The 60,948-nt window shown below is 44.5% G+C and overlaps 1 protein-coding gene across 2 annotated transcripts; it reads left to right on the plus strand.

Moving 5' to 3' along the window:
• The first annotated feature begins 31,266 nt into the window (after positions 1-31,266).
• On the plus strand, positions 31,267-60,602 carry KARS1 (lysyl-tRNA synthetase 1). 2 transcript variants are annotated; one of them, XM_077452355.1, is made up of 15 exons: positions 31,287-31,430; positions 38,191-38,376; positions 42,837-42,963; positions 45,721-45,883; positions 48,493-48,586; positions 49,999-50,185; positions 51,987-52,112; positions 52,437-52,556; positions 54,036-54,198; positions 54,850-55,023; positions 56,099-56,184; positions 58,124-58,209; positions 58,334-58,460; positions 60,164-60,307; positions 60,400-60,602. In XM_077452355.1, the coding sequence occupies exons 2-15, from the start codon at positions 38,237-38,239 to the stop codon at positions 60,481-60,483; spliced, it is 1,821 nt and encodes a 606-aa protein (XP_077308481.1). In that variant the 5' UTR covers positions 31,287-31,430; positions 38,191-38,236; the 3' UTR covers positions 60,484-60,602. The 2 variants fall into 2 exon arrangements, with proteins under 2 accessions (XP_077308489.1, XP_077308481.1); XM_077452363.1 differs by lacking the exon at positions 38,191-38,376 and having other exon boundaries at positions 31,267-31,430.
• Positions 60,603-60,948: the final 346 nt, after the last annotated feature.

The raw sequence follows: 60,948 nt of genomic DNA on the forward strand, positions 1-60,948 counted from the left end.
ATACTCTGTCCTGTATCCACGGCACTCGTCCAGCCCCCTCCATGGCAGCCAGCATATCTATCTTTTGTGGCCCCCGGCGATCGGGGATTCGTTGGGGGCCACAAAAGATATATATGTGAACATGACCAGACGGGCTGTCCGAAACCGGAACGTGGGCCGCGATTGGCCCGCGGGCCGGACTTTGGACATGCCTGGTCTAGTCTATGAATAGACAAATTGATCTATATATGGAATAAATAGAGGGTATCCGTAATCACCTTCGGATAATATTTTGTTTAAAATTTGTTTCAGTACTTATTTCAATATAATAAGAAAATATTTTAAAAATTTGTGCTAATGGTGAAAAAAGACAAATGTTCTGGTACAAAGAGAAGTATGGCCTTTTTTTCTTTTTCTTTTTGCAGAATCATACCTACCTAGGTGGATTCTGCATCAGTCACCTGCAGGCTCTAACACTGAGAACCGAGCGATCAAACACTGCCGATCGCTCAGTTCTCAGTGCTCTATGAGCATAGAACTGGTAACTGTCAGTCACTGCTTTCTGTTCTGGCCGGTTCAGGCTCTCAGAGGCTGAACAGGGTGCTGGTTCAGGCAGGTGGTGGATCCTGACTTCATTTTGGCAATCTTGCCCAAGCATGGATCGGCTCTGTGACATCAGCCAACAGTGGGCTGCAGCCAGGGGCGGACTGACAATTCGGCCACTCGGGCACTGCCCGAGGACCTCGGGCCACTAGGGGGCCCCATCAGGGTTGCCAGCCTCAGTAAAACCAGGGATAGTATGTAAAAATCTGTGTTTTTTTTTATATCTGTCTCTGAAATGTCCCTTACTGACATCCTTTTGGTCTAAAAATCCTGAGAATATAGCTACCCCACCTCTCCAGTACCTTCTCAGCCAATAGAAACATGTCTGTGTATACTGTATGTGTGTGTTTGTGTATACTGTGTGGCCCCTGATTGCCTGGGGGCCCCATAATCTCCTGTTGCCCCGGGGGCCCCATGAGTTGTCAGTCCGCCCCTGGCTGCAGCCCCCTGTCTGCTGAAATGGGTCACAAGAGTGCAGAACGAACTGCACTCCTGTGAGCCACAGGAAAAGTACAGCCAATTGAACTAAATTGAACTAAAAATATAATATACTTGTGACTATTATCATAATGACCAATAAAGTTGGGTACAGTAAAAATAGGGACTGTAAGTAAAAAGGTGTCCTGACTAACTACCGCAGATGTAATCAGCACCCACATAAGAACCGCTAACCTGCCAATAAATTGCCAATACTAAGGTGGTCAGCTGAAAGACATGGAAGTTATCTCTGAGGGAAAGAGTTGATCTGATTAAGACTAAGGCCCCTTTCACACTGACGATCTGTTCAGATCCGCCTGTCCGTTTTTCAGGCGGACCTGAACGGATGCTCCATAGAGCTCTATGGAGCGTCGGATGTCAGCGGTGACATGTCCGCTGACATCCGACCCGCTCCGATCCGAAAAAGTGTGATGGAGGAAAAAGCTATTTTTCCATCCATCATTGGATCAGATCGGGTGACGACGGACACTGCGGTCCGTCGTCATCCGATCTCCCATAAGGGAGAGCGGCGCTGTGACAGGTCCGTCCCTGCGCAGTGTTCAGAGACGGACCTGTCATCTCCCTGCTCAGCGGAGATCACTCCGGCGATCCCCGCTGTGAAAGGACCCTTACCTAATTCTGATCTTCTTGTATGTCAGCTTTGTCTGCATCTTGCCAGTGTCTCTCTATGCTAGGGTCAGTAGTGTGTTCTTCCAGATACTGTGGGGGAACAGACTGAACCCCATCAAGAGGAATGTCACTTATATATACAGGAGGGAGGGTGGCTGAGGAATGGTCAACCCAGTTCTTTTCTTTTCACTGCTATTTCTCAAGTTTAACATTGATAATATGCTTGCAGCAGAACCTCCTGGATGGGTAGGCATATTTAGATCTTGGTTTAGGCCTTTTCTACGACTTTGGGTAGGTGGCCAAGTGAAGAATCTCAGGGGTCATCGTGGTCAGCCTATGTCGCTCCGTGCCTGAAGTTACTGCAACAGTGGTGATTGTCGGCTGAAGATCTCAGATCGGTTCCGAGGAAAGTCCTTATGAGTCGAGTCTTGAGCGAAGGCTTTCATGACCCACTGGCCTTAAGGGATTGCACAGGCCCAGTTTTGAAGGTGGGGTTAAGACTGATTCATTTGGATAGAGTCCCCCCTTAAATTTAGGGATCTGGCCTGGTTGTGCTTCCATGGGAGGCTCTATGTTCGGGGCAATTTGAAATTCGGGAGGAGTGTGCAGATGAGGAGGAGACTATGGACCATTTTCTGCTTCATTGCCCCTTTAACATAGAGGTGTACAAACAGGTGGGGTGGGTCCTCGCATTCCTTTCCTCTCCAGGCTGGGTTATGCTGAATGGGCATATGGAGCATTCAATACTGGTGGGGTTTTTTGTTTGGATACACTTTTTCTAGTTAGCCTAGTAGTCCGCTATTTCACCTGGAATGCACGGTGTCAGGTCTGCACTGAGATGGTGGTCAGGGGGCTTGGTTGAAGGCGTGGAGGGGTTTCAAGCCTCCCTGACTGCCAGGAGTCTCTTTCCCGGGCGTGGCTGTCTGTCTCTTGTCACCCTAGATTTTATAACTTATGATTCATTTTTGATAAATGGCTGCGTACATGGGTGATGGGTTGTGCCTCTTAGGCCCTCTCTGCTGCTTTATGTAAATAGTTTTCTAAAAATGTTTTGGTAGTGGATTATGAATATATTGTATATATTCTGAATATGGATGTGTATTCCTTTGTTTTCTGTTGAAGTTTTGTACTAAGGTTTTGGTTTTTTACTTTTGTATAAAATTGGTTGCTTGATTCTTTTCAATAAAAGATCCATAGTGCCCCCCTCAATGGTGTTAGTAAGGAGGAAAGGCATCGTTGCTGTCAGTTGAAGGAGGAATAGAGCCCCAAGGGCCATATAAAGGCAAGCAAAGTTTGCAGACCACTGCATTAAAGTTTATCTATACCCAATTTTTTTCTTTAATTTTTTAGTTTTGGATATAATGGATTGAAAAGTTAGAGCACCTGTCAGCTTTTTTTTTTGGGGACCCCCAAAGCACCCTCACCATTTTGAGGGCAAGCTGCCTGCCACTAACTAACCTGCCTGTCTAATCTAACTCAATCTATCTCCGTCCCCCATGGGCCCACAATCACGGCTTATCCTGCTGGATGTCATATGATGTCCAGTCGGGATAATTAAACCACTTTGAGGCGGTCATATTGCTATATGGCGGACGGGAAGTGGTTAAAGTAGAATTCCAGTAAAATCCTAACCTACTCCCACCCCCTCCATTCTATATACCCTGTAACAGGAGGGATGTCTATACTTATTTTATACCTATTCTGAAGTCACTTGGGTCCGGTCACATGATCTCCCCAGCGGAGAAGAGATCGCAGACAACGGTTGCACAGCCTGGGAGATGACGTCACCCATAGGCAAACTATAGGGAATCCATTGGGGGTGCAGTCTGACACACCACATCTCTGATCTCGGTAAAGAGCCTCTGACGTAGGCTCTTTACCATGTGATCAGCTGTGTCCAATCACAACTGATCAAAGTGTAAACATGAAGAGATGTTTATCGGCTTTTCCTCTACTCGCACTGACAGAGGGAAGACTAGGTCCACCGGAAAAGACCCCCGGGATAAGGCCCCGAAGTTGCAAGAAGACCCCCGGACGGAGGCGACGACGAAGAAGAAAGCTGGGCTACTCCGCTAGTAAAAGAGCAGTAAAAGAGAAGAAGATAGCGGAGGAGCCCAGCGAGAAGACCCCCGAAGACAGAAGGAGACCCCCGGAGCTGTCTAATAAAGTACTTTAAAAACCTGTGTTGTGACTGAGTACCCCATACTCATTCACACAGGGTGGGGTCCGGGATCTGGGGCCCCCCTTATTAAAGGTGGCTCCCGGATTCTGATAAGTTCCCCCGCCCGCAGACCCCAACAACCAACGGCCAGGGTTGTCGGGAAGAGGCTCTTGTCCTCATCCACATGGGGACAAGGTGCCGCAGGGCCCCCCCTTCCCCAAAGCACCCCCCCATGTTGAGGGCACACGGCCAGGTATGGTTCAAGGGGGGCGCTCGCTCATCCCCACCCCCTTTCCTAACCGGTCGGGGGGACCCCCATGCGTTTTTTTCGATGTAGGGGTTCCCCTTTAAATTCATACCAGGCAACGGGGCTCCCAAAGTGTCAATCTTGCTGATGGAGACGGCCACATTGACTTCCTTCACTAGTCCCATCTACCTGGAGTCACGGACTTTACGTTTGTGGACAAGTCCGTTCATTTGAAAAGTCTGGCGGACTAGTACACAGATAGGCGGATTGTCTGCTGAGTCCGGCGGCCAGTTTTGAGTCAAGACTTCTTTCTAAGTCCGTCGGACTTTTGGGAACAAAAAGTCCGCCGGAGCCCACACACGGGCGAATTGTCCGACGGACTCTGGTCCGCCGGAAAGTCTGATCGTGTGTACACAGCATAAAAGTTCTGAATGAACCCTCTGCACAGGGATTTTTAGTCCACATGTATTGCAGTCCATATTTAAGCTGGCCGCCTATGTCAAAGTAATCCCTCTCTGGGCAGTCCCAACTCTGCTCTGTGAAATGCAGAATATTTTCAGCTCAGTGTGAAAACTGATATGATGGACGGATCTTCTTGAATTATTCTACCGAAGAACAGGAGTCGTGGCTCTTCTGGCTCTTCCGGTTGTTGGAAGGTTGTTTCTTTTCTGCAGGAGAGAGGAGCATATAAAAATTACTTTTATTATTACTGTTATCTGTACATAACAAATATCAGCATTGTTATAATAAAATTCTTCAAACCAAAAAAATAAACAATTTTGTTGGCCTGAAATATGTACTTACATTTCTCGCACAAATCGCTTTCTTCCACTATGTCGCCTGGCCCAGCATTAATCCATTGGTACAGGATAGATATTGGCCAGCTGCGGAACAGTAATGTACTGGTAAACCCCCTAAAGGCTAGCAGGGAGCTGTTATTGCAGCAATGATGGGATTGTCCCTGGCTATCACTGAGCTGCTGGTCCACCTCTGTTGTAGAGGTGAAGTGATGGCTCAGCTCAGTGTGAAAACTGATATGATGGAATCATCTTCTTGAATCATTCTACCAAAGAACAGGAGTCAAGGCTCTTCTGGCTCTTCCGGTTGTTGGAAGGTTGTACCTTTCCTGCAGGAGAGAAGAGCATATAAAAATGACTATCTATTTTCTGTTATCCGTACATAACAAATATCAGCATTTTTATATTTAAAATTCTGCAAACCAAAAAAATAAAATTTTTTGCTGGCCTGAAATATCTACTTACATTTCTTGCACAAACCGCTTTCTTCCACTACGTCGCCTGGCCCAGCATTAATCCATTGGTACAGGATAGATATTGGCCAGCTGCTTCTCCTTTTCCTCCGGACCAATGAAGGTTAGTGTAGTGGTCAGTGTAGTGTAGTGTAATGGTCAGGTAGCTGAGTGTGAAAACTGATATGATGGAACGATCTTCTTGAATCATTTTACTGATGAATTAGAGTTATGGCTCTATAGAGACAATGGACTTGTCCGGTTCCTTATGTGCCTATCTGTAAAGATATTGACTTATTATACTGTGCACTAATTTTATATTGTGAAGAATGTACCCCTTGCTTTAAAATACAAGAATATTAGAAGTCGCACTCAGGTGTTTGTAAAAAAGGCTAGATGTATGTTACTGAACTGTGAGAATATTTTCCTATCAGAATAAACTGATCCATTATTCCTTATAATACACAAGACTCCATTTGGAAGAATGCTGGTTGTTATACATTGTCATTGCTTGATCCAGGGAATATCTGATTGCCTCTTGGGGCATCAGGAAGGGATTTTTTCCCATACTGGAGCAAACTAGATCATGCTTTGCTGTCTTTTTTGCCTTCTCCTGGATTGTAAACTTTTTTTTTTTGCTTTGTTTTGTTTTTCCCTTTTTATTGGTTGAAATAGCTGGACTTTTTTTCAGTCAAACGAACAATATAACTAACTATGTAACTATGCTTCATTGATGGAAACCTGTGCTGAGACAGTTACGAAGGTTGTCATTGCTGACCTCTCCTTTTATGCTAATTGATGGACTTTAATACTTGCCCTATGACATGAACAGCAGGCCATCAGCATTGCCAGGAGGAGGTCAGCAATGATATTATCACAGTTAAGATTTTTTATCCTTGTAGGCAGAGGTACAATTGTAATAACACAATTTTCACATGTGATATGATAATGTTATTGCTAAAATATCAGCACTGTGAGATCGAAATTCTTCAAACCCCAAAAAATTTAATTTTAGTTGGACAGAAATATCTACTTACCTTTTTTATGGAAATCACTTTCTTCCCCGTACGCCACCTGACCAGGCATTATCCCATACATATAGAATAAATATTGGCCAGCTGCGGAAACAGTAAGGTGGTAGCAGAGAGAGTGGTGCTCTCCTCCTGGAAGACTGGGTGGATGGCAACTTGATGGTGTGCAGCTGCTGCTTCCCAAGGTGAAGGCCAGTATTCCACAACAGGAAGAGTGGTGCTCTCTTCCTGGAAGACTGGGTAGACGGCAGCTTGATGGTGTGGATCTTCTGCTTCCCAAGGTGAAGGCCAAATCTCCACAGCAGGGAGAGTGGCGCTCTCCTCCTGGAAGACTGGGTAGAAGGCAGCTTGACGGTATGGATCTTCTGCTTCCCAAGCTAAAGGGCAGTTTTCCACAGCAGGGAGTGTGGCGCTCTCCTCCTGGAAGACTGGATAGATGGCAGGTTGATGGTGTGGAGCTGCTGCTTCCCAAGGAGAAGGCCAGTTTTCCACAGCATAGAAAATGACACTCTCCTCCTGGAAGACTGGGTGGATGGTAGCTTGATGGTGTAGAGTTGCGGTTTCCGAAGCTGAAGTCCAGTATTCCACAACAGGGAGAGTGGTGCTCTCCTTCTGGGAGACTGGGTAGATAGCAGGTTGATCGTGTGGATCTTCTGCTTCCCAAGGTGAAGGCCAAATTTCCACAGCAGGGAGAGTGGTGCTCTCCTCCTGGAAGACTGGGTAGATGGCAGCTTGATGGTATGGATCTTCTGCTTCCCAAGCTGAAGGGCAAATTTCCACAGCAGGCAGAGTGGTGCTCTTCTCCTGGAAGACTGGGTAGATGGCAGCTTGATGGTATGTAGCTGCTTTTTCCCAAGGTGAAGGCCAAATTTCCACAGCAGGGAGAGTGGCGCTCTCCTCCTGGAAGACTGGGTAGAAGGCAGCTTGATGGTATGGATCTTCTGCTTCCCAAGGTGAAGGCCAAATTTCCACAGCAGGGAGAGTGCCGCTCTCCTTCTGGAAGACTGGGTAGACGGCAGCTTGATGGTATGGAGCTGCTGCTTCCCAAGGTGAAGGCCAAATTTCCACAGCAGGGAGAGTTTTGCTCTCCTCCTGGAAGACTGGGTAGACAGCAGGTTGATGGTATGGAGCTGCTGCTTCCCAAGGTGAAGGCCAAATTTCCACAGCAGGGAGAGTCGCTCTCTCCTCCTGGATGATTGGGTAGACAGCAGCTTGATGGTATGGAGCTGCTGCTTCCTAAGGTGAAGGGCAAATTTCCACAACAGGAAGAGTCACGCTCTACTCAATGGCTTGATGTCATGGAGCTGCTGTTTCAGAAAGTGATGGTACATTTACAACAGCGCAAAGAATGGCACTGTCGTCCTGGAAAATTGGGTACTCAATGGCTTGATGTTGTGGAGCTGCTGTTTCAGAAAGCGATAGTACATTTACAACTGCGGAAAGAATGGCGCTGTCCTCCTGAAGTATTAAATGGACAGCAGGTTCATGTTGTGGAGCTGTTGTTTTGGACAGCGATGGTACATTTACAACAGCATCAATAATTGTGCTATCCTCCTAGCATGGAGTTGGTGGTATATTTCTGTTGTAGAGCTGGTTTTTCAGAAGTTGGAATGGATAGCAAATCTACAACAGCATCAATAGTGGTATTATCCTCCTCAAGCATGGAATCTGTGTTAGGTTTCTGTTGTAGAGCTGTTTTTTCAGAAGATGGAATGGATAACAAATCTACAACAGCAGAAATAATGGTGCTATCCTCTTGAAGTTTTAGATGAAATGTAGCTTGATATTGTGGAGCTGATGGTACAGGTAGAGCTGGTGGATTGGATAGCTGAGTTGTCAGTGTTGGTTTTGGTCCTTGGCTGGATGATATTTCTGCGCTGGAGGATGGTTGTTTCATTCCCGCAGAACCGGATAAAACAAGAGGTCAGATACTCAATCTGGAACTGTACAGACACATCTATAATGATACTGGTTTCATATTCTAAGTACTTCTATGTTAACCACTTAAAGAGGAGGAACCGCAATTTTTTTTATTTTTTTTTTAAGTCAGCAGTTACAAATACTGCAGCTGCTGACTTTTAAAATATGGACACTTACCTGTCCAGGGCACCCGCGATGTCGGCACCCGAGGCCGAACCGTCCCTCGGTCCTCGGATACTACCGCCGCCATCTTGCGGCTTCACTTGCCGGTTCCCTACTGTGCATGCGCCAGTCGCGCTGCACAATGCGAATGGTCCCTGCTGTCTCTGGGACCCATGTGTATCCCAGCAGACAGCGCGGGGGAAGAGGCGTAGACTCCCGCAGGAGTCTATGCCTGGAAGTGGGTGCAGATACCTGTCTTAGACAGGTATCTGCAACCCCCTCCCCCTGAAAGTTGCCAAATGTGACACGAGAGGGGAGGGTTTCCGAAAAGCGGACGTTCAATTTTTGTGTGAACCTCCGCTTTAAGGACTGAGCCTTTTTCTGAGATTTGTCAGCCTCCAAGGGGTCGTTACTGATGGCCATGTTTCTGTAGGGTGCTTTTTCCCTCTTTGCAGTCGTGGCCCAGATGCAGTAGAGGGTAGATTTTCGAATTTCCGAATTTCTAATTTCTGAATTTTAAAAATGTCTGAATTTCAAATTTTTGAGTTTCCAAATTTTTGAGTTTCCAAATTTTTGAATTCCTGAATTTTCAAATTTCCAAATTTTTGAATTCGGAATTAGAAAATTTGGAATTTGAAAATTTGGGAATTCGGAATTTCGAAAATTCAGGAATTCGGAATTCGAAAATTCGGGAATTCGAAAATTCGAAAATCTGAAAAAAAAGAAAGAAAATCAGTAAAATTCTGAATAATAACTAACTGATAATAACTAACTATTAAATTATAGGTATTGGAATTTCCTTTCAAATTTGGCTGTTTGTGAACGTAACGAATACAAATTTATCTGAATTTGCGAATTATCTGAAATAACGAATGCCGCATCTAAACAAATAAAATGAAACAAATTAATAATAAATTATAATAATAAAAAGGTTTTATTATTGTTATTTTTTTATTATTAGATCATTAAGTTACATTCTTTTAGATACGGCATTCATTATTTCAGATAATTTGTTCAAATACGTCCACTAACAGCCAAATTTGAAAGGAAATTCCAATACCTATAATTTTATATTTATTATTAGTTATTATTTCAGATTTTTGGGTTTTCGGATTTTCAGATTTTCATTCTTTTGAATGTGGAGATTTTCATTCTTATTTTTGGATTTTCACATTTCCAAATTTTGGAATTCCAAATTTTAGAATTTTGGAATTTCCTCATTTCCTCATTTCCAAAATTTCAGAATTTTCCAATTTCCAAAATTTAGAATTTCTATTTTCACATTTCCGAATTTGTTTCAACAATTTGGTTAAACTATTTGGTTAAACATTTTTCGTAAATTCGTAAATTTGAAAATTTGGAAATTGAAAAAATCGGAAATTAACAAATTTGTCAAAATTTGTTAAAAACCGAATTCGGAACTAAACAAATTGCACATGTCTAGTAGAGGGGGGGAAGAGTTAAAGTCTGTGTCCCCCTGGCTACACACCACTCAAGTTTCAACCAACCCCTGCTGAATTGGACAACATTTGAGATGTTGGTGGCCCTGTTGGCACCAGTGGGCTCGTCGGAAGACAGGTGGAAAAAAATGTGTTAAAGGAGCCAGGAGGAAAAATTGATCATGAAGTGGTTAAAAAAGTCATAGGTAGAAATATGGGAGGGAGGGTAGGGATGACAGACTAGGTGAAGATGTCCTATGGGGTTCTTCTGTGCAGTCTATTAATCTCTGCGGAGAACCTTCTTAATAGTGATGATGGAGATTGTATGTGACATTCTACAATGACAGAAAAAAAGCTACATAAATGTATAAAATGTGTATAATATCATCATATATAATGTAATATTCTTATTTAATACCATTGTATATGGTGGGCCCCGGTCAGAAATACGTTTTTTGGTCCAACTAAACTTTCAGGTTAAATCATTCTACACGTTCATGGTGGATTCCTATAGTGATTTGTCAACAGCCTTCCCCTACCACTGAGCGAAATAGGACCCATGGAACCATTTTTTTCTAGTTGATGCTTCTTCTTGGTGATATACTTGTTCATTTGTTCATCTGAAAAGTACAGAGGAAAAGCTGAGAGATGAACACAGATAGTACAGGCTGCAGGAAAACCGACAGCAGCGCGGAGGGCTTCCTTAGTGTTTGAGACTCTCTTGTCCTGGTTTTGCAGAAGTATCTGCGGAGATGGAAGTCCTTCCTCTTCACTGCCTTCTATTCAACCACTGTGCTGCAGGACGTGGATGACGCCGTCAGGTTTGAAGTCGGCATCGGGAACTACAGCAATAAATTTGACACCTCTTGCCCCAGTTGAAGGCCTCTAGGTTGAAACGCGTAGGGATTGCTATACATGCTTCCCGAATTGCTTTTAATTCTATTTTTGTGATCGCTTTTTATGCAATCATCTGTTATTCTATGTGCTGTATTTTATAAGATTAAAGATCTTTTCATTTTTATGACCTGCACCATATGGAGCCTTTTTCTCTTCCTTTTGCTTTTTTTGGCCACATGGTTTTAATATGACCATGTTCCCTTTTGTCACTGATCCCTCACTTGGACCCGCAATTGAGGTTCAATCCTTACCTGCTTTGAAGACACAAACCGAGCCCTGGAGATTGGGTTTTCATATCTGGATCCATATTTGTGGATTGATATAACATCTGCTCCTGGAGTGATCCCTCTACAGCAAGGGGTCTCAAACTGGCGGCCCCCTCCAGCTGTTGAAAAACTACAAGTTCCATGAGGCATTGCAAGGCTGACAGTTACAAGCATGACTCTCACAGGCAGAGGCATGATGGGACTTGTAGTTTTGAAACAGCTGGAGGGCCACCAGTTTGAGACCCCCTGGTCTACAGGCTACGACCATCTCCAAGTTGGTGTCACCGATAAGCTTCTGGCTTTCAGCCAGCTTAAGCCCGAATGACCCACTGTTGTACGGCAGGTGGGTCCACCTTGTCTGGTAAGAAGTATCTAACCGCAACCTCCTATCAGATGAATGTTCATTCTGATTTGTATATGCCACTCAGTCAATGCTTTTGTCTACATTGTTTCACCATTCCTCACAGAGGATTATATCACAGCCATTTGATTGGTCACTTTTCATGAAGTTTATTTACATTTCTTTGTATTTAGCGTCTGGACTTTTATTTATATGAAGGGCAGAGATACACGAAATACAACATCCCGATGTAATATGTGAAATAGATACGAAGGTGTGAAATAGGTTGAAATACACAACATGACATATGTAGCGCCGGCTCCTGAAGAGCACGCACTATGTGTTTTGTCATTTAACGTTACCATTGAACCGCAGTTTGGTTTTGGGTTTAATTGTTCTAAATTTTGACCTCAGTACCAGTCTGGCTGGACTGCATGGTGTTCTGCCGGACCATGGGTGGCGCTGTCATCCCTGGCAGGGTCCAGAACACAGTCTAGTTGGGTGCATTAAGGGGTTACTCTCCCTCTGAGCCAGCCCAGTGGGAGTGTCACTCTTGCTGTGCATTCTGAGAGAGGGTACTTAAGGTGCTGACGTCACGATTTTCGGGGTTTCCGGTCCAGAAGTGCTTTCTGGCTGATGGTCCTGGTCCTCCTGACCAGCCCCCAGACTCTTCTGGCCTGGGGTGCGGATCCACGCGACTACAGGTCTTGGGGCTGGCTAGCTCAAGGCAAAGAAACTGAAAGAAGGATTCAAAGGTGGTCCGGTGCCGTCTCGGTTTGTGGAGAGGCTGAGCAACTGTGAAGGTATCCAGGGGAGGACTCTTTGGGAAAAGGCCACGCAAAGGTTGGCTTCTCAATAAGAGCCTGGACAAGTTGGAAGAGCCCAAGTGAATCTGGTCTTGTGTGGTATTGCTGGACCGGCAGCAAGATACTGGTACCATACAAGGGTTCTCCAAGTGTTCCACAAACTTTCAGTTTTACTCAAGTGTTCTATAGCAAGTCTGTGGCAGAGACTGTATCTGATTGAAGCACCTTGTTGGCTGCTAGGCCTAGTGAGAGAAAGACTATCCAATAAGGGTGAGGATCCAGCTGTGAATGGCTATTCTCTGGATTTCCTACTGGTGAGAGACTTTTCCTATTTGAATTAGCACTAGGAGTACCTGGACTTTCCTACCTAAACCCTCTAACCCTATGTTGAGAGACTGTGTTCGAAAACTACTTTTTTGCAAATAAAAATCCCTTTAAGTGGATCTGGCGTCAGTCTCTGCAGTTCTTGGGCCATCTACCTCGGGAAACCCCTAGACACACACGAGGCGAAGAAGGTAACAGTAAGCCCAATTAAATCAGCCGTTCCTTTGGGGGTCAGTGCTACACATATATCCAAATATAAGGATGAAACAAAAACCCCATGAACCATCAAATATACCCATCTGTAACTTTTAGCCTCTTCAAGATGGAGAGACTCCTTAAGTGCAGTCAACCCTTTCCCTTACTAGGACAGTCTCTTACTTCTTGGTCCCCTGAATGGTTCCGCGATTCCCGCCCTCGTTTTCAAGTTTAGTGTGGAAGCAGAACAGTATAGGCATATGGGGACAGCCCTTGGGTCCCACATACCCAAATTAATAGTAGCAGATACAAACCAGAGAGAGGGAAATGGGGGGGGGGGGAGGAGGGAAATAGTGAGGGAGGGGAGGAAGAGTGCAAGGAGAAGAGGGGGAGGGAGGGGGCACAGGGAGGCAGTTCGGTCCACCCAACTCGGTTCACGAGCACAAACAGGTACAGCCGGCTGACATCAACAAACCTCTCCAACCATCAGTCATTCTATAATGGGACAGTTCTAATTTGGTGCACCACTCCCCAAAAGGCCCCTCATCCAAGAATATAAACACATTCCATATGGTCCATGTCTTCGTATACCGTTCATTTTGATGGCGGGCCTTAAGGATTAGATGCTCCATTTTTTTTAATTTCCTCCACCTTTTTAAGCCACAGGCTAATGGTCGGAGATTGTGTGGATTTCCAATATAAGGGAATGCAAGCCTTAGTTACATAGTTATATAGTTAGTAAGGTTGAATAAAGACACCAGTCCATCCAGTTCAACCTGAGTGAGTGTCTACAATTGTCCCTATCCCTGTACATTGCACACTCACATTGGTGCCTACCCTCAAGGAGCCCACAATCCAAGGTCCCCATTTATATACGAGGGCCAATTTTGGACAGAAGCCAATTAACCTACCTGCATGTCTTTGGAGTGTGGGAGGAAGCCGGAGTACCCGGAGGAAACCCACGCAGGGAGAACATGCAAACTCCAGGCAGGAAGTGTCGTGGTTGGGATTCGAACCAGGGACCCTTTTTACTGCTAGGTGAGAGTGCTACCCACTACACCGCTGTGAAAAGTAAATAAGAAACAAAATTTATTGATTAAACTATCATAAAAGCATTACATAAAGAGACAACTTGAACAACATGGTTATCAATGGTGTAAAGTGCAATAAGCTGTAAAACTTGTCACCCTACGCGTTTCGGAGCGCCAAACGTCTCCTTCCTCAGGGGTACATATATAGTAAAAGCACATTTATATTCAAAAAACACAAATAACAAAATATTAGGACATGAAAATAAATGTATACATTAATAATCATTATGAAGATCTCTGTACAGTGTACTTACAAATCAAAGAGAAGTGTTACATAGATATTCCATGCTGTTTGTTATGTCCCTCATTTTGGTCTGATCTATATAGATGTATATAAAATGTACTTTTTATCTTTCAAAAAGTGCTTCCCAGGGCTAAACCTTTCATCTGATTTCTAAATTGTTGCATTTGTAAATGTTAAAAGCCAATATAAAGGAATAGTAGTGGTAAAAATAAATTCCCTGTGGATTTAATTAAGCTTTTTTTGGGTTAATTCTCCTTTAAGGGAGTGTGCCAGGGGGGTGTGTCCTATGCCTGCATATTTTTTTTGCTAGGTGTCCCTCATTCCCATCTCAAAAAATTGGGAGGAATGCTATAACTTTTGCGCAAACCAATCAATATACGCTTATCGCCATTTTTTTACCAAAAATATGTAGAAGAATACATATCGGCCTAAACTGATGAATATATTTGTTTGTTTTTAAATTTGGGGATTTTTATTATAGCAAAAAGCAAAAAATATTGTTTTTATTTTATTTTATTTTTTTAAATTGATGTTTATATCGCAAAAAATAAAAAAAGCAGAGGTTGATCAAATACCACCAAAAGAAAGTTCTATTTGTGGGGAAAAAAGGGCGTCCATTTTTATTCGGGTACAGTGTCGCAACATCAACAGCGCAATTGTCAGTTAAAGCGGCGCAGTGCCGTTTTGCAAAATAAATGGCCTGGTCATTAAGGGGGAAAATCCTTCTGGTCCTTATGTGGTTAAAGTGCAAAAAAAAAAGAGGTGATCATATACCACCAAAAGAAAGCTTTATTTGTGGGAAAAACAGGACAAAAATTTTATTTTGGGGTACAGCGTCGCACGACCGCGCAAATGTCAATTAAAGTAACGCAGTGCCATATCGGGGGGGGGGGGGGGGGGTAAAACTTCCGAAGGTAAAATGGCTAGTGTGTCTAGTGTTGCTTCATGCACACTTGAGTTTAAAAATGCCTGGTGGATAGGCGTTTGACATTTTTTTTTTCCATGTTAGCCTATGTGCCCACATATAGGCAATTGCAGAAGTTTAGGGGCAGAAAAAAAATAAAAACTATATACTATATATATAAAACATGTAATAAATGTAATATATTCTGGCCAATGAGGAGAGGAGAAAAGTCTTTACAAAAGCCCTAGTGTGCATGAAGCCCAAGTGTAGTAGAACATGGACACTAAGATAATCTGTACTCTTACACCACCATGTGGACAGAAGGTGTATCAAAAATAGTTTTTCATTTTTTTACATTTTATATATATTTTTTTAATTAGGACACACGCAGGGGCGGACTGACAGCTCATGGGGCCCCCGGGCAATAGGAGAAGATTATGGGGCCCCTGGGCAATAGGAGATTATGAGGGGCCCCAGGCAATAGGATATTATGGGAGGCCTTGGGCAATAGATTATGGGGCCACACAGTATACACACACACACATACAGTATACACACAGAATACACAAAGGTACTGGAGAGGCGGGACAGCTATAATCTTGGGATTCTTAAAAAGACACAGATTTTTACATACTGTCCCTGGTTTTATTGAGGCTGGCAACCCTGATGGGGCCCCTTAGTGGCATGGGGCCCTCGGGCAGTGTCCGAGTCCCCATATGGTCAGTCCACCCCTGTGTATGTATATGAAACTCACATATATAGTTCAAATAGATGCAAAGGGTACAGATTCTATACTCATTTTGTGAAACAGCAGACGTTAGAAAAGAATTCCAGGTATGATTATTTTTACATGGTTACATGTGAAATGGATATTTTGATGATAGGCAACTCCTATCCTCATATTGATTAGTGGTTCCAAATTAATAACTACTGCAGTAGGGAACAGACACAAAAGATACGCTCAGCATCTTTCCAAATAACCGTTCTCCTTTATTATGACGCATGTGAAGGCTTTTATACACATGATTACGTAGGTATCACATTAATATTACAATTGTACGTTTATGGTAACAAGGGGCGTTACATAGGCAGGCTTATTCTAATCAGAACTCGAAAGAATGCAAAACATGTACTGAAAACATTGTTAGTGCCGTGTGCACAGTGAGGGCATTGTGCAATACATATAAAATAGAATACAATTATATACAGAACCTACAAATTTCCATTACAGTCTCCTCTCTTTTGATCAATATTTTGATCACTAACCATACCTGCTATCACCTTTAACCTGGAACCTCCACACGCTTAGGTGGAGGTAATCCTGGCCAAAGAGGCAAAAACTCCATTGTGGAGAAAATAATAGCTGAGCAGCTTTTTTCATTACAAAACGACTTTTCACTGTGAAAAACAAATGATTGATAAGACATATTTACAGAGTACTGGCTGTACACTCCTGTGGCCAGAATGGCCTTCTAGCTTAATTGCTGGTATGCTGACTTATCAGCACATGTAAACACATACAATTCTACATAAAATGGAAGAGGTACAAAAGACAAATATGACTTCAACATGGCTAAACTACTTTTCAAATATATATATCCCTTACAATTAAAGTAATTGAATCAAAAATTGCCCTAGACTGTGATCGCAAGAAGGAAACAAATCAAACACAGAGATTTCTTTCATTTAGTCATTTTTGCAGTGTCTGGTGTGGATCCAGGTCACTTTTCCTTCAAGTTTTGCAAAACTGTACATGAAATAGATGCTGTATTGAGTCTCCAAACATCTCCTTATATATAAATGTCTCTTAACAATCCACAAGTCAACTGGCTTTAGTTTTAGATCCTTCCAAACTTTTAGGATCTGGAATTGGGGAGAAAACACATAAATGAGTTTGTCAAAAAACTTAAAAGATCAGCAACATTCTCTGTGAGATCCGAATGGAGGACTTCAGCTGCTGAGACAAAATGTAAGAAAGTGAGTAACACACTCCCAAACCAATTCCCATAGGGAGAGAGTCCAACATCCCCCTACGGGCTTGATAAAATATAATAAAACATTCAGGCAAAAGTTTTCTAGTTTCTTACTCTACTTTGTCTGCTACATTGTAGACAGTAGGGGGTGTAAAAATAAAACCTCAAAACTTCTAGTAAGGACTCTCCTATAAAAATGATTTCCTCTGTTACTCTCTGTAGATTCTGCACTCTGTCCTTACAAACTACTTCTGATAACACTTTTTTACTGTGGCCTTTGCAGTAGCATTTGCCACTGGACATCCAGAAAACATGTCCATACAAACAAAATACATACTCGTAAGATCCTGACTCGGGCATCTGGATATATCTTTTTGTTATCTCTGGAAGGGATGTTCAGCTTTTGGTAACACCTTTGGTAACAGGTAAAACAAGAAGTGGTATGTTATAAAAACAACTGTGGTGAACCCTGGCTCTATCCTACGCTCATTTACTAAGGCAGCCATAACTACTTGTGACTGATGACACGGTCCACGTGCCAAGCTGAAGAGAAAAGAGTGTCTGGCAAACATAAATGATCACCTTTTCCAAAGTCCTGTTTTGTAAGAAGTTGCCCTCTGTGAACCACTTGTGCTTCTCGTTCTGGGGTCCTTAAAGTTGAATTATTAATCCCAGCTATACTGGGCCAGAACTAGGGTGGAATCTGTGAGTTGCACAGACCCAGCAAGTGTCCGGGGCTGTAAATGCAGCATCCTTAGAGTCGCCTGGTCTGCTTCCATATGTGAGTTTTACTGTTAGTATGGCTACCTCAGCAAGAACCTGGAAGGCTGAAAACAGCCAATCAAATTAACTTGGCATGCTTGATTGGTTTACCTGCTGAAGTAAAAACAAACTTCTGGCCCTTCAAATGGAACCAAAAGCTCTCTATATCTTGACTATCTATATAAATATATACTCTTTTTATAGCTCACAGGTTTTTCTAAAACATGGAGCTCTGCTTCTTGAGATGGGGAAAAAGGATCCAATGACTCTGAATACAGGGAATCCTTCTGGGTGATAAACTTCATCCTCGGTATAAAACCAGGAATAACACTACAAAAAAGTAAATACTCGGGTCTTCAGGGAGTGTGTCCTGCACTGGGCTCACAGCAGCTGATTCCTATGTCATCAATTTAACACATGTGCTTTTTCTTTGTCTCCAGCCTCCTCCAATAGAGGCAATAAGGTGGCTGGATTCAAATGTACTCATTTTTCATTGTTAGATTTGTACATAAACACACAAAACAAATTCATATTTTGAACCTTTCATTAGACAAACACTTAGCTATATATTTGCTGTGCAGAATGTCGGACTATTAAAAATTAAATATTCAACCAAAATAATATCTGTAACTTTGTCTAATAGCAACTTTGCATAAAGCTACAGCTCTGATACATCGGAGTGAACCCTTCATTACTGGGTCCAGCTTGCATAAATATAACAATGGCTTGTTTTCTATCATGCTGTTTGTGTAAGAACTCCTGTTTCATGTTTCAAAAAGACAACTTTTTCCTAGCAATATTATAATAAATGATAAGAATACCCTGCAGTCATGCAGAGATTTCCATAAACCCTAAGTATTCTTATACTTATACCCACTGCATTATAAGGAAAAGGGACACATCATTTCACAATCCACACATTCTGCTTTGGATTTCAAAAATAAAAATACATAAAAACAAAAGAACCAACAATATGTATGAAGGACCAGAAAGCACTCGGCCATCAAAAACTATAAACCAACTGGCTGCAGGCAGCAGCTATCCTAACAGGGTGTGTGGACTTGATGTGATGGGTCTGTTATATTTACATGTTATTATTACTCTCACATAATGGACTGCACATCAAGTTATTATCAGACTTTAAGATTTCATTTCTGTAGAAAAACTTCCTTATGTATCCCATTCATCTTGGCTTTGTTAAACATTATTGCAGCTGTATTCAAATTAACAACTTCATCTTAAACTTTTTTTCTTTCCACTCAATAAATGTAAAATTACAAAATTGTTATCTTAATCTAAACTAATTCCATTTTTACCAATTTTCCCATTAACCTGTATTTCATTTCCAACCAAAGGTTGTCTAAACCAGTTTCAATATATCTATATTTATTAATAAAATTGTTAAACTCATATTAGAAATTAATACTCATATGATAATTTCAATATCACACACTAATATATATGCACAGATAAATGTCCTTAAAGGGGGACATATTACTTAATTTTACTCAATTTCTCTCTTTTTTTTTTAAATGCACTGTTTCCACTATCAAAAGATATTCAATTAGTGTAAGACATGGTTAAATGTAACCTTGATTTTACCATGTTTGGAAAACAGATTCAAAAATAATTGTGATCACATTGTTTATCATTAGATTCGTTAACCCGGCACATTTTGTTATAAATGTTTTGTCTAAAAAACTGAAATTGGCAGGGTGTCCTCCCAGCTTATCACCAACTCTCATCCCAGCTACATTCTTTGAGGAGAGCACAAAGGTGGGGGTCACATCTGCGTACATGACACAAGCGAGCGAACTAAAGGTTCCAGCATTCACAAACATACTCAAATATATCTCTAAAATTGCTTACATTATTCCCATTTGCACACAACACATGCATATCATTCTCTCACTTTCCTTTAACGCTTTTTAATACTTCCTTGCTTAAATTTCTGCTTTCTTTATTTTGTTCTGATATCCTTTGCATCCAATGTATTGTAATACCATACTTCACTTACTCTACCTTCTATGATCAGACGGGCAGCCATAGTGCTCATCCCATCTTCCCTCTCTGACAACATATAAAGCATTCTGTTTTAACACTCATTACTGTTTCTTGACTTTACTAGTTGTAGTGCCTGACCCCAAATTCATCCCACAACTTAACATCAAAAAGTCCCTTTCTGTCTAGTGTTAATGTCACTCTTGATCCATCCTGCTCACATAAATAGCTGTTTCTCTAGCTGTATACTCTGCATGATTCTTTGTCCCTGCGGACTTTGGTGGTAACCCAGTTACCCTTTGTGGATCCCTGTCCACTTTAACCATTAATCTAGGGGCTCAGTATAGGCGGAACCACATCTTCGGTTCATATATAGCGCTCCTCTTGCGCTGGGCATTTCTGAGGGTCTCTTACCCATCATTCCCTTACTTAATTTAATGCCCATAATGACTGGCCAGTCTTCTCTACGTGTGCCTATACCCTCTTGCCTCTAAACTACTTTATCTAGCAGATGTACTACATTATACTCTGTGAACAGCACTATTCTTCTCTTTCTCTATAACACTCTGATGGACAATAGACAGTGACAACATAACATATAACCACTAATCAATACAGTTCGATTAAGGGGAGTAAAATAGGTACCCTTTGTCCCGAAAATGCCTTACCGATCAAGGAAGTCTGATAACTCAAATGTAAGCAAAAGGCTTACCTCAGCCGGCTGATTATCAGAAATTCCCGGATCGTCTCAAGCTCCTCGTTTCGGATACTCAGGGTCACCTGATAACCCCTGCTGGGCTGGCTTCGCCACCTGAAATGGATATTTTGATGATAGGCAACTCCTATCCTCATATTGATTAGTGGTTCCAAATTAATAACTACTGCAGTAGGGAACAGACACAAAAGATACGCTCAGCATCTTTCCAAATAACCGTTCTCCTTTATTATGACGCATGTGAAGGCTTTTATACACATGATTACGTAGGTATCACATTAATATTACAATTGTACGTTTATGGTAACAAGGGGCGTTACATAGGCAGGCTTATTCTAATCAGAACTCGAAAGAATGCAAAACATGTACTGAAAACATTGTTAGTGCCGTGTGCACAGTGAGGGCATTGTGCAATACATATAAAATAGAATACAATTATATACAGAACCTAGAATCTTACAGCGATACGCAGAGATTATTATACAGGATTTATATAGGGCCAACAGTTTGTGCAGCACCTTACAACATAAGAGAAAATAGTACAATTATAATACAATCTAATACATTAGGGAAAAAAACATGAGTTGCACCTGTTTATCTGTAGCTGGTGGTATTTTTTTTTCCCTGACAGACTCCGTGGCAGCCTACGTGTGGGTTGACCCCGCCTCCACTCCAATGCTATAGGACCCCATTCAAATAAAAGAGCACTCACCACTCCACATGGTGTTCCTTTTTTGTCCTCCTCCATTTGGACCTACACTTGCTGTTCGGTTGGATTTCGGATTTCTCTCTTTGCATACCTATGCGGTGCAAGCTCAGTACCCATCCATAGGCGGGCGAGTAGCTTTGAGGCTGGACGGTCCCCTGTATGAGGGTGGTTGCCTCGGTATGCCCCGGATGAACGTTCAGGAGGAATCACTACGGCTGGCAAGGTCTGAAGAGTTTTTTCTTTCTCCATGGCAGTCATATATTTGTATATGTCTGTGGCTATTCCCTGGCATTTGTTTATTCCCCCTGTATGGCAGCTGGAGCGCTTTGCGTTCCAGGTCGCCGCATTGTCTTCCACGTTCTGGACGCGCCTGCGCAGTAGCCTCTTTCGATATTGAGGTTTGGTGTGTGTGTGTGCGCAGTTCGATCGAGCTAAAGCGGCCGTACAGGCGCAGTTTGGCCATCCCTCTACTACGCAAGTGCGAGGTGAGGGGGCGGTGACGTCATGGGCGGCGATTTTAAAAACCAGACTGCTGCCTCAGTCTCACTGGGTATGTCAGTGCATCGGAAGCAGCAAGCCTGTTTTCTCCAGCCCCAGTCTGCAAAGGTGAGCATCGTTACTATGGATAATTAGATGCAGTGTGTGCATGTTGGAATACATGTATTTAAAAAAAAAAAAAAAGAGTTTTAATTTGGTAATCTTGTTTAAAAAAATAATAAAAGAAAAAATATATCATATATATTTAATTAATTCTTTCTAAATATTATTAAGTGAGATATATTTATGTGCTTTCCCTTGGGACCTCATCTTTTCTTTGTAGACTATCTTGTATCGTGACGCTCTTCGTCCTAAAATTATGGACAAATCACCGCCTTTAAGTGGCCAGCCCTTACACACTAGGTATGTGCTGATAAGAAGAGGGGTGGAATTAACAGTCGCATTTGTTTGCGTTTTCTTTTTGATGCCATTTTTTTTCCCCCTTTCCTGTCTTGTGTTAGCCCTTTCAGGTTGGATCCTCAGGATAAAGACCTTGCCAGGCCACATCGCCATTCGTCTAGATCCAGAAGGGAATCACCGCATGGATCTCATCATCAGAGGAGAAGTTCACATTCCTCCTCCAGACACCGCTCTCACCGCCATGATAGTCGCTCTGATCGCAGAGCCTGCTGGGGATGTGGGACTCGAGTCCCGGAGGGCAAATCGCTGTGTAATCAATGTTATGCCCAGGCGGTTGGAGAAAAAGAATCAGAAAGCCAGCGTATGGAATCCCTGGTGAAACGTGTGGTGCAGCAGTCTCTGAGAGACATGGACACCTCTCACACGCTGAGTCAATCTACTTCCTTGTCTGGCCCTCGGGCTGATGAGGCCCGTGATGATCCGGGCACTTCCCAGCTCTATGCAGCATCTAGTGCGACTTCGGAAGACGAGTTCCTAGGTGAGGAAGATATCGGGGGTTTTCGACTTTGCTATGGTCTCCCCTCTGATTAAGGCAGTTAAGGAACCCCTTAAAGAGGAAGTAAACCCTGATGGGTTTACTTCCTCTTTCATTCCCTGCAAAGGCAAAGCATAATGGACTACTATGCATCGCATAGTAGCCCATTATGTGTCACTTACCTGACACAGGAGCCAGCGATGTCACCGCTGTCCCCTGTAGTCCGGCGCATCCATCTTTTCGGTGAGGTCTCGCAGCTCCGCCGCTGTCATTCGGCGGAGCCGCGATGACGTCACTCCCGCGCATGCGCACGGGAGCCGACACGCGCGGCAGCTCCATTGTTGGAAATGCCGCGCTCAGTGCGCCTGCACGCCGCTGTCTACGGCGTATGCGCCGTAGACAGCGGTGCCTGTCTTCGGGCAAATATCTCCTAAACCGTATAGGTTTAGGAGATATTTCTTGGACCTACAGGTAAGCCTTAATCTAGGCTTACCTGTAGGTCAAAGTGGTTTGTAAGGGTTTACAACCACTTTAAGTGGGAAGACTCATCTACTCCTCCAGCCAAGCAGAAGAAATTATTCAAACAGCTGGGGAAGGAACGTCCAAACTTTCCTTTTCTTACTGAACTCAAAGATATTTTTGAGGAAGAGTGGAGTAAAGTGGACAGGAAGTCCTCTATGACTAATAAAACTTCCAGGTTGTATCCCTTCAAATTTGAAGATGTAAAGCATCTGGAAAATGCCCCCCTTGTGGATGCGGCTTTGATGCGTTTGGCCAAACACATTACCCTCCCATTGGAGGATTCAGTGTCCTTTAAGGACGGCCTGGAGAGGAAAATTGACCAAGACCTTAAGAAGATTTATGGTCTGGCTGGGATGGCCTGCAAACCTGCCCTGGCACTAGCAGCTATGTAAGCTTGGTCTGAAAATGTGGAATCCTTCCTTAAGGGCGTTTCTGAGGATCTGGTTAAGAATTCAGCAGCAGCAGAACTGAAGCTGGCGGCAGTCTTTCTGGGGGAGGCGTCCATTGATCTAATCCGTCTGTTGGCACGCGTGATGCTGTCGTCAGTTACGGCTAAGCGGGCCTTGTGGTTACGTCCCTGGCTAGCGGATCGCGGTTTCTAAGCAGGCGTGGTGTAAGATCCCCTTCGAGGGCTCTACGTTATTTGGTAACAAGTTAGATGACGCCATTACACGTGCTACAGGTGGCAAGTCTGGCTTCCTTCCCCAGGACAGAAGACTTTTAGGTCGGAAGAGACCACAGTATAAAAAAACGCAGCCCAGAGCGGACAAGGGACGCACGTTCCTACAAACCAGGTCGGGAATTCAGAAGGAATTGGTACAGAGGTCAGACTTCCTTTCGTAAGTCCAGCAAGAACCAGTCATCCAGTGGCCACGAGCAGGCTAAGTCTTTCTGAGGTTGCGCCCGCCCAGACAGGTCGGTGGGGGCTCGGCTATCCCTCTTTCGGCATTACTGGGTAGTCAGAACGGTCTCGGTGGGCCACAGATGGACCTTCTCCAGCTCCCCTCCTCCCAGATTTGTGCCCACCCTCCTCCCTCGCTCGGAGGAACAAAGTCAAGTACTGCCTTCTTATGTGGATCTGCTAAAGGCTCAAGGAGCGGTAATTCAGGTGCCAAAGGAAGAGTGGTTTCAGGGAGTCTATTCTCCTCTTTTCCTGGTTCGAAAGAAAAGCGGTTCTTGGCGCCCAGTGATAGATCTCACCTATCTAAACAAATACATAGTGTATGGGAAATTCAAGATGGAAACTCTTTCGACCATTCAACAAGCCATACAGACGGGAGACTGGTTGATTTCGATCGACTTAAAGGACGCCTATTTCCATGTCCCGGTAGAAAAGTATTTTCAAAAATTCCTAAGATTTCCCGTAGGTCAAGACCATCTCCAATTTATTTTGCCTCCCCTTCGGGTTGACGACCTCTCCCCGAGTTTTTTCAAAGGTCCTCCTGGCTGTAGTGGCCTTTATCAGGTTAAAAAGTATTCGACTGTGCCATTACCTGGATGACCTGCTGGTTCTGTCCCAAAGCAGAGAACAACTGCTGAAGCACCGGGAACAAGTAATCTCTTCTCTGTCCAGCTTCGGGTGGCTCTTAAATCTGGCAAAAAGTCATCTAGAGCCGGTCCAACGGCTAATATATCTAGGAGCCCAATTCGACACTCTGCAGAGTACTATCTCTCTCCCAGACGAAAAAATACAGACAATACGAGAGAGTCTCTCGGGCTCTATACACTCAGCACCTAAAAGCTTCTCAGTGTCTCAAGATCATTGGTACGATGGTCTCGACAGCCCCGATGGTGAAATGGGCTTTGTGGAGGCTTTGCCCCTTCCAAGCAGGTTTTCTCAAGCAGTGGAAGTCAGGGGACAAAAATCAGAGTATTCGTATAACCTCAACCATGAGAGAGAGCCTCTTTTGGTGGCTACAGCGCAAGAATCTGCTGAACTGTCATTCCATCATCCCCATCTCCTGGGTCATGGTCACGACCGACGCCAGTGGGACAGGTTGGGAGGCTCTCTACGGATCAAATCTTGCACAAGGCAAGTGGGACGCTCATCTCCCCATACCAGGGTCGAATGTCCTGGAACTTCGGGCAGCCTGGTGTGCTCTCCAGCAATTCTCTCACCTTCTGAAGGGGAAGTCAGTGTTATTACGGATGGACAACACCACGGCAGTGTCCTACGTGAAAAGGCAGGGGGGTACTCGGAGCTCTACTCTTCTACGGGAGGTCGAACCCATCCTATCATGGGCACAGAAAAACCTGATGAACATCTCAGCGGTCTTTGTGCCAGGAGTTCAGAACTCTCAGGCGGATTTTCTATCCCGGTCTCAACTGAACAACGAATGGTCTCTTCATGTTCAAACCTTCAAGTGGATCCTGTCATTAGGGGTCAGTCCAGAAGTGGATCTTTTTGCCTCTCCTTGCAATTTCAAAATAAATAAATTTTACACGCGAAGTCGTTGCAGTCAGGCCTGTGGGACGGACGCTCTGATGGACCAGTGGAGGTTCAGGAGGGCATATGCTTTCCCTCCACTTCCCATGATCCTCAGATTCCTTCAAAGGCTCCGAGTGGAAGCAGTAGAAGTTGTGGTGATAGCTCCCTATTGGCCCAACAGGCCTTGGTTTCCCCTCCTGGTCCAACTCAGTGTTCGAGATCCCATACCTCTCCCTCTCAGGCCGGACCTTCTTTCTCAGGGTACAGTTCTGCACCCTTGCCCAGCAGTTCTGAGACTGATGGTTTGGTTCTTGAGAGGAAGAGGCTGGAATCCATTGGTTGTGCATCAAGTGTGATTTCCACTCTGAGTGCAAGGAGATCAAGTACAAACAAAGTATATGGCAGAATCTGGGACAAATTTGTTAAGTTCTGCTCTTCTTCGAATAGACCTTTTGAACATCCAGGAGTACAGGACATTCTTAGCTTCTTGCAGTCCGGCCTCGATCTTCCTTTATCAGTAAGCTCCCTCAGGGTGCAGGTGTCGGCTCTATCGGCTTTCTCAGGTACATCTTGGGCAGTGCATCCACTGATTCGTCAGTTCTTCCGGGGAGCTTCAAGACTCAAACCCCAAAGAAAGCCTAGATTCCCCAAGTGGGATCTTCCTCTGGTCCTGGACTCAATCTCCGGTCTAAGTATGACGGGGCCATCCCCGCTCTCTATTAAGGATTTCTCAGTAAAAGTTGTTTTCTTAGTTGCAGTCACCTCAGCCAAAAGGGTTTCGGAAATTGGATCCTTGGGCTTCAAAGAGCCTTTTTTGTCGTTCTTTCCGGACCGAGTAGTCCTTATTCCCATGTTGGGATCTAATCCAAAGGTTACTTCGGTGTTTCACCAGAACCAGGAAATTGTCTTGCCTACTTTTAGGACTTCAGATTCTAATGACGTTCACCCTTTGGATGTTGGAGAAGCCTTGAAAGAATATCTTCTTATAACTTCCCCCTTCAGACGCTCGGAGCATCTCTTTATCCTACCTTCAGGTAGCAACAAGGGCAAGAAAGCTTCAACTAGGACGCTGGCCAGCTGGATTGTAAGAACTATACAATGGGCATATAGGGTAAAGGGCTTGGCTCCTCCAGAGGCGGTGATGGCTCACTCTACCAGGGGAATGGCAGCCTCATGGGCAGCGGCTCGGCATGTGGCTCCTGACACAATCTGCAAGGCGGCCTCTTGGTCTTCTATTAATACGTTCATGTCACATTACTGTGTTGAGCCTGCTTCTCTATCCTCTGTAAATTTTGGTTTAAAGATTTTATCGGTTGATAAAGCAAATTAAATGTTTTCTGTTTAAAGCATACCCACCCGTGTGGTCGGCTAGTTATTTCCCACACGTAGGCTGCCATGGAGTCTGTCAGGGAAAAAGGAAAATTTATTGTCAAATACTTACCGTAATTTTCCTTTCCTGATGGACTCCATGGCAGACGGAGTTCCCACCCATAAGTCTTATGAGGAGGCTAGTTACGGAACACCGTGTGGAGTGGTGAGTGCTCTTTTATTTGAATGGGGTCCTATAGCATTGGAGTGGAGGCGGGGTCAACCCACACGTAGGCTGCCATGGAGTCCATCAGGAAAGGAAAATTACGGTAAGTATTTGACAATAAATTTTCCTTTATTTTGAGGCGGGGGGGCACCCCGAGCCCACCTTTTTTTTGAAGCCAATTAGAGCCTTAGGCTGTAATCATGTGCTTCAGAAAAAAAAAAACAATTGTGATCCATGAGTCCGGCAAAAAAGAGGAAATGGTAAAATATGGGCCAAAAAAGCAGAAATAAAAATATATCAATGAGAGCTTTTTTTATTTTTTCTACTACAGCCACTTTGGCTTATGCCACGTACACATGAGCGGATTTTCCATCATAAAAATCTTGGATGCTTTTTCCCGATGGAATTCTGCCCAAGCTTGTCTTGCATACACACGGTCACACAAAAGTTTGCTGAACTTTCGACCGTCAAGAACGCGGTGACGTGCAACACTACGACGAGCCGAGAAATTTAAGTTCAATGCATTCGAGCATGCGTTGAATTGTTTCCGAGCATGCGTAGGAATTTTGCGCATCAGAATTTCTCATAGGAAAAATTGAGAACCTGCTCTCAATCTTTTGCTGGCGGAAATTCGGCCAGCAAAAGTCCAATGGAGCGTACACACTGCCGCATTTTCTGACCAAAAGCTCTCATCGGTCTTTTGCTGGCCGGAATTTCCGATCATGTTGTACGGGGGAATTCGAGTTTTCTGACAATTCGCCTCTCTTCACTTGTTAATGAAGAGACCCAATAAAAACGGACACTTGGACAAACAAAAAGAAAAACTAGTGCCAAAGATATTAATGGACGATTGAGGTATTAAATAAGATTGCTGCCACGAAGTACCAGTGAATCACCCTCATAGGTGAGTGTAGCCTATCGCATTAATGTGCGCACCCCAAAGATCAGTCACACTTATGTGTGTGTGATATATATATAATTACATGTACATACACATACAGACACACACACACACACTTATGGTAGAGCCGGTACAATGAAAAAGAATTACAGTAGCACTTCATGAATGGCAGAACTGGTCAGAGGGAGATATTTCCCACCTCCTTGCACACAGAGCAAGAATGCTAATGGCTTGGGGTGATTAAGGTGTGCCCAGGCACACCCCCTGCCCCAGCACACCCCTATCTGGTGATAGTGAACCCATTGCTATTAACCTAATCCCTTACTGTACACGTGTGAAATACATTTAATCCATAAAATAATTAATCTATTTCACACATACACAGTAAGGGATTAGGTTAATAGCTGTGGGTTCATTATCACCAGATTGTGGGATTATGGATTTAAGCTGCTTTCTTCTTTTTTTCTTCCCAAAAATGGAGACTTGTGGAGCTCTGGCTGTAGACTTGCGGGGCTCTGGCTGTAGACTTGCGGGGCTCTGGCTGTAGACTTGCGGGGCTCTGGCTGTAGACTTGCGGGGCTCTGGCTATAGACTTGCGGGGCTCTGGCTATAGACTTGGGGGGCTCTGGCTATAGACTTGGGGGGGCTCTGGCTATAGACTTGGGGGGCTCTTGCTATAGACTTGGGGGGGCTCTGGCTATAGACTTGGGGGGGCTCTGGCTATAGACTTGGGGGGCTCTTACTATAGACTTGCGGGGCTCTTGCTGTAGACTTGCGGGGCTCTTGCTGTAGACTTGCGGGGCTCTTGCTGTAGACTTGAGGGGCTCTTGCTGTAGACTTGAGGGGCTCTTGCTGTAGACTTGCGGGGCTCTTGCTGTAGACTTGCAGGGCTCTTGCTGTAGACTTGCGGGGCTCTTGCTGTAGACTTGCAGGGCTCTTGCTGTAGACTTGCGGGGCTTTTGCTGTAGACTGTAGACTTGCGGGGCTCTTGCTGTAGACTTGCGGGGCTCTTGCTGTAGACTTGCGGGGCTCTTGCTGTAGACTTGCGGGGCTCTGGCTATAGACTTGCGGGGCTCTGGCTATAGACTTGCGGGGCTCTGGCTATAGACTTGCGGGGCTCTGGCTATAGACTTGCGGGGCTCTTGCTGTAGACTTGGCCTGGGCAGGGGCACTGTCCTGGGGGGTCCCCCATAAAAAGGCCACACCGCTCCGCCAACACCCGGTGCGGCGTGCGGATGGTCATCGTATCATCCTGGCCCATCCACATAGTAAGCTGGGTGGGCTGGGAATGGGGAGATTCTCAGAGAGATGTAAAAGCAAACTACAGCTTTCAATTGGAGGAGGAAGTAGCAGGATGTAGGCTACACGTTGTGGCATAGAACTGTTCTGCAAGCTGCATGAGGTGAGGAAGAAGAAACTCTATTTCTTTCTCTCCCTCCATCCCTCGTTCTCTTTCTTTTACTCTCCCTCCATCTCTTTCTTTCTCCCTTCCTCTCTCTCTCTTTCTCTCTCCCTCCATCCTTCTTTGTCTTTCTTTCTCTCTCTCCCTCCCTTTTTCTCTTACACTCCATCCATTCCTCTTTTTCTTTCTTCCTCTCTTCTCCATCTTTCTTTTTTTCTTTCTTTTTTTCTGTCTTCCTCCCTCATTGTCTTTCTTTCTCTCTCCCTCCATCCTTATTTTTCTTTCTTCCTTTCTTTCTCTCATTGTTTCTCTTCTCCATGCCTCTTTCTATTTCTCTCCCCCACCCCTCTTTACACATGTACAAAGAAAAATAGGCATTTTATATACTTAGAAAAAAATATACATTTTCCCTAAACCATCACACTTTCTTTCTCTCTCATTCTCTTTTTTTCCTCCCTTCTTTTCTCTCTCTCTCTCTATTTTTCTTTCTCATCTCCATCCTTCTTTCTTTCTTTCCCCTCCACCATCTTTTTTTCTATTTCTTTCTTTCTCACTCTCTCTCCCTCTTTCCCTTACTCTTCAACCATCCCTCTTTTTTTCTTTCTCCCTTCCTTTCTTTTTCGCTCTCTCTTCTCCATCTCCCCCCCCCCTTCTTATTCTTTCTTTCTTTCTTTCCTTCCCTCTTTCTCTTACTTTCCATCATCCCTCTCTCTCCCCCCCCCCCCCCTTCTTTTCTCTCTCTCCTCTCCGTCCCTATTTCTTACTTTCTTTCTTGCTCTCCATCCATTCCTCTTTTTCCTTCTTTCTTTTGGTCTCTCCCTCTCTTTCTCTCCCTCATCCCTTTCTCTCTCTTTCTTTCTCCCTCCATCCTTTTTCTTTCTTTCTTCCTTTCTCTCTCTCTTTTCCATCCCGCTTTCTCTCTCCATCCTTCTTTGTCTTTCTTTCTCTATCTTTCCCTCCCCTTTTTCTCTTACTTTCCATCCATTTCTCTTTTGCTTTTGTTCTTTCTACCTTCCTTTCTTTCTCTCTCTTTCTTTCTCTCTCCCTCCCTCTTTCTCTTACTCCATCATCCCTCTCTCTCTTTCTTTCCCCCTCCTTTGCTCCATCCATTACATTTCTTTTCCCCAACCCCCTTTTTCTTTCTTTCTCTCTCCCTCCATCCTTTTTCTTTCTTCCTTTGTCTCTCTCCATCCTTCTTTGTCTTTCTCTCTCTCTCTCCCTCCCCTTTTCTCTTACTCTCCATCCATCACTCTTTTTCTTTCTATCTCTCTCTCTCTCCCTGAGCCTGTCTCTCCTCCCCCCCCTCTTTTTCTTTCTCTCCATCCTTATTTTTCTTTCTTCCTCCCTCTATCTCTTTCTTTCTTTCTCTATCACTCTTTCTCTCTCCTTCCCTCTTTTTTTCCCTCCCTTCTTTTCTCTTTCTTTCTCTCCCTCCCTCCCTCTTTCTCTTACTCTCCATCATCCCCCTCTCTCTTTCTTTCTCCCTCCATCCTTCTCTCCATCCATTCCATTCCTTTTTCTCTCCCCCACCCCTCGTTTTCTTTCTCTCTCCCGCCATGCTTTTTCTTTCTTCCTTTCTTTCTCTTCCTCTTTTTCTTACTCTCCATCCATTCCTCTTTTTCTTTTGTTCTTTCTCCCTTGCTTTCTTTCTCTCTCCATCAATTCCTTCCTCTCTTTCTCTCCATCCATTCCATTCCTCTCTTTATCCATCACCCTCGCTTTCTCTCTCCCTCCATTCCTCTTTCTTTCAGGAACGTGGACTGGTTGTAAATAACAGGATGATGAAATAATAGTGACATAAAATGTAAATATTGTATCATCCCGTACAGGTTCCACTGTAACCATAGCAACTAAACTTTATTGCAGCCTCAACAACAAAGAGCCAATCCTGGGTTTCAACGTCATTCAGCCCCGCCCCGGCCGGAAAAAAAAAAGGGGTGGGCGGAAGTCGATATTAGAGAGTTCCTCCCTGACAGCCGGAAGTGCCTTCTTTCATTCTCTTCCTCTCTCTCACTCCTGCACTGTGAATCATGGCGGACGTCCAGGCTGCGGCTCCCGCGGACGGCGATGCCAAACTCAGCAAAAAGTGAGCGGACCTCCGAGCTGCGGCTTCTTCCCGGAGAGCGGAGAGCATACGGGGCCCATGAGGAGGAGGGGGAGGAGCGGGCTGTGTGCCGGGACATGTGGGCTGTAGCCGCTGCCATTAAGGAGGGGGGCTGGGGAGTGAGGCATTGTGGGAGTTGTAGTCTCCTGGTGAGTGTCAGCCGGTCTGGGTGAGTGGGCCGGGGGCTGACCGGGAACTACAACTCCCAGCACTACGGGGGACTGGCTGATGTAACTGCAGTCTCTGAGGCTGGAGGGAGCTGGGATAGGACGGAATGGAGTCTGGATGAGTCTAGAATATGAAATCCTCACCGGGGGATCAGAGTGAACTAAAAACACTTTTATGTTTAGTTTTGGGGAGGGATTATACCCCCTGTCAGGTTTTTATTGCTGTCTGTGTCCCCTAGGGAGATTCACCCTCGCATTGTGTTCTGTTTACTGGGATCAAAAGTGAAAGTAACAAAAAAATTCCATATTTTGAGTTGTCCCCAGAACAGCAAGTGAGGGAAAATCTTCCAATGGGGACACTAGTTCTCTGGACCCCCTCCCCACTTTGGAGGGATTTCCTGTTATGGTTGTTATTATACAGGTTTTATATAGCGCCAACAGTTTGCACAGCGCTTTACACCACGAGCGCAGACAGTACAGTTACATTACAATTTGGTACAAGAGGAATAAGAGGGCTCGGCTCCTTAGAGCTTACAATCTAAAAAAGAAGGGTCAATTGATAAAAAAAAAAAAAAAGTAATAGCTGTGGGGGATGAGCTGATAGAGAATGTAAAACAGTGTATTATTTAGAAGCAGGATAGGTTTATTTGAAGAGAAGGGTTTTCAGGGATCGCCTAAAGATGGATAGATTAGGGGGACAGTCGGACAGATTGGGGTAGGGAGTTCCAGAGGATGGGAGAAGCTCTGGAGAAATCATGGAGACGAGCATGGGAGGAGGTGACAAGGGAGCTAGAGAGCAGGAGGTCTTGGGAGGACCGAAGAGAGTGGCTTGGTTGGTGTTTTGGGACTAGGTTAGTGATGTAGCTGGGGGCAGAGTTATGGATGGCTTTGTAAATGATTCTTCCATCATCCTTCTCTTGTTCTTTCTCTCCATTCCATTCCTTTTTCTCTCCCCCCCCCCCCTCTCTTTCTTTCTTTCCCTTACTTTCCATCATCCTTCTCTTTTTGTTTCTCCATCCCTCTTTTTTTCCCCTCCCTTCTTTTCTCTCTCTTTTTCTGTCTCCTCTCCGTCCCTCTTTCTTTCTCCTCCCCCTCCATCCTTTTTTCTATTTCTTTCTTTCTCACTCTCCTCCTCTTTCTCTTAAGGCCCGTACACACGGTCGGACTTTTTGACAACAAACATGCAAATTAGCTGTTTTGGAGCAACATCCGACCGTGTGTACGCTCCATCGGAAAAACTTTTTTGGTTTTCATCGGACTTTTGTTGGCTGTGCGAACGGACAAACTTTTTGGCAACAAAAGTCCGATGAAGCAAAGTCCGACCGTGTGTACAGAAAACCATAGGACTTTTGTACAAACAGGCATGCTCAGAACCAATGCAAAAGATCAGACAACAATACAGAAGTTGACCACAGGTGGTGGTAAAGAGCAGAAAAATCACATGATTTGGTGAAAGTTGGCTGAAAAAGTCCTGCTGTGTGTATGCAATACAAGTTCACGGCCGACGCCCTTTGTACAAAAGTCCAAGGGAAAGTTTGTACAAAGCCCTATCGTGTGTATGAGGCTTTACACTCCATCCATCCCTCTTTTCGGTCTCTCCCTCTCTTTCCCTCCCTTTTTCTCCCCGTCATCCATTTCTCGCTCTTTCTCCCTCCATCCTTTTTCTTTCTTCCTTTCTCTCTCTCTTTTCCACCCCGCTTTCTCTCTCCATCCTTCTTTGTCTTTCTTTCTCTATCTTTCCCTCCCTTTTTCTCTTACTTTCCATCCATTCCTCTTTTGCTTTTGTTCTTTCTCCCTTCCTTTCTTTCTCTTTCTTTCTCCCTACATCATTCTCTCCATCCATCCCATTCCTTTCCCCCAACCCCCTTTTTCTTCCTTTCTCTCTCTCCATCCTTCTTTGTCTTTCTTTCTCTCTCCCTCCCTTTTTCTCTTACTCTCCATCACTCTTTTTCTTTTTCTCTCCCTCCTCCTCTCTCTCCTTCCCTCCCCTACCCCTCTTTTTCTTTCTCTCTCCGTCCTTTTAATTTCTTCCTCCCTCTATCTTTCTTTCTTTCTCTACTCCATCCCTTTCTTTTTTTTTTTTTTACTTTCTTTCTCTTTCCATCATCCCTCTCTCTCCCTATTCCTCTCCCCCACCCCTTTTTTTTCTTTCTCCTTCCCTCTTTTTCCCTTCCTTCTATTCTCTTTTTTTTTTTTTTTTCTCTCCCTCCATCCCTCTTTCTTTCTTACTGTGGACGGCTTTGTAAATGATTGTTAGTACTTAATGAGTTGGTCGTTCAGTCGGTTGTAGACTAAACGTTCAAGGAGTTTGGAGGCAAAGGGGAGTAAAGAGATGGGCCTTGGATTGTTAGGATTGGTGGGGCCTTGCTTGGTATGGGAGTGACTAGCGCATGTTTGAGGTGCGATGAGATGGATAAGATTCAAACCAACGGAGAGAGCAGCCATGGAGACCAAGCAAACAGTTTTTTTTTGAGGAGGGGGGGGGGGGGGGGTGGTCAACTGTATCATATTCAGCAGAAAGGGCCAAGAGTAAGAAATAATGACTGTTGGTTTTGGCTGTTAGTAACGCATTTGAGAGTTTTGGGAGGGCAGTTTCTGTGGAGTGCTGGGGGTGAAATCCAGACTGAAGGGGGTCAAGAAGGTTGTTCTCAATGAGGTGGTCGTTCAGTCGGTTGTAGACTAAATGTTCAAGGAGTTTGGAAGCAAAAGGGAGTAAAGAGATGGGTCTTAGGTTGTTAAAGCGGGATTCCACTAGGACTCCGCGTTTTTTTTTTTTTTAAAAGCCAGCAGCTACAAATACTGCAGCTGCTGACTTTTAAAATAGTGACACTTACCTGTCCAGCGCGCCCGCGATGTCGGCACCCGAAGCCGATCTCTAGATCGTCTGTAAGGTTCTGCCGCCGCCATCTTGAGTATGGGAATCAGGAAATGGAGCCTTTCGGCTTCATTTCCCGGTTCCCTACTGCGCATGCGCGAATCGCGCTGCGCAATAAGGACGGTCCCCGCTGCCTCTGGGATCTGTGTGTTTCCCAGCAGGCAGCGGGGCACTTGCGGAAAGGGGCGTAATCTACGCCCCTTTCCGCAGAGAGCTATCCCAGAAGTGGGTGCAGATACCTGTACTGTACAGGTATCTGCACCCCCCTCCCCTCTGAAAGGTGCCAATTGTGGCGCCGGAGGGGGGGGAGGGTTCCGATGAGCGGAGGTCCACTTTAGGGTGGACCTCCGCTTTAAGTTTGGTGAGGTCTAGTGAGGCCTTGTTTGGTATGGGAGTGACTAGCGCATGTTTTAAGGGTTGAGGAAGATGCCAGTAGAGAGTGAGAGGTTGAAGATATGAGTTAAGGAGTGTAGGATTGAGTCAGATGGTGACCGTAGTATTTGAGAAGGAACGGGGTCCAGGGGGCAGGAGGTGAGGTGGGCATTAGAAAAAAGTTTAATGACTTCCTCCTATAGTAGCTGGGTTAAAAGAGGGAAGTATTGATTGTGCAGGAGGACAAGGAGTGTAAAGTGAGGGAGATGTCTGTAGAGCAGAGATCTCGAGACGAATTGTCTCAATCTTATTTTTTTGAAGTGATGGGCAGTGAGTAAGTTAGTGGGTGGGGGTAATGGAGGACGAAGTATAGTGGTAAAGGTAGAAAAGAGTTGATGGGGACTGCGTGAGAGAGTGTTGATGAGTGATAAAGTATGTCTGTTATGGGACAGGAAGTGAAGGGAAATCTCCACACTGGGGGCACAGAAAAAAAAGAGGGGGGGATATAGCCATGCCTTAACCAGTTCAGCTCTGGAAATGATTCCCCCCCCCCCCCCCCCCGAAAAGAAACCCCACTTTTAAGTAGTGCTGGAACAGTTTCAAAGTCGCTGCAACTTTTTACGTTTTGCATTTAGTAGCAGTTGAAAGTCTCGGATTGAGTCATCCGGGGATTTTTGGAAACCCCCCCCCCCCCCATCAGCTGACAGTGTGGTGACCGCTTTACTTTCACTTCTGATTTGTTTGCTTTGTGTGTTCTATATGACCCCTTTCATGCTGAGTCCAGCAAGCAGCATTTTTGGGACGCTGTAGGAGTGGTGTATAGAGCGCTCTTACACCGGCCTGCTCATTGGAATGAATGGACAGCGCTTCCGAAGCAACACGGGGCACTTTTAACCCCTTCTTGGGGCTTAAACCCCCCCCCCCCCCCCAGCAGCTGAAAAGCGCCTCTAAAACGACGGTAAAGCGCCGTGAGTGTGAAAGGGCTCTTAGGCTACTTTCACACTGGTGCGGGGCTTTACTGCAAACGGACCCCTGCCCTAGTGGGGCTGTACTGGCACTGTTTGGATTAAGTGCTTTTATGTTGCTTATGGGGGAGGTGATAGGAGATATACTTACCTAATCCTCCCCACACAAGACCGGTCCCTGTGGCTTATTGTAGAACCCCCCCCCCCCCCCCTTGCAATTCAGTGGACTTGATTCAATGGAATGTTCTTGATAGCCTCAAACCTAGACCTGCTCCAGGAACAGTCCACCGCTGGATCGGGGGGGGGGGTCGGCATTGTTTGCTGGTGGAGCGGAGGATCGGGTGAGTATGAGTCTGGCCATACACTGATAGATTTCCAGATGAGAATATTTGTACCCCCCCCCCCTATTGGGAGTAGCTCTGAGCTCAGAGTCTGAGTGCTCACTTCTGTGATGGTGGAGATGAACAGTATTAAGCTGGTCCTCACTTAGCAACATCCTAGAAACGTCCTGGGAGTATTTTTGGAGAGATATACACTAGGGGTGCAGAACTTAATTGATGCATCGTGATTCGGGTGTCCCCGATGGGGCATCGATGCAAGCAACCCCAGAAAAAATCGATGTCGGAAGAGCGCTCTGAGCCAAAATAACTTTTGTAATAAATGCAGAGTTATAATCCATTCCGTGCCCACCGCTGTGTGTGCTTTCTAAAAGATATATGCAGCTCCATACCTCATTTCTTAGTGTGTTTATAAGTGTGTGTCAGCCCCGCCCCCCTCTGTTCTGAGATAGCTGCAGTCGGTGGGCGGGTCTGAGGACTCCCACTGATGTCAGGAGAGATGTGAGAGGCGGCCCGGACTGGGCACATGTGTGGTACATACAGTTATACACGCACTAAGACATGGAGATATGAAGCTGCATATATTTTAAAAAACACATACAGCGGTGGGCACTTAATGGATTATAACTCTGCATTTATTAGCACACGGGTATTTTAACAGCAGTATGTACAGTACACATGTGTTTGTACTCTGCTTACAATGGCTCCTACACATGCTCTGTGCTGACATTTCCCCGGCTTCCCCCCTCGTTTGCACATACCACTGTATTATCTCCTAGTGTGCTGGAAGGTGCAAACGGGGGAGCCCAGAGAAATGTCAGCACAGAAAGACAGTAAAGGGTTGTCTGTTGTGGATTCTAATCCCTCCTGAACTCCCAGCAGCCGTGTGTGTGAATTCCTGTACCCTGTAGTGCACAGGATTAGTGCACTTTTTTTTAAAGTGGAGTTCCACCCGTTTATTAAACTTTATTAATTCATTAACAATTACTTTATTAAAGCTGCAAAAAGTTTAGCTGCTGACTCTTAGTAAACAGACACTCACCTTCACCTGTCCCACGGTCAATCGATGCGGGCACACGGAAACTAGCTCCTCTCCCCCTCCTCCTCTCCTCAGCGCCGTCATATCTACTGGGGGCAGTGTAATCCGTCCGTGACTGCTTACGGCCGGGCCCGCACTGCGCCCTGCCATTGGCCAGCCAATCTTCTGCGACCTGTTGTGTCCCAGAAGATCGCTGGCAGGGAGGGGGCTTCCTAGGGCAAGCGGAGGAGTCACCTAGGTGGCCGGCACAGAGTCCCACTAAAAAAAGAGGACACACCCCCCCCCCAAAAAAAAAGTGGCGTGTCAGGGGGCGAGGAGTGCTTAAAGTGGAAGTTCCACTTTTGGGTGGAACTCCTGCTTTAAAGGAGTGAGGTTATTTTTAATTCAAAGCAGAGTTCCATTAATTTTTTTTTTTTTTTAAGTCAGCAGCTACAAAAAAGTTTATCTTCTGACTTTTAATAAAGACACTCACCTGTCCCACAATCCAGCGCCGTGGCCATCCGAACCCTCCCTTCTCTCCATTACTTTTCCACGGCGCTGGCAATACTACTGTGGGCATCCAGGTGTGACGGCTTCACATCTGGGTGCGCATGTCTCACTGTGCTGTCCTGCACAGCCGGGCAATCTTCTGGGGCCTGTGATGTGTCACAGGAGATTGCAGGGGGAAAGGGTGGCCCAAGCGGTAGTGTGAGCGCGTCAGTACGTGATGCATCGCGGTATCGAATTGTTGACCAGATAGTCGTAATCGCGAGACCAGTGAAGATACCCTCCCCAGTATACACTGAGGTGCCCTACACCTATAACAAGGGCATTAATCAACTTTATTCAGAGCTACACAGATTATATTTATAGGAGCCTCTTACCTGCATAGACCGTTATTTTGGTTAAAGGTGAACTAATCCTTTAAGGAAAGAAATTTCTCTTGACATAAAGTAGATGTTTATCTTGCTGCCACTCCTAATTCTCCCTTGTTGTCTCCTCGCTAGGTGGTAAAGCCAGTTTGCGGGTTTGAGAGGTTTTTTCTTTTTTCCTATGATGTCTCGAGCGCTCCTCAGGCTGGCTAGGTGCCCGGTCTGGGCCCAGCGGGCACTTCAGAACAATTTCCTGGGCAAGCACCTTCTCGCTTCCTCCTCTCCGCTCTGCACTGGCCAGGCACTTCATGGGAAAAAAAGGTTGGTGTGCTTCTCCGTACTCTGTGCCCCACCAACTTCTTTTTCTTTTCATGAATCTCCTGTTTCAGCCCCGGTGGGTTTCCGATCAATGGGCTCCATATTTATTTTTCTTAAAGGTCGACACCTAGTGGAACTCCTTAGCAGAAGAAAGCGGTGCTGTTCAGAATCTGTCATTCGTTTTCTGACCTGCACCAAAGATGGATGCGGTTTGGCCCCTCCCCCCAGCAGCCACACCCTTTTTATATAAGGTGTCGAGGGAGGGGAGGAGGATATAAATAGAAGGCATACTTCCTTATTCCTTCCCCGGTGTTCTATCGAGAAATGCCTCCGATGGGTTTGCGCATGCGCAGTAACAAAGTCACTCCAGCTTATGTTGATCAGCCGGCGTGACGTCAGCGCGTGCGCACATCATCGGAGACGTTATCGGCAAACAGAGGAGGGAGAATTTACTTGTCAGATTCTGCCTTATTTCGGGGACGGGGTTTGCCTGTATTAAACGCTGCGTTTTCTGTCTGTTGCACGACGGGTTTAGTGTGATAAAAGGAAAAGAACCACCGCTCCAGGTTTATAAAGATGAGGCTGATTGGAGTATCTTGCAGAGTGCTAGCCCCGGCCTCTGTGGGAAACTTGGAAAGAAGAAAGAAATGGCTGCACATCCAGAACGTCCCTTTATCGCCTGTGGTCACATAGACGCGTTTCACATGTACATCTTGTGCTTAATCATTACCAATAGTAATTAAGCACAAGATGTGTGAAACGCGTCTACGTGACCACAGGCGATAAAAGGCAATTGGAAGTTCTGGATGTGCAGCCATTTCTTTTTCTTTTCAGTGTGATAAACGGCGTGTTTTTGGCTGTGTGTACGGGGCGGGGATAAAACGCACACAAAACCCGTCCTTCAAGACACCCACAACCCGCCCCGCAATAGCGAGGAAGAATCTGACAATTACATTCTCCTTTGGCTCTTAGCAGATCGTCGGATCCCACCTACGATCTGCGCATGCTCCAGCTGATCACCACATCAGCTGGAGTGACGTTGGTTACTGCGCATGTGCATTCCCATCGGAGGCATTTCTCGATTGAACACCGGCTGTTGATGCTCCGCCCATTTCCACTCCAGCCTTGTAGTGCTTGCTTTAAAAAAAAAAAAAAAAAAAAACACTCTGGGGCGGAGTGCCATTTGCTGGGGAAGGTGGGAATAAGGAAAGTATCCTTCTATATTGTTTTTGCCAAGATTGAGAATGATCAATCGTTTTGCATTGATTGGCAGCTTTGGGGATGAACACAATCCTGTTTTGATCAGATTATGAGATTAATGCAGGCCATACACGGTCGAATTTCAAACGAATTTTCTTTTCAAAATCAGAAAATTCGTTTTTTTGTGATCCGATGGCGCCACCATTGATTTTTGAAATTCGGCCGACCAAGCCTTCAATTTCACCTCATGTTGCTACAGAAAAGAATTTTCTTGGCTGGGAATCTTCTTTTCTCTCCGTAAATTTTCTTTTTACGTTTCTCGCACGATTCTCCCATCATTGATTAGAAAATCGTTCGCTTTTCAAAAAATTTCCAACATGTCCGATTCCTCAAATCTTATTTCCGCACGAAAATCGGCTGTTGCTGCAGCCCCACTAATGGTGCGAAATTCATACGAAAATTCTTAGATACGATTTTCGAAAGAAAATTCTTTCGAAATTCGAACCGTGTATGGCCGGCATAAGGCTCAGGTTCACACTAGTGCAGCTCTGAAGGCGGCGTTCCTGCGACTTTACACTCTCTGGCACTCAGGTTGCCAGAAAGTGGCATCAACAGTAGCACTCTTCTTCCGCCTAAGATTGGAACGGGTGCCATTGAAATCAATGGGCTGTGGCTTGTTATGGGACCTTGTGTCCAAAATGGCATGACAAGTCTCACAGATGTGAGTGGAGCCTTAGGGTGGCAGTCAGTGAACTAAAGGTGTTTTTGACTTGTTATGCGACTTTCTATGTTGCATGTGACATACTCAGAAGTTGCACTAGTGTGAACGGAGCCTTAGGGCGGCACCCATTGAAATGAATGTTTGTTGTGTTTTTTCTTTTTTAAATCAGAAAAAGGTTTTATTGTGCCAATGGTTATAAAGTACAGATAACAATAAAAGAGAAGTCATAAAACATTTGAGAAGGACATAGTCCAGGTTTCACGAAATTAGATTTGTAGTCAGATGATGAAAGAAACCATAAAGTGTCCCCGGAAATCAGATCCAACCTTACAGTATCATAGAGCGGCACGATTCTGGCCAAAATGAGAATCACAATTTTTTTGCTTAGAATAAAAAGATCACGATCCTCGCCACGTGAAATCTCTCACATTATGCAAAACAAATTGGGCTAACTTTACTGTTTTTTTTTTTTTTTTTTTTTTGGGGAATATGCCCGGAAGTGGGTGTAAATACCTGTCTTTGACAGGTATCTGCACCCCCCTCCCCCCTGAAAGGTGCCAATTGTGACACCGGAGGGGGGGGAGGGTTCCGATCAGCGGAAGTTCCACTTTAGGGTGGAGCCCCGCTTTAACGATTCTTGACGATTAATCGGGCAGCTCTACAGTATCAGAAACCAGAAGTTCGCCTGGTTCGGAACTATGAGATCAGCAGAGTGGCACTTAAAAATAAACTGGGAACGTGTAATACTTAAAGAACCAATGGAAATGAATGCTGCTTAACTGGTCATGTGACTTTGTGTCACATGTGGCATGGGATGTTGCACTAGTGATTGGGACCAGATACTGGGATGCGATTTGATAACTAAGACCCCTTTCACACCAGGGCGTTTTGCAGGCGCTATAGCGTTAGAAATAGCGCCTGCAATCCGCCCTAAAGAAGCTGCACCATTGTATGTAGTGTGAAAGCCCCGAGGGCTTTCACACTACAGCAGTGCGCTGGCAGGACGTCAGAAAAAAAGTCCTGCCAGCAGCTTCTTTGGAGCGGTGAAGGAGCGGTGTGTTTACCGCTCCTCCACTGCTGCTGCCCATTGAAATCAATGGGGCAGCGCTGTAATGCCGCCGGCAAAACGCCGCTATTGTGGCGTATTGCCGGCGGTTTTAACCCTTTTGCGGCCGCTAGCAGGGGGTAAAAGCGCTCCGCTAGCGGCCAAAATGCGCTACAAATCCGGCGGTTTACCGCCGACGCAATGTGCGGTGTGGTGTGAAAGGGGTCTTACAGTTGTTAGTAACAATCGCCTCTTAACAAGTTCGGCCCCGGAAGGATTTACTCTCCTTTCATGACCAGGTCGTTTTTTGCACTACTGCACTGAGGCAATTTAACTGACAATTGTGCAGTCATGCGACGCTGTACCCCAAAAAAAACTTTCCCCTCCCCCGCAAATAGAGCTTCCTTTTGGTGGTATTTAATCACCTCTGCGGTTTTTATTTTTTTGCGCTATAAACAAAAAAAGCCTCAATTTTGAAAAAAAATACTTTTTGCTATAATAAATACCCCCCCCCCCCCCCAATTTTTTATTATTTTTTAAATATAACAAATTTCTTCATCAGTTTAGGCTGATATTAAGCAAAGATATGTATAGTAAAAAAAAATCGCTATGAGCGTATATTGATTGATTTGAACAAAAGTTATAGCATCTGCAAAATAGGGGATAGATTGATGGCATTTTTATTATTTATTTTTTACTTGTAATGGCGGCGATCTGCAATTTTTTTTTTTTTATTATTTTAAGCTAGACTGTGACATTGCGGCCGACACATCGGACAATTTTGACACTTTTTTATACAGCGATCAGTGCTATAAAAATGCACTGATTACTGTATAAATGTCACTGGCAAGGAAGGGGTTGACACTAGGGGGGCAATCAAGGGGTTAAGTGTTCCCTAGGGAGTGTTTCTAACTGTGAGGGGGAGGGGACTGACTGGAGGAGGAGCCATATCATGGTTCCTGCTTAGTAGGAACAGATGATCTGTCTCTCCTCCCCTCTCAGAACAGGGATTTTTTTGTTTACACACACGCATCCCCCATTCTGGCTCTCGGCCGGTGGTGATCGCCCCCCCCCCCCCCCCCCTATAGATTGATTATTCCTATTGGAACAGACCGATCCGAAAATAAATTGATCATATATTGAAGTGTGTATGGCTGCCATTAGATTGAAGTTTTATTTGGAAAGGTTTACAGGGCGACTTGATATAGATTTCCGTAGCGCCCTGCAAGCCTTTTCCAAACTTTGGTACAAGTCGGTGAACTCCAATAGGGTGATCAGGATGGAGCGCTGCATTGTGGGAATAAGGGGTGGAGTCTGTCTGAATTGCCACTACCAGGAAGTGATAAATAAGTAGCCAATCCGAGGGGAAGATTGATGGCCTCTCTACTGATTTAATTGACTTTGTAGTAGTGAATGGGTTATTATGACAGCATTGTACACAGCGCTCATCAACTCTCATCTCCTTTTTTTTTTTTTTTTTTTTTTTTTTTTTTCCAGTGAGCTGAAAAGGCGTTTGAAGGCCGAGAAAAAAGCTGCTGAAAAAGAGGGGAAACAAAAAGAGCAATGCGAGAAAACGCCAACGGAGAAGACGGAAGAGCTGGATGAGGAAAGCCTCGATCCCAATGTAAGTTTCTTATGTCCTTCCCATGTAGGGACACAGCCACCCCTCCCCCATAAACGTCTGCTTTCATTTTCATTTTTAATAAATGGAATTTGGCTTTTACTCTCTATTTCCTGGAAAGGGGAGGGAGCGCTGCCTTATCAGCTGCTGTTAGACAAAAATTCAAAGAATGTGCCACTCCCAGTAACAGAAACCTTATCCTTCCCTGGATAAAGAGGAACTGAAGTCTTTTCACATGATTTGTGATAAAAAAAAAAACATATTTGCCATTGTGAAGCTTCCCTCCAACCATTTGCATGTTATTTTATATATACTGTGTAGAGGTTGACCGATACGGGTTTTTTTTTCTGGCTGATGCCGATATTTAGAAATCGGGGCGACCGATTTTTCTTTAAATATTTTTTTTTTTTTTTTTTTTCTCTTCATCTCTCAAACTCTCCCACTCCACTCCCCTCTGCTTGCTCCTGTCACTCTGCCACACACCTGATGTCCTCAGTACAGATGGCACTTATTGGCACTGCCAGGTGGCACTGATTGACACTGGAAGGTTTCACAAGGAGCCATATAGTGTAATGTACACACGATCGGAATTTCGCTCAAGCTGTCTTGCCTACACACGGTCACACCAAATTCCGACGGTCAATAACACCGCGACATGCAACGCGTTCGGCAGTATAAAAGGGAAGTTTAATGTTTCCGAGCATGTGTTGGAATTGCATACACGCGATTGAAAAATCCGCTAGAAATGTTTTCTGTCGGAAAAATTAAGAACAGGCTCTCAATCTAAAGACCGTCGGAAATGCTGAGAGAAAAAGACTGATGGGCACACACACAGTCGGAAAATCTGATGAAAAGCTCCCATCGGACTGTTTCCATCGGAATTTCCAGCCGTGTGCATTACTGTGTGAAACTGACATATGTAACTGAATGCAGAGAGACCAGCTTCTCTGAATGCTCTCCTTGCCCGGCCAGTCAGTTTAGGTGGACGGCCATGTCTTGGTAAGTTTGCAGTTGTGCCATACATTTTCCGATGATGGATTGAACAGAGCTCTGTGAGATGTTCAAAGCTTGGGGGGGATTTTTTTTTTATAACCTAAGCCTGCTTTATACTTTCCCTTTTGAGATTTTTTTCCGCACTATATAAGCGAGTCTGGGCAACACCCTTTATACCAGGGATATGCAATTAGTGGACCTCCAGCTGTTGCAGAACTACAAGTCCCATGAGGCATAGCAAGACTCTGACAGCCACAAGCATGACACCCAGAGGCAGAGGTATGATGGGACTTGTAGTTTTGCAACAGCTGGAAGTCCGCTAATTGCAGATCCCTGGTTTTATACCTTCATATCCTCACTGGTGGGAACACGGTGGGTGTTTGCAACAAATTCAGGCTGTTGCCACACGTTCTCACGCACACAACCCTCTCTGTATTTTGAGGTAAAGCGGAGGTTTACCTTTGCTTTATTTTCACGATAACGTTCCCTTGTATAAGCTAAAATGGGAAGAAGAAGAAGAAGAAAAAATACATTTTTGCCTATATTTTCCAGAAGCAGCCTTATCAGCTGCTGTCAGATGGAGAATTTGAGGAATGTCCCTCTCCCACTAACAGAAACCTGATCTTTTTTAAAAACTAAAGTGAAATTTTAACCCCACTTGACCACCGGGAAGATTTACACCCTGCCCCCCCCCCCCCCCCTTCATGACCAGGTCATTTTTTTGTGATACGGCATGGGGCTACTTTAACAGACAATTGCGCAGCGCTGTACCCAGATAATTCTTTATTTTTTGGGATATGAACAAAAACAATTTTTTTTTTACTTTCTGCTATAAAACACATCCAATAAAAAAAAAAATCAAATGTCTTAAATTTAGGCCAATACGTATTCTGCTACATGTTTTTAGTCTAAAAAAATCCCAATAAGCGTATTTTGTTTGGTTTGTGCAAAAGTTATAGCGTCTGCAAAGTCTGGGATATATTTATGTAATTTTTAAACTTTTTATTTATTTAATTTTTTACTAGTAATGGCGGTGATCAGCATCTTTATAGTGGGACTGCGATATTGTGGCAGACCTCTCCTGGACATATATCTATTTATACCTGACAGGTTTTTTAGTGCTTCAGCAGCATGTCTTCCATAGCTTCTACACTGGTCTCAGCCCCTTTTAAGTATACAGTCTGTGCAGCTGTTCTACCCTCCCCTCCTTCTGCCCAATCACAGAAGCCTTTGCATTATGTCAATTAAATCACATAATACAAAGGCTTCTGTGAATGAGCAGCAGCGGGGAGGAGCAGGAGGCATAGCTGCTCTCTATGCTTCACTCCTCTCTCTTAAGACTTCAGTGCAGCAGAGCCATAAACCTGTCAGGTCTAAATAACAAAGATAAGCCCACATTGTGGCAGGCAGCTGTTGGGACTTAACTCATGGGTTGCTGAATTTGTGGAATTCAGCTTTAAAAACAAATTGTGCTCACAAGACAAATGCTTAACCCCTAACTCAAATAAAATGCCTGCAATACATGTCTCTCAAGCACTGCAAAAACTATTATAAATCCAGCACATCCATCAGCGTTAGTGCTTAAGCCTGTTCAACGCGTTTCATCACACCAGATTGTCATCAGGAGCACTCTAACGCACTAATTTTCTTGTGCAACTAGCACTGCGTTATTTCTTTTTGTATAACTAGAGTCAGATTTTTTTTTTTTTTTCCTGCTTGAAACTTTATTGTTCTAGTGTTATATTTGCAATGTTTCTTTTTCCACAGCAATATTACAAAATAAGGACCCAAGCCATCCAACAACTGAAAGGTACCAAGGATGACCCCTATCCACACAAGTTTCATGTGGATATGTCCCTCACAGAGTACATCCAGAAATACAACGACTTGCAGGTCGGAGATCACTTGGAGGAAGTGGTGAGCGTGGCAGGTTGGTTTATTGTCACTTCCTTTTGATTTGGGCTGAATTTGAAGATTTTTTTTTTTTTTTTGTAATTGGCCATTTCTGACCTGACCACTGACCTGGAATGTAATCTGCTCAGAAGATTCAAGGGAATCCAGAAGGGATTTTGGTTTCTTTTATCTAAAATATGTATTTAAAACTATACATTTTTTTTATTTTTATTTTGAGACAGAGCTTTCTTTTTTTTTTTTTTTTAACCACTTCAGCTCAGGAAGGTTCCCCCTCCCCCATATGACCAGGCCATTGCGATACGGTACTGAGTTACTTTAACAATTACGCGATCATGCGACACTTCACCTAAATACAATGTATATCCCTTTTTTTCCTCCTCCACAAATAGAGATTTCTTTTGGTGGTATTTGATCACTTCTGCAGTGTTTATTTTTTTTGTGCTAAAAACAAAGACTGAATATTTAGGCTCGGTTCACACAGGGGGCGACACGACTTGCTGCGAACTGCCGCGACCTCAGCGGCGACTTGCAAACGACTTCTGTATAGAAGTCAATGCAAGTCGCCCGAGGTCGCCCAAAAGTAGTACAGGAACCTTTTTTCTAAGTCGGAGCGACTCGAGTCGCTCCTCTTAGAACGGTTCTGTAGTACAGAACGGGGGCGACTTGTCGGGTCACGTCGCGGCAAGTCGTGTCGCCCCCTGTGTGAACCGAGCCTTAAAAAAAAAAAAAAAAAAAACATTTTTACTTTCTGGTATAAACACACCCAATAAAAAATATTTAGAAAATGAAATTTCATCAGTTTAGGCCAATATGTATTCTGCTACATATTTTGCGTATAAAATCCCAATAAGTGTCTATTGATTGGTATGTTCAAAAGTTTTATCGTCCACAAACTGGGATATTTTTATGTCTTTTTTTTTTTCTTGTAGCAATGGCAGTAATTTGCGATTTGTAGCAGGATTGCGGTGGACAGATCAGACAGGAAGTGACACTTTTGACACTAATACAGGGATCAGTGACACTAATACAGTGATCAGTGCTAACAAAAAAAATGCAGGCACTGTACTAAAGATACTGGAAAGGATGGGGTAAACATCAGGGGCGATCCAAAGGTTAATTGTGTTTCTAGGGAGTGTTTGCTAAGAGGGGGGTGTTGCCTTGACTGGGGGAAGACAGAAATCTGTGTTCCTGCTTAGCAGAAACACAGTATCTCCATCTTCCCCTCTCGCAGAAAGGCAATTGGCCTTGTTTACATAGGCAGACCACCGGTCTGCCTCTCTTCTGGTGAACAAAGGGACCTGCTGATTGTCTCCCACTGTGTCCAATCGCAGCGGGAGCAGGTCACCGGTGTTCTGTCTAAGTGCCCAGGGTGAACGGCGCATGCACGTAAGGGACAGCACAGCAGCTGATTTTTAAAGATGGCCAGTGCTGCAAAACAAAACTTTTTATGCTATTTACACCCTGCAAACCCACCCATCAGTTGGATAAACCCGCCCCGCAAGCGTCCAGGAAGAATAGCATAACGTTTTTTGTTTTGCAGCACTGGCAATCTTTAAAAATTCTGCCCCCCAACTGCCCATCATTTATAAATCCGCCCACAACATGTTCAAATCCGATCGCTGATGGGCACTGACGATCAGTGCAGATGTCCCCTGTGTGGATTGCGGCTTACCGTCTCTCCTCTTCCCAGGCACTGTCAGCATGATTAGAGGACTGCCGATATTGGGCAAATCCTGTTTACACTGTGATTGGCTTTTTACCCTGATCTGTGCCCCAAGGACACACCAATAGCAGAGTGCTCCCGATTCACACCCCAGGGCGTGCGGGGGAGGCAGGGTTCTGGGAGGACATCAATAAGAAGCCCTCCTGGAAATGTGCGACCACGCTGTAGCTGTCATTCGCTTGTAGCGTGGTCGGCAGCAGACTAAAGGAGCTACAACTCCTAACTTCCTGTTAGAGGTTATAGTTGCTGCTTGCCAGGTATAGAACCCTCTTTGATCTCTCCTTGCAAAGGTTTTGAGTTCAGTGAATGGTTTAAAACAACCGATCCTCAATAGGGATGAGCTCTGTCGTGTTCGCACAGCCCATGTGCAGAGCCTGCCAGGTAGTCGGCTCTGCGCTGATCAGAGGCAGTGAGACATTGTCCCCGATGGCACGACTGCAGAGATCGGGAAATGTCTCACTTCCTGTGATTAGCGCAGCTCAGTGCCGACTCTCTGGTGGGCTCTGCACGTGGGCTGTGCGAACACGCCGGAGCTCATCCCTAGTCCCCAGTAATCCTCATAGGTTGGATGAGTGGATTTCTGGCCAGATTTTATGGCAGATGAGTTGAATGTGAACTGGTGCAGGAGCTTTTGAACTCTACGCTTTTAAGCCCAATATCCTCTATGGCTGGTGATCGTTCGGCTTGGACCCGCCGGGAAGCAGTCGCTGCACACCGCCAATCATAGGCTGCATGTGTTTTGTGCAGCTGCGGGTTGGGAAATGCCTCATTGCCTATGATTGGTGGGGGTGCGGTGACGGCTTCCTGGTGGGTTTGATCCGAACAGGCCCGAGCCCATCATTACTGGTGAACTGTACGGTGTTCATGGTGACAGTTGTATCTTCCTCCTTTTTTGGTTTTAGGCAGGATCCATGCCAAGCGCATTTCTGGAGCCAAACTGCTCTTCTATGATCTACGAGGTGAAGGTGTGAAGCTGCAAGTCATGGCAAATTCTAAGTAAGTGTTTTATAAGTCGTCATTTCCCTACCAGTACATGTTGGGGTTAATTTACTAAAACTGAAGAGTAAGCCAATCGGCTTCCAGGTTTTTTTTAGTTTTTAGTTTTTTTGTCAGCTTAATTGAACAAGCTGAAGTTAGAAGCTGATTGGCTACCATGCACAACCTCCCCAGATTTTGCACTCTCCAGGTTTAGTAAATCAACCCCAGTAAGCAATATATCACCAGCAAACAACATAAAGTATAAATAAAACCTTCGTAGAAAACAAAATGTCAAATCAGTGTGTGTTTTTGTTTTTTTTTCACACCCCCATTACAGCAATAGTCGCATCCATACGGATGAGCTCAGGCACAGTATTTAATTTTGGCAGCAAATTTTGATTTAGTTTTATTCTAATGCTGCGTACACACGATCAGAAATTCGGGCAGCAAAAGACAGATGAGAGCTTTTTGTCGGAAAATGCGACCGTGTATACGCTCCATCGGACTTTTGCTGGTCGAATTCCAGCCAGCAAAAAATTGAGAGCAAGTTTTCAATTTTTCGGTCGGAAAAACTTCCGATGGGAAATTCCGATCGTCTGTACCAATTCCAAAGCGCAAAATTCCTACGCATGCTCGGAAACAATTCAACGCATGCTCGGAAGCATTGAAGCATTCATTTTTTTTCGGCTCGTCGTAGGAAGTCAGCAGACTTAAGCCTAGATTAAGGCTTACCTGTAGGTCCAAGAAATATCTCCTAAACCTACACGGTTCAGGAGATATTTGCAAAAAGACAGGCACGGCTGTCTACGGCGCACTGAGCTTGCCACTGCTAACGGCGATATGCCGTGAGTGACGTCATCGCGGCTTCGGCCAATCACAGCGCTGGAGTCATGATACCTGGAAAGAAGATGTGACATCACTGGATCCTGTGTCAGGTAAGTGACACATAATGGGCTACTATGCGATCCACAGTAGCCCATTATGCGTTACCTTTGCATGGAAACAAAGAGAAAGTAAACCCATTAGGGTTTACTTCCTCTTTAAGCCCCATACACACTATTCGATTTTCTGCAGATTTTTGTATTCAGATTTATCAAAACCATATAATATGATGTCAAACCTTAGGAGTTTCAATTTCTATGCAATCAGGCAGGCCTTTGCACTACATGGTTTTGGTAAATCTGAAGAAAAAAATCTGCATGGGTGTATGGGATCTTGGTTCCACAACAGCTGGAGGGATGCAGTTTGTTGGTGACATTCTAATAAGAGATCCTAAGGATGGTCATGTTCCCTGTTAAGCATTATTCTGTAATAGTTTGTGTATATTCTTTGCTGGAACAAGCACATGCTAGAAAATATTTCATGATCTAGGACTAGGAGTTAAAACCATGTCATGCTATATAATGACCGTATCCTCCCCAACCCAACAGATTTTACAAGTCCGAAGAAGAGTTTATAGCAATAAATAACAAGCTACGCAGAGGAGATATTCTCGGAGTGAGGGGGAACCCCGGAAAAACCAAGAAGGGAGAACTGAGTATCATCCCCAAGGAGATGACGCTGCTGTCCCCCTGTCTGCACATGCTGCCGCACCTGCACTTTGGCCTAAAAGACAAGGTACAGCGCGCACACACACTTCTGTTCTCTTCAGTGGATCGCCATTTACAGGCATACCCCATCTCATTATCAAGCTGTCCTCTTTGTTTAGTCAGTTTTTCTTTATCTGGTGGCAGCAGTTCACTGCTTAAAGGGCTTCTAAAGGCAGAAGATTCTTTTACCCCAAAGTGGCTGTAAACCCCTTTTAAGAAATCCGAAAAAAAATAACTAAGACAAAGGCATAATGAGCTAGTATGCATAGCATACTAGCTCATTATGAATTACCTGAGATCAAAGCCCCTGCAGCCGTCCTCGTTCACTGCTCCGTGCAGGTTTACAAGATATCCAGTGTAGCTACAGGTAAGCCTAATTATAGGCTTGCCTGTAGTATAAAGTAGTTGTAAAGGGTTTAAAACCATTTTAATGCATTATATGCATTAACCACTTGCCTACTGGGCACTTTTACCCCATTCCTGCCCAGGCCAATTTTCAGTGTTCAGTGCTGTCACACTTTGACAATTGTAAGGTCATGCAACACTGGCATTTGTATCATTTTTTTTCCCCCCACACAAATAGAGCTTTATTTTGGTGGTATTCAATCACCACTGGGGGGTTTTTTTTTTCTTGCTAAAGAAAAAGACTGTACATTTGGAAAAACAAAACATCTTTCATAGTTTTTTTTTTTTATAAAGTTTTGCAAGCAGGTAATTTTTTCTCCTACGCTGATGAGGCGGCTCTGATGGCTGCTGATGAGGCGGCTCTGATGGCTGCTGATGAGGCGGCTCTGATGGCTGCTGATGAGGCGGCTCTGATGGCTGCTGATGAGGCGGCTCTGATGGCTGCTGATGAGGCGGCTCTGATGGCTGCTGATGAGGCGGCTCTGATGGCTGCTGATGAGGCGGCTCTGATGGCTGCTGATGAGGCGGCTCTGATGGCTGCTGATGAGGCGGCTCTGATGGCTGCTGATGAGGCGGCTCTGATGGCTGCTGATGAGGCGGCTCTGATGGCTGCTGATGAGGCGGCTCTGATGGCTGCTGATGAGGCGGCTCTGATGGGCGCTGCTGCATGAGGGGAAAAATAAAAGCCAATAACCGGCTTCTGTTTACATCGTGTGATCAGCCATCATTGACTGACAGCTAATCAACATGGTAAAGGTCCGCTGTGACTGCCCCTTTTCCCCTGATCTGTGATCAGCCAAGTCTGAAGGGGGCATGGACGCCCTCCCGGCATTTTAAGCCCCTGCCGGCTTTTAGCTATAGCGCGGGTGAGTACAGATTAGTGTAAAAAATCCCTTTTACATACAGCTCCCCCCCACCCCCTTTCCCTTATGCTTGCTTGAGCTCGAGCCCCGATCTCGATCCAGTGATGTGCATGGGAGCAGCTGCTCTCAGGGCTCTCTCTCTCCTAATTGAACAGAGGCAGCAGCGGGAGCCTCTTGCTGCTGTCAATCATAGCCATTGGGGAGTGAGAGGGAAATGCAGCTGAGCTGTGCTTTTTGAGTCAATGGATAGAGCCAGCTAGGGACTAAATATGCACAAGTGCCCCTATAGCAAGTGACTTGTTATTAGGGGGAAGGACTGTGTCGGCAGGGGACCCGAGAAGAGGAAGATCGGGGCTGCTCTATACAAAACCATTAAATAGAGCAGGTAAGTATAACATGTTGGTTATTTAAAAAAAAAAAAAACAAAGGTGCCTTCAGCATCACTCTAATAGGGTGCAGGTAGCCGTTGGCAAAGGCCAGAATGTTCTGATGTGCCTTTGTGGAATGTTCTGATGCAAGGCGTTCACTATTCATGATTGTAAGAATTTGCTTAACTTGCAGGAGACGAGATTCCGGCAGCGATACTTGGACCTCATTCTCAATGATTACGTGCGGCAAAAGTTCATCACCAGGGCAAAAATCATCACCTACCTCCGCAGGTTTCTGGATGACTTAGGATTCCTCGAGGTAACTGTTTTCACCTCTGTATAGTATTAAACTACATGATGCTTTTGGGGGGAAAATCGCCCTTTTAGTCCAGCAAGACTTTTCCTATATCCCGTCTAAAATGAAAGTGGAAGAAACATGCAAAGCTTTTTGCACCCATTCAGGATGATCCCTTTACTACATAAATACATCCTCCTCCAACAATTCCTATATTTATGGAATGACTACTCATTGATGTATATAATATTTCATTCTGTTCCAGGAATGGGCACACTTTTTCTGATTTTATAGTTTAGGCAGGCCACATATATTGTTCTAAGGATACTGTGTTGTCTTTGTCGATAGATTGAAACTCCGATGATGAACATTATTCCTGGAGGTGCTGTTGCCAAACCTTTCATCACCCATCACAACGAGCTGGACATGGACCTGTATATGAGGATCGCTCCTGAGCTCTATCACAAGGTAAACATGACGTGCCCAGATCCGGGGGGGGGGGGGGGGGTGAGGTGACGCAAGATGGGGGTCGCAAGGTGTTTTTATTTTTTATATTACAGATTTTTACTGAATGTGGGCAACATTAAAGTGGAACTTCAGTCATTTTTTTAATCTTTCCATCTATTAAAGCGGAGTTCCACCCAAAAATTGAACTTTCGCTTTTCGGATTCCTCCTGTCTAATACAGGTATTTTGCTCTCACTTGCGGCATAGATACCCGAGCTACCCGCGGGTATATATGCCGCTTCCGGCGCCTTCTCCGCCGCCCTCCCCCCACTGTCTTCTGGGACACACAGGTCCCAGTAGAATCGTGCAGCGCAAGTCACGCATGAGCAATTGGGGACCAGGCTGTGAAGCTGATTCCCTTACCAAAGATGGTTGCGGCAGCACCCGAGAGCCAAGGGACAGATCGGCTTTGGGTGCCAACATGACGGGCGCCCTGAGACAGGTAAGTGTCCATATTTTAAGTCAGCAGCTGCAGTATTTGGCGGGAAAAAAAAAATTTGGTGGAACTCTGCTTTAAATCCTCTGCCATTTTCTGCTAATAAATACCTTATACAGCTCAGTTTCTTGTCTGGTCATTAGCCTAGGCCAGGGGTAGGCAACCTCGGCCCTCCAGCTGTGATGAAACTATAAGTCCCGTGAGGCATTGCAAGACCCCGACCATCAGAGGCATGACTTCTAGAGGCATGATGGGATTTGTAGCTTCACAGCTGGAGTGCCTAGGTTGCCTACCCCTGGCCTAGGCTTATGACATCATGCACAGCGCTCGCTCGCTCACTCTCTCTCTCTCTCTCGTGTGTGCCAGGAAGGGAGGGGGGGTGACTCATAAGAGGGCCCATGAGCTGCCAAGCTGGGGGTGTGCCTCTGCGTGTCTGTGTAGTGGAAAAGGGGTTCCTCGAAGGGTGGGAGTTTAATGGACTATAAAAAGAAATAAGATCCAAAAAGTACAAATTGAAAAATACTAGAAAGTGGAGAAATAAAAAAATCGAATCAAACGCATGATGGTAAGGACAGCATGTAACCAGACTAATGGAGTAGCCCTAAACAACTGTCAAGGCGATGTCCAGTGCATTTCAACATTCATGAAGTCTTATTCAGGGACAATAGGCTAAAGAATTCCAGATGTGCATCCTTAGTACTTTACTAAGGCTACACAACTGGAATTCATTATCCTTGAAACATATTCTTCCTTCTTCCTCCCCATTGACTATGGGCAGTTGTCTCCTTGTCTGTCGTTTTCTGGCAGCAAACCATGCCTCATTTTTCATTGGTCCATTTCTATTGAGGTGACCTAACTGGAAACCAAAGGATAAATGGTGACCTAGCTAGATCTAGCCTCTTAAGTTTAAAAAAAAAAAAAAAAAAAGGTGGTCAAATTTTACCATTTACCAATGCTGATGTAGGACAAGTTGCCAGATTATGATAGATGGAATTTTTCTTACAGATGCTGGTGGTCGGAGGCATTGACCGTGTATACGAAGTGGGCAGACAGTTCAGAAATGAAGGAATTGACTTGACCCACAACCCCGAATTTACAACCTGTGAATTTTACATGGCCTATGCAGATTACCACGACCTCATGGAAATCACTGAAAAGCTGCTGACAGGTAAGACTTTGTTAGTTTGAGAGAACACCTCGCTTTTGTGCAAGCCCAGCTCTAAGCATCATTCTTTTCATACCAAGTATAACTAAAAGCAACTTTTATTTTTTTTACTTTTGGATCGAGTGGAGAGGAAATAGACCTGTAATGCCACGTATATATATAGGGTGGAAATTACGTCCGCACCTGAGCCAGCAATCAGTAAAGATGGCGAGGTCGATACCGGGAAGAGGAAAAAATGTTACTTCCTCTTTAAATGCATTAAATAATGTGTTAAACTAATTGCACACGTCTAGTGTGAATGTAGCCTAAGTATATGCTGGGGGGGGGCTTTGGTGGGGGTGGTGTAGCCCACACCAGCACCCCCCCCCCCCCGATCCAGCCATTCAGCATTCCTTGCAGCCGGTGCTATTACAAATATTTCAGCCCCAGCATGCATTTGTCTGGCTTGGCAATGGATGCTTCTGCAGCTGCTGTATTTGCATGGCATCCTCTGTGTCCCCCACAGATGTGCATGTGCTGGGCTTGTCTGTGTTGGTCATGGCGGCTGCTTTGCTTGCACGCCATCCCCAGCTTCTCTCCAGATGGGCCTGGACCACATGCAGTCTCTGGGGCCCCCGATTTAGAGGAAATAATCTTATTGCATTTCTCTTGTAGGGATGGTTAAGCACATACATGGTAGTTACAAAATCGTATATCACCCGGAAGGACCTGATGGACCGGGCCAGGAAATAGACTTCACCCCACCCTTCAGAAGGATCAGCATGGTGCACGAGCTGGAGAAAGTCCTGGGAAAGAAACTCCCTCCAACAGACCAGTTTCATACTGAAGGTAAAGACAGTTGGAACTGATTTTAGGGTATGTGTGTGCACTGTATGCATTTTTCTGCTTTAAAATGGTGAACTTTAACCGTTCACACCACATTCAGTCCAATGCGATTTTTTTATTGTTTTTATTTTTTATGCATCAAAAACAGATTAAAAGTAAGGTATTTGGTTTCCAATGGCATAGTTCACACCAGTGCAGTCAGTTCCAGGGGAAAAAAAACGTAGAACATGCTGCATTTTTCCTGCACTGACTGAACGCTACTGTAACTGAGTAAAACGCATCAAAAATGCACTTGAACCGAACTGAAATGCACCGGCCCCCCCAGTACAGTGAAAATGACAATTGCTCGGTCATGCAACACTGTACATTAATTTTTTTTTTTTTTTACTACAAATAGTTTTCTTTTGGTGGTATTTGATCACCTCTGCATTTTTTTTTTTTTTTTTTTTTGTTCTAAACAAAAAATTTTGCAAACACGACTAGTTTTTTTTCTTTCTGCTAATAAAACATAAAAAAAAAAAAAAAAAATTTAAAACATCAGATTTCTTCATATATTTAGGCCAATAAGCGTATAGTGATTGGTTTGCCAAAATTTATAGTGTCTACAAACTACGGGGTGTATATACTCAAATTTTATTAGTTTTACTTTATACTACTAATGGCAGCGATCAGCGACTTATAGTGGGACTGCGATATTGTGGTGGACAACCTGACACTTTGTGGGAACCAGTGACACCAATACATTGATCAGTGTTAAACAAATGCACTGGCAAGCACCTGCTGATCGGCTTCTACTGTGTCTAATCACAGCAGAAGCAAGCTCGCCCCCTACTGGGAAGTGCAGAATTGCATAGATGTCTCATTAATATAAATATATCTCTAATATATAATTTTTTTTTTTTATCTCACGTGTGTATATAGAGATAGAGATAGAGATAGAGATATATATATATATATAGTGTGTATGTATATATTTATATATATTATATGAATGATATTCTGTACAGAGCAGTAAAGCTGCTATAGTGCAACTGGTTATTGGAATTATTTATTGATCGGTTATTGTTTGTTCTTCCAGAGACCCGCAAGCTGCTCGATGACATCTGTGCAGAGAAGGAAGTTGAATGCCCACCTCCAAGGACCACTGCAAGGCTACTGGACAAAGTAGGGTCCTTACTATGCCTGTTCACACTGGTCAGATTTTTAGTACTGGCAAAGACTACAAGTCCATGTATTGGCTCGGAGATGTTTACTTCGTACATAGTGGTTTTTTTTGGCTGTTGAGAATCTTTGAATTCTGACACGAAAGAAGACACTGCTGGACCAGTAGACTTTCTTAACCATTTGTCGTGCTCGAGCCATTTCTATATGGCCTCAGGGCCAAGTGGCTATACCAGCATAATGGCTGCAGCCTTGATCCTAGTACCAAATTTGGCAATCCATTTTCAGGTAGTAGTACTTTGAGCAGCTCTAAAGCCGCCTGATCACTTTTACAGAGCTCAGAAGTCCCCTACCCTTACTAAAGGGTTAATTCACCTTTACAAAAAGATGAAAACACTGTGTACACCCTCCCCCATCCCCCCCAGTCCCTGTTGTACGTAAAAAGGAAAAAATAACACAATAAGGGAGCCCCCAAAGCTGCATAACCCATAAGTATACAACAAAAACACAGGAAATTTCCCCAGGGGTTTTTTAGCAGCAGAGTTGGTGTGAAAATAGTTGATGTAAAAAAAATATAATTTATTTGACAGACAATAGTAATTCCAAATGAACAATAATACATCATCCATATAGGTAGTGCGACAAATACAAACATGGAACATCACTCATAGCAAAAAACTCTATGTACAAGCATGGTTTGCCAATTGTATTCGTAACATATGTATCCACATGAAAAACCCCGATGCATTTCGACCCTTGCGATTTCCGGTCTCTTCAGGGGGATTTATATTCTAGGGGAATGTCAAAATATCTAATTAAAGACTTTAGACAATATAAAAATATATATAGGTATAATATTTCAAATTAAGCAAAAATATGTCTCCATGCATATAGAGGTATAGTTACCAATGGGTGTATGAGGACGTGTCGCATGAACCGGCATTGCAGGATTATAACCATCCAGTGATACCATCGCTGCCACAAGTCCCTGTTGTACTTACCACCTGTGAGTAATGAGCTGTCGGTGCCCATGCAGCCGGTGCAGTGGTTCCGGGATTTGGAATTTCCACTCTTCTCCCCCTTCTTTCTGCAGCTCTTCAAGGATGGATCAGAGCTATTCCAATTTGGTCACCGCCAGCAGAGAGAATGGCTCTGATCCTTTCTGGTAACACTACAGAAATTAAGTGGAGACGAGCATCCATGGGCCGCTGAGTGGTACTGTCAGCTCATCATCCTCAGAGGCAGGAATCGGGGTGGTGGCACTGGCCTGTGTGCACTGCAGAAAGTGTGAAGCTAAACAGTTGAATTTAATCGTTCAGCTGCTGGACTTCACACTTCGTGTGCTGCACACAAGAGGAGAGGGGAGGAGGAGCAGATAGTAACTCTCCTCTCCCATCCGTGTGAGGGAGGGGGAACTGACAGTGCAGGCTCTGGGCTGTATGAGAGAGACGTTCTCAGCTCAGAGTCCCACTGAGGCGGCACTGATGATCAGTGTAAACAATGTACTGATGGTCTTGCCAGTTAACGGCTCTCCTTTTCTTACACAGAGACAGCGTGGGAGGAAAGGACTGCCAATAACCGGCAAGTCTGTTTACATGGCAAAGGCTGCTGTGATTGGCTCTTTACTGTGATCAGCTGCGTCAGAGCGCACTGCATGCAGGCCCCAGGGGTCTGGGAGGACATAGATGGAGACCCTCCCAGGATTGGAAGCCTGGGACTCGTATGGATGGGAGGGGGGGTTCAGGGGGGCCCTTGGTGTTTTTTTTTTTGTTTTTTTGTACAGGGCCCTGAAGGTTCTAGTTGCATCTTTGGGTGGTGGGGGTGGGTTATGGTGTTTTACCCCCCTTCTTTTTTTTTTTTTTTTCTCTAAATGGTAAACTTTGAATCTGTGAAAAGCTTCTCATTCTTAAGCACTAAACTTTATGCATTTCTTGTTTTACAGTTGGTTGGTGAATTCCTGGAAGTAACTTGTATTAATCCAACTTATATTATTGACCATCCTCAAATCATGAGCCCTCTTGCCAAATGGTAAGATTCTGACCTGATCCCTTCTGAAGCTTTTTGTTCTGCGGCTAGATTTGCTTGCTATTTTTTTATTTTTTTTTTATATGTTGGTGACATTGATGAAACATTGTTCTTGTTTCTGTGTCAGGCACCGGTCAGAAAAGGGACTGACGGAAAGATTTGAGCTTTTTATCATGAAGAAAGAGATTTGCAATGCCTACACTGAGATGAACGACCCGATCCGACAGAGGGAGCTGTTTGAAGATCAAGCTCAGGTAATTGTGATTGAATCACACAGGAAAAATCCCTGATATGTTCGCTACGATGTTCACAGGATATGATTTATGTTCATTAACCACTTGAGAACCAGCCGCTGCAGTTATACTGCGGCAGGTTGGCTCCCCTGGACAAATCACTGTAACTCTACATCGGCTGCTTTAAGACCACTAGGGGGCATGCGTGTGCCCAGCGTCCGCGATGTCCGCTGGGAACCTGCGATCACTGCCGAGAGTGAAAGAATGGAGACCTGTCAATGTAAACAGATCTCTGTTCTGTCAGGAGAGAGGAGATCTGCTGTTCATACTGCTTGTGAACAGCGATATGTCTCCTCCTCTAGGCAGTCTCATCCCCATACAGTCAAATGCCTCCCTAGGAGACACATTTAACCCCTTGATTGCCCCCTAGTGTTAACCCCTTTCCTGCTAATGACATTTACACAGTGATCAGGGGCTATTCTGGGCTCTGATCGCTGTATAAGTGTCAATGGTCCCAGAAAACTGTCTAATCTGTCCGCAATATTGCAGTCCCGCTAAAAATTTGCACTATACAAAAAAAAGTTTAATAAAATTTGCCATAAATATATCCCCTAGTTTGTAGACGCTATAACTTGTGCAAACCAATCAATATACGCTTATTGCGATTTTTTTTTTTATTTATTTTTTAACAAAAATATGTAGAATACATATCGGTCTAAACTGAGGAAGACATTTATTTATATTTTTGGATATTTTATTATAGCAAAAATTGTTGGTATTTTTTTGTTTATAGCGCAAAAAATAAAAACCGCAGAGGTGATCAAATACCACCAAAAGAAAGCTCTATTTGTGGGGGAAAAAGGACGTCAATTTTGTTTGGGTACAAACTTGTCCGACCGCGCAATTGTCAGTTAAAACTCAAATTGTCAGTCCTTCGATATGGTGGCAGTATTAGGCTGGTCATTGATCGATTAAAATTTGGCAGTAGTGGGGGGGGCTGCTGAAATTCAATCCATATGTAGCCTCTAATGATCAAATGGGATTGTTGGAGATCTTTTTTTCGGACAGCGACTGATCAGCGTGTTCTAACAGCGCAGAATCCCACTAGAATACAATGTCCTGGGGGAGGGCGGGGGTTAGTTAGGCAAAAATCTCCCATCCACACCTTGTGTGGATGAAGGAATCTGTAGGGTTTTTTTGTTTCAACCCCAATGAAAAAAATGAATCCTCCATGGGTCGTCTTCTTCTCCTTCTTCTTCCATTTTTACTCCAGAACAGGAAGTATGCAAGGATCTGTATACAGTGCCTTGAAATTTCCTTCCACATCACAATTATGAGCCACTTTGTTGGTCTATCACATAAAATCCCAGTAAAGCACATTTACGTTTTTGGTTGTAACATGATGTAGGAAATTTCAAGGGGTATGAATAGTTTTTCAAGGCTCTGTATATGGGTACATCCTAAGGGTATGGAAGTGGTTAAAAGGGGTTCCCAGACAAAGATATGACGTATTTAGAAATCGATCCTTGAGGTTCCAAAATGATAAAGTGACAGCCAATGTCACATGAAATGGCTGGCTGACATTTGCGGGTCCCAGTGTCCTTCATTGTTGGGGGGGGGGTGTGTATATTCCAGCTCATACAGAGATAGCTCGGTGTCTCCCTAGGCCAGTGTGCAGATCCTCTACAAATCTGATTATAAACTTTTCTTGTACTTTTTTCCAGGCCAAAGCAGCGGGTGATGATGAGGCCATGTTCATCGACGATAACTTCTGCACTGCCCTGGAGTATGGGCTGCCCCCTACAGCTGGTTGGGGGATGGGCATTGACCGCCTTGCTATGTTTTTAACTGACTCCAACAACATTAAGGTATGTTGGGTTTGTAAGGACACTCGGCCATTGTGTGGGCTTGTTCTTCTTCTCCTCCCAGGTATCTCATACCCATCTGTTTGTTTTTCCAGGAGGTGCTTCTGTTCCCGGCAATGAAACCAGAAGACAATAAAAAGGAGTCTGTGCCCAGCCAGACCTCGGGAACCTCGGTGTAACCTCCGCTCATCTGTCTGGTTTTAGGGGGGGGTGTTTAATGTGGTTTTGTCTGGGGCTCTGTCTGCGCCGAGATACAGCTTCATTCTGCTTTATACTGAAAATAAATTATAAAAATTTACTGTCTGGATGTTTTCTTTTTTTTTTTCATTGCGTAGCTTTTACCTTATCCCTGGCTTTGAATTCATCAGGTATCCCCCTTGGAACTCCTATATCTATGTACACATGAGGGTCAAAGCTTCTGGAGAGAGCTGCTCGCTTCCTCCTCTGACTGTGTGCTGGGTCAGTGCATGTATCAGGAGTATCTTCTGCTAGGATATGGAGGGGCGTAATGACCTTTTCAAGGGCACATTCACCTGTCCAAGTTCCCTCTAATCTGGTCCCATGTTCCAACCCACTGTCCCTCCCAGGAACCACAATTCTGGCCCCAGTAACTGTCTGTAAAACACACATATATATCCTTACCA

This window comes from Lithobates pipiens, unplaced genomic scaffold (assembly GCF_037356315.1).
Source record: "Lithobates pipiens isolate NorthernLeopardFrog02 unplaced genomic scaffold, aLitPip1_a1.2 Scaffold_10, whole genome shotgun sequence".
NCBI lineage: Eukaryota > Metazoa > Chordata > Amphibia > Anura > Ranidae > Lithobates > Lithobates pipiens.

Excerpts from the sequence above, each read along its gene's own strand:
- KARS1 (XM_077452355.1), top strand. The coding sequence starts at position 38,237 with ATGATGTCTCGAGCGCTCCTCAGGCTGGCTAGGTGCCCGGTCTGGGCC. Across the intron at positions 38,377-42,836 it reads GCACTTCATGGGAAAAAAAG|TGAGCTGAAAAGGCGTTTGA; the intron begins GTTGGTGTGCTT and ends TTTTTTTTCCAG. Across the intron at positions 42,964-45,720 it reads AGGAAAGCCTCGATCCCAAT|CAATATTACAAAATAAGGAC; the intron begins GTAAGTTTCTTA and ends CTTTTTCCACAG.